This window comes from Diceros bicornis, chromosome 28 (genome assembly GCF_020826845.1).
Source record: "Diceros bicornis minor isolate mBicDic1 chromosome 28, mDicBic1.mat.cur, whole genome shotgun sequence".
Classification (NCBI taxonomy): Eukaryota; Metazoa; Chordata; class Mammalia; order Perissodactyla; family Rhinocerotidae; genus Diceros; species Diceros bicornis.
In genome coordinates this window covers 29547766-29619854 of record NC_080767.1, presented here as the reverse complement: position 1 = coordinate 29619854, position 72089 = coordinate 29547766, and the positions used below count along the sequence as shown (strand labels likewise).

Genomic DNA, 72089 nt, shown 5'->3' with positions numbered 1-72089 from the left:
ATACACTCACAATTTTGATAGATATTGTCAAATTACAAGAGTCTAAGGTAGTGAGGAAGACTTTTCTTACGAGTTCTTTACAATGAGTCGTGTATAATAAGAGCCAGTTGTGTGAGGTTTATAAAAATGGGCATTCTACTTGTTTGCAGAGGACAGAGCTATGGTATTTGAGGAACAGAGAAAATTCAGGAGCATAGTCAGCATGGGAACGTTAATTAATAAGCCAGATTATGTAAGTTGTTTTCTGCTATAAAGGAAAGTTTTGATTCTATTCTCAGAGCAATAGAACACCCATGAAAAGTTGTAAGTGAAGAAGTGAATGAAAAATTTTAAACAGTATGCTGGCTACAGGGTAGAGAACAGATTACAGGCAAGACTGTCAGCAGGAATCTTAACTGGAGGCTATTGCAGTAGTTCAGGTACAAAACAATACCTGCTTACACCCAGATCATAGCAGCAGAGATGAAGATAATTGCAATTTGGAATAAAATTTGGAAGAAAAACCAACAAGACAGTGGGGGATGAAAGATAAGCAAGAAGTGATAGGTTTTTTATTCTCTCAAAAATTAGATAAAATATCAGTTTGAGATAAATTGTTCTACATGGAGCAGTCTGTTATACCCTGGTGTGAGGAGTAGTAGAGCGGTAGACACAAACACACACACACATAAACACATGCAATGACCCTACTGAATATGAATTCTACTCCTGCTCTGACATTGCCTCTTAGGTGATGAGCACATATACCTTCAGCTACAAGGCCAGGGAAGGCTCTTCCATTTCTCCCTAGAAGACACAGGACACAATGCAGCAGGTGGAGTCTCTAAGGGTCTCAAAGATGCACTGCAACAGGGAGAAGCATTATCAGTTCAAAACCAAACAAGATAGATATATGGACACACACCTGTTTACAACTCCTGAGTGATGGGTGTAGGTTCTATCTTTACCAGTCATGGAGAGGATCATTGAGGGTGAAGAGGGGTGCTCCACCCCCAGCTACAGATTAGAGACAAGCAGGAAATAATTGCTTCCTTACCTTTGGTTTCCTCGAGGGAAGAGCTGTTTGTTGATAGCAGGCAACAGGAGAGTTCACGCCTGGAGGAATAATGATAATAAGCACAAAGCAGCTACTAGGAACTTGGTGATTCACAAAGGTTTTTGCCGTCTCTTTTGTCCTTGGAGAAAATGTGACTCGGAGTCCATAACAAACCAAACTGTAGCCTGAGTGTGTTAACCAAAATTTCTTATTTCTGAACCACTTGCTATTTCAAGAACACCAGAAACACTCTAATACTTTAATTCTCTGAATAAAAGATTGAGAGACTTTATATCCCATCACCACAGACAGACCCTGTGAAACGGACCACAGTTTCTATAAATCTTGGTCTCCTGCCCAAGGGCTATGGAGTCAGCATTCTCTTGGTGTAAGCTTCTCACAATACCATAGATTAACCATTCAAAATATGCTTTCCACTAAACCCCTTACAAAATTGATTCCAAATTTATTGCCTACATCTCCAACTCCATTTTTTCAAAGCCAGGTAGAAGATGAATATCAGGTGCTGTTATCGGAGATGAAGATGTGTGAATATTCATGTGCTATTAATTTGTTCTGTTTAATGTTAAATCAATCAATACTTAGAACTGCTGTTTGAATGACGAGTCTTGTAAGGTATTTAGATTTCAGAAATGGATTCTAGGTCCTGTGGATCATGGTTGATCATCTGTTGCCCTAATTATAATGCTACAATTGACCTACCTGTGTTCCTAAAAGTCAAGAGTCAACAAGACTTCCTTCTCAAACCAGAAGAACATCATTGGCACTTCCCTCTTTCCCTACATGCATGGAGATAAAAATAAAATCCGTGACTCTGCAGGATTTCTTATTTGATAAAACATTATGAGAAAAAGTGTCTCTTAATAACAAAAATACACTTACATATCCATACACAACAAAATTGAAATATAGGCAAAGTGAGATTAATAGGTATTTCAGAGAAAAGAAACTCAAACGAGCAAATAATCATATAAAAAGATGGTCAAACTCAATAATAATCAGGAAAAGACAGATGAAACCTCAATAAGTTTCCATTTTATACTCATCAATGGGAAAATTTAAGTAAGAGGTTGCTCTTTTTTGACATTAGCATGTATTAGTTGGAAGTCTTATTCATTTCTAATAGAGAAACAATATGACATTGTATCTTCCAGTTGAAAATATACATTGCCTTGGACTGTGAAATTCCACTCTCAGGTTTATATCCTGAAGAAATATTGCACATGTACAATAGGAGACATAAATAAGAAAGTCTATAGCAACATTGTTCATAATAGCAGAAAAAAATTTAAAAATTCCAACAACTAAATTATGGTATTTGTACATAAGGAATATTGTAGAGCAATTGTATGCCACATCAGTGGACTACAGAAATGAAATATTGAGAGAAAAAATGTGACTCCAACAATATGACAAAATGCAGAAACAAACAGAGATTTTATGTGTATATGTATTGTTGTGGACTGGTGTTTGTGTCCCTCCAGAACTCATATATTGAAACCTTAACCCCCAGGGTAGCTGTATTTGGAGATGGGGCCTCTAAGAACACAATTAAGGTTAAATGAGATCATACCAATGGGCCCTGATTCAATAGGATTAGCGTCCTTATGGGAAGAGACACCAGAGAGCTTGCTTTCTCTTTCCAAGCACACACATTGAGAATAGGCAGTGTGAGGACACAGCAAGAAGGCAACCATCTTCAAGCCAGGAAAAGAGCTCTGACCAGAACCTGAATCTAACAGAACCTTGATTTTGCACTTCTAGCCTCCAGAACGGTGAGAAATAACTTTCTGTCATCTAAGCCACCCAGTCTATGGTATTTTGTTATGGCAGCACAAGCAGACATCTGTATGTATTTGTGTGTATGTATGTATGTGTGTACATGTATATATACACATATGAACACGTACATAAATATGTATAAACACACTCATGTAGAGAAAGAGAGAGAGAGAGAGACAGAGAGACAGAAAGAGAGATACATACACATAGAAATAAAACTATAGAAATTTAATGGAATCATAAACATAAAATTCAGGCTATTCATTTCCTCTTGAGAGGAGACAGGCAGGCAGGATTCGGAGGAGCCCATGGGTAGATTCAAACGATGCTTTTTAGAAAAATAAATATTTGTTAATGGAAATAGAACATAGGGAAAAATTAGCATATGTTACGTGCACAGTTTGATGAATTATCACAAAAGAAACACACCCATGAAATTATCAGCCAGATAAAGCAATAATCCTCCATCATGGCTTTCCCAGTCATTTCCTCCAAAGGTAAATCTTATTTTCATCACCATATATTACTCTTGGCTGTTTTTTACTTCATAAAGGTGAAAGGAAACTAAACAGTCTCTATTCTTTTTATATTTTTATTATAATATATACTTTACACGCAACTGTATGCTCAGATATTGTTGAACTAGTCAATACATTTTGACAAATACCTATCAATACACAAAGCATTGACTCCAGAGAGTTCCCTTGAGCCCCCTCCCAGTTGATATCCTCCAGAAACAACAACTAATCTGTTTGCTTTAACAACAGGTTAAAACAGTTCTGGAGTTGGCTCCAGCTCTGGCACTGGGGCTGGCTCTAGCTCTAGAGATGGTTCTGGAGCTAGCTCTAGCTCTGAGGCTGGCTCTAGCTTGAAACTGGTGCTAACATCAACTTGAGCTGGCAGCGGAGCTGGCGGTACTGGATCTGACTCTAGGTCTGGAGCTGGTTCTAGCTCTGGACTAATTCTAGTTCTGGTGCTGATGCTGGTATTGACACCATAGCTGGCTCTAGCTGTGAAGCTGGTAATAGACCAAGCCCTGGAGCTGGCACTAGAAGTGGAAGAGGGAAAATATTAATCAACATGAATAGCTTTCCATTTGCCTTTCCAAATACAGAAAACATCACACTGCCTTTAAGAGAAGTCTCAGCCCAGTCCCCACCCCAGGAAGTCTTCTCAGACTGCAGTCTACCAGATGAGTGGTCTGAGGCTACTTTTTATTCCTGGCCCAACATCAGGAGGCTTCTCCTTGTGTGTCCCAACCCCATCCACCTTCTCAAATGTGCACATGTACCCCAACCCTCCTCTCCCTCAGGCTCTGCCCAAATAGGCTCTGGATGCTCCATCTGGGCCAGGAGAAGGTTGGCGTGGTGCTCCAGGTCCAATCTGGGCAGGTTGAGCTGCACATAGGCCACCAACAGCTTTAGGCTAATAAAGTGCAGAGACTGACAGAAATCCTCCTAGTACTGGTCCAGTCAGGTGCCTAGGCTGGATGAGATGGTGGTGGGGATAGGTGGATATACAGCAGAATCAAAGTCTAGGCTTTTCCTTCCACATCACTCTTCTATTGCACACCTGTGGGAGGCTGGGATCCTGTGTTGTTCCCTGCCCATCCAGAGGCCAGCCCCACACCCTCATCCCGACTCTGGCTGCCCTGGCAGTGGCAGTCCTGGTCTCTTGGCAGAGGGTGACAAAGAGCCTCCATCAGAAGGAGCCCTCAGTAAATGGTCTGATCACTCCCCCCACCTTCTTTGTTGAGGCTGACACACTTCCCTGTAGGTGTCCCATGTACAAAACCTGCCCCCGTTCACTGGAACATAAATTCCATGAGAACAGGAAGAGTGGTGTCTGCTCTGTTCACTTCACTGCACTGGCACACAGTAGGTGCTCCATGACTATCTGACAGATGAGGGAACACAGTTTATGTCCCTGCCCGGGCTTCACAAGGCCTTCTTGGCACCTCAACATGTAGCTTATGGGACTGGTGTGTTTTGGGTCAGTTGCCACTTCCAAGTCCCCCAGCGAGATGCTTCCTTGAACCACTGTGCTTCATAAGGACTTCTTTTTTCCTAGATAGCCTGGCTAGAGATTTATCAATTTTATTGATCTTGTCAAAGAACCAACTTTTGGTTTCATTGATTTTCTCTATTGATTTTCTGTTTTCAATTTCACTGATGTCTGCTCCTATTTTTATTATTTCTTTTCTTCTGTCGCTTTAAGTTTATATTGTCTTCTTTTTATAGTTGCCTAAGGTAGATGATTAGTTTTAGATCTTTCTTACTTCCTTTTTTTTTGGTGAGGAAGATTAGCTCTCAGCTAACACCCATTGCCAATCTTCCTCTTTTTGCTGAGGAAGATTGGCCCCAGGCTAACATCCGTGCTCATCTTCCTCTATTTTACATGGGACACCACCACAGCATGGCTTGACAAGCGGTGCATCAGTGCGTGCCTGGGGTTCCAAAGCTATGAACCCTGGGCTGCTGAAGCGGAGTGCGTGCACTTAACCGCTAGGCCACCTGGCCGGCCCCTTTCTTATTTTCTAATATATGCGTTCAAAGCTACAAATTTCCCTCTAAGCACTGCTTTTTCTGCATCCCACAACTTTTCATAAGTTGTGTCTTCAGTTTCATTTAGTTCAAAATATTCAAAAGTTTGCCTTGAGACTTCTTGTTTGACCCATGTGGTATTTAGATGTGTGTTGTTTAATCTCCAAATATTTTGAAGTTGTCCAGCTATGTGTCTGCTATTGATATCTACTTTAATTCCATTGTAGTCTAAGAGCATACTTTGTGTGATTTCTATTCTTTTAAATTTTTTAAGGTATGTTTTATAACCTGGAATGCAGGCTATCGGTGAATATTCCATGTGAGCTTGAGAAAAATGTGTATTCTGCTATTGTTGCATGAAGTGTTATAGAAATGTCAGTTAGATCCAGTTGATTAATGGTGCCATTCAGTTCAATTATATCCTTATTGATTTTCTGCCTGCTGGATCTGTTTCTTACTGATATAGGAGTGTTGAAATCTCCAACAACAATAGCGGATTTGTCTCTTTTTCCTTGCCGTTCTACCAGTTTTAACCACTCTGTTGTTAGGTGCCTACATATTAATGATTGTTATGTCTTCCATGTGTTACCATTTGAACCACATTTAAGCATACAGTTCAATGGTTTTAAGTACTCACATTGTTGTGTAACCATCACCACTGTATCTCCAGAACTTTTTCATGATTCCATGCTGAAACTTTGTACCCATTAAACAATAACTACCAATTCCCCACTCCCCCAGCTTCTGGTAAGCACTGTTCTACTTTCTGTCTCTATGCACTTGACTATTCTAGGTACCTCATGTAAGTGGCACCATACAATATTTCTCCTTTTGTGTCTGATTTATTTCATTTAGCATAGTATCCTCAAGGTTCACCCATGTTTTAGCATGTACCAGAATTTTGTTCTTTTTAAGGCTGAAGGATATTCCATTTTACACATATACTACATTTTGTTTACCCGATCATCTGTCATTGGATACTTGGGTTGCTTCCATCTTTTGGCTATTGTGAATAATACTGCCATAATCATGAGTGTACAAATATCTGTTTGAGCCCCTGATTCCAATTATTTTGTGTATATACCCAGAAATGGAGTTGCTGGATAATATGGTAATTCTATTTTTAATATTTTGAGGGCACTGCAATAATATTTTCATGGTGGCTGAACCATTTTACATTCCCACCAGCACCAGTACCATTGTACTAGGGTTTCAATTTCCCCACATCCTTGCCATATGTTGTTTCCTGGGGTTTTTTTTACTAATAATCATCCTAATGTATATGAAGTGGTATCTCATTGTGGTTTTGATTTGCATTTCCCTAATGATTGGTGATTTGACCATCTTCTTATGTGCCTATTGGCCATTTGTATATCTTTTTTGGAGAAATGCCGTTCAAGTCCTTTGCCCATTTTTGAATAGGGTGGTTGTTTTTTTGCTGTTGTTGTTGAGTTTTAGGAGTTGTTTTTATATTCTGGATGTTAATCCCTTGTCAGATATGTGATGTGTAAATATTTTCTCCAATTCTCTGTGTCCACTCCTATACTTTTAATCTATCAGTGTCCTTATGTTTAAAGTGGGCTTCTTAGAAGCACATATGGTTATGTCTTATCTTTTTCCCCACTCAGATGGTCTCTGTATTTTAATTGATGAATTTAGTCCATTCAAATTTAAAGTGATTATTGATATAGGTAATTACTATCTACCATATTCTATCTGTTTTCTATTTGCTCCACTTGATTTTTTTTTCTCTCTCTCCCTCTTTTTCTACCTTTTCTGGTTTTAATTGAGTGTTTTATATCATTCTAGATCCTTTCCTCTCTTAGTGTATCCATTATACTTCTTAATTTTTTTTAATTGTTACCCTAGAGTTTGCAGTATATATTTAAAATTAATGTAACTCTACTTTCAAATAACACTATACAGAGCAAAGGTACCTTATAACAGAGTATTCTCAATTCCTCCCTCCCATCACTTAGACTATTGCTGTCATTCATATCACTTATCCACAAGCTATTATCTCTCTTTACACTGTTGCTGTTATTAATTTGAACAGTTATTTATTAGAAAATTAAAAACAAATCAAATATTTTATTTTCCATCATTTTTTCCTTCTCTAAAACTCTTCCTTTATGTCAACCCAAGTTTCTGACCTGTATCATTCTCTCTGAAGAACTTTTAACATTTCTTTCAAGGTGGGTCCACTGGTGACAAACTCTCTATGTTTATTTGTTTGAGAGAGTTTTATTTCTCTTTCACTTTTGAAGGATAATTTTTCTGGATACATAATTCTAGAATTCTGACTTGTTAACTGGAGTCCAGGTAATGATATTTAAATTAACATCTTGGTTTTAGAAGGATAAATGCTTCCCTTGTTTTCAACATGCACAAAGGCAAAACAAAATGTAGGACTCTGCTGGATTTTTAATTTAAATGGAGTTTGAATATTTGCCTTATTTAAATGTAGGCATGATATCATGACCAACTGGGTAGCAGCAGAAATTTGCTGTCTCCCATGCTTGTCTCACCTATGGAAGGGAACAAGGGAATAAAAATGGGATTCCAGGAGTCACTAGGCATGATTATTCTGCTCCACATCCAGAGTTACTGAAGTCTCTGTATGAACTGCCCAGCTGGTCACACCCTCAGGAGGAAAACACTGACTTGGAGCGCCTCCTCCCTCAAGGGTTATCTGTCAATATTCAAGATGACTTTGTGAAAATGTTGATCAGAAGATTATTCAGGATGCAGTGGAGCAAGCCCATGCAACAGGATGACCCAGGGCCATGAGCCAAAGGCAGCCAAGGCAGAAGGGCCTCCCACCCCCAGCTCTTTTAACATATCTGCAGGTGCAATTTATAGGCAAATGGGAGAGGATGATTGTTTGTAAAGCCTTTGGATTCACCCTTGTCTTCATATCCCACTTCATACGAACCATTTGAAGAGCCGGCAGCCAGAATGGAATTCTTAAAAAATCAAAATCAAACAGACAACTTTTGTGCAGAAATCAGACTGAGGTGTCCACACTGCCTACAGCTAGACACTTAAAACCCACTGGAGGCCTGGGTCTTCCCAGGGAAAGCAATCCCTAGGAGACATCAGGCCACCATGCTTCTGTCTCCCTCCAGCCCAATAATCATTTTGGGACATCTACATTCTTACCGGACCTGATGTAACACCTTCCCATTGTTTTCAAAGACAGCAGGAGTCCTGCTGCCCCACAGAGCAAAGCTGAGCATGAGAAACACTCTCCCTTCAGGAGCAGGGGCCACCCTGCACTGGCCTGTGACTACCTTGGCTGCCCTGGGCCTTTGGTTTGGTAATGGGGTCTCAGATGTAAAGAGAAGATTCCCTGTCAAAGACTGAGTGAGATGCACCCTCACTGCAATGTGGGCCTATTATGTGTGACTGTCCTTGCTCTCCTGGCCAATGGAAGCCCAAAGATGCAACAATGTATGTCTTCCTCTGCCATATTGGTATGCCATGCCTGCCCGTCATTCGGGAAATCACATCCCAGGACAGCTGTGCCAAATCAGCAAGGGCCAAGGCTGTTGGGATCCAGGTGTGTGCTCAGCCTTTAGGCTGCACTGAAGAGGCTTTCTGGCAGAGGTGAGCCTGGGTATGTGTCTGAGTGACACCTGGAGCCATCAGGAAGGCAGGAGGATAACTCAAAGTCAGCAATTTATCTGGCTCTTGCCTTTATGGATTGTATCCAGCGGATGATGTTGAAATAACTTAACAAGGTGCCGGCTGGAAGCCATGCAGGGTTGTAGTGGCTCACACCTGGGCCAGGTGTTAACTCTTTAGATGTCAATCATGGGGAAGCCCAGGGAGGGCACTTGGGTGAATTCAATGCCCATTTACCACCTGGATTGGGTGTACTTCAGTATGTAATTGATAAGGCTGTGTCTGTGTATGTTCATGGATTATCAGTCTTGGTGGCATCTCTCCTACACAACATCCCTCATCCTTTAACCCTCCCCGCTGGAAAGGCTCACACACCAATGATAAAATCAACTTGCAGACTTGGACAAAGAAAATAATCCCAGGTGGCTGTAAGCTTTAAAGACTCTGACCCAGCTACCTCTTTGGGACAAGTCAGTATAAACATGACTGAGTCTCCGAACTGGTGATTGCCCAAGATGGTGGACCTCAGAACCATATGGCCATGGACTTCACCTTGGCCAGAAAAGGAGAGTGTGAGGGGTCTTTCACTGGTATGTTATAAGTGCCCTTATCTTGGCAAACCAGAGTTCACCGCGTATTCATGAGGCCCCACCCAGGGAGGAGAGGCCATGATGTGCCTAGAAGAGGGGCTGGGGCATTCTGGGGCATTTCTCGGTTAAATCAATTATACAAGGAGTTCCAGGGATGCTGGAAATCCTAGTTAATAGGTAGCAGAAATGCTTACGGAAGGAGGCCCAGCTGTAACCTTAAACTCTGCATCACAAATCTTTCCCCTGGGTATGAAACCAGAAGGAAAGGGAACCCTGAGATCAGAGGCAAGGATCCCAGGAGAATTCAAATCTTTGCTAAAGATCAACCACTGGCCTCCTAGAGAGAGATTGAGGAGACAAAGTCCTGCCTGCCCTTAGTCCACTGGCTAATAATCTTCCCCTGGCCTATTCCTTTTCATATTAAACATTTCCATGTTTTTACAATTTTTCCCCACTTAGTGCTGATGGAATTCCAGGGTTTGACCTTGAAATCCATAGGTTCCTATTTGTTGGTCAAAAGAAACCTCAGCAAGACGAATAGAAAATGTTCCTCTTCCTCCAAAACTGTAGAAAAGTAGCCACCATCCTGGGTCAGGAAATGATCCTTCCAATGTAATATTTAACGACACCCAAATTTCAGAAGGTGTTGCTATGCCCTGTGAAGGTACCTCCTACCTGTCAATCCTAGGAGTTCTGAAGGATAGTCTCAGCTCCTCACCCAGGTTAATGATACTGAAACGCTTCTATCTATTAAATAACCCGACAGCTCTGCAAGACTTCTTACTTGAATTAGGAATGAGAGCAAGTCTGCACCTTGTTTAAATTAACATAGGAAATGAAAGAACAAAACTGCAATTCCAAGTCTATCGAGAAAGAGGGTTTTAATATAATATTTAAGCGTAGGATTTGCTATTTACAACAAATACATATTGGCCTTCCCCAAATAGTAAACATTTTTTTCCCTTTGTACAAATGTTACATGATCTCCCCCAAATCCTCCCTCTTCCTAACTAACCTCTGTCTCATGTGGTCTAATACAGCCCAGGATGCATTGGCAACTGGCACTGGCAGCTGCATGAAATTTGACATTAATGTTTCTCAACTGTGCCCCTCTTCCGCATTGGAGCTGGAGGACCAGCCAAGTGCACACTGGGTGTGTTGGCAAAGTCCCCACTGCCAAGTAGGGGCCACACATGAGCCTGTTCACAGGACTCAGAATGGGAGCTGTTGCTGGTACTGGGCTCCCTGTTGGGGGCTTGGCTGCTGGATGAAAGGGCCAGCTTAACTTGGGGGGGTCTTTCCCAAGGATACTGCCTATCCCTGCCCCTTACCTTCACTGCACTCTGCTCCAGGAACTGTGCTAAGTACTTGGTCACCCGTACACCATTCACTCCAGCCTTCTAATAGATCATTTTAGCAGCACTCCATTTCATAGAGGGGGAATCTGAGGCCCAGAGAGGTGAAGTGACTCCCCCCATTACAGGGCTGGCCAGCAGTAGAGCTGAGATCCCTACTCCAGGCTGTCTGACTCCCCATACCTGCACTTAGATGAAAAGCTTCTCTGACCACCAAGGAGCCCACCCCTGCCAGCCCTGGTCTGGGAACTCACTTACTCCGATGATTCAGGATGCCTTGTTTTTCTTGGCCTTGAAAATGTTCCTGGCCGACTCAGATGGCCAACTCCAGCTCACATGACAGGTTGTAGCTACAGGAGAGTGTGTCAGCTATGAGGCTACCAGGAGCCACACTCAAGCCTCTCTCCCAGTGCCTACCCCAAAGCTGGAGTCTGGGCATCGAGCTGTCACCAGGCAACAGGATTGGACACTGACCAAGGGGTCATAGACACAGATCTCTGGAGCTGGCCCCCAGGGAAAGTCTCTACCTGCCATCGTCAATCTTGTCCTGGCTTCACTTCTTGCTGTGCAGCTCCATAGTCTGGAACCAGGCCCCAGGGGGCTCCTCTGGCATGATGCTGTAATTGTTGCAAGCTGATTGGAGGAACTTGATCTGGGCAATCACTTGGAATTCTTGGAGCCAGAAAGAAGGACAGGATGGTGACAGGGCCTGGGTTGGGGGATGCTAGGAAAGCTCTTGAATATATCTTAGGTGCACATGTTAGGCATTCTTGTTTTGTGTCTACCTAAGCGTGGTATATACAAAGTTGTATATACTGAGCATTTCATTGACTAGGATCTCCAGCACAATTTTGTTTTTTTGAAACCAATTTATTGAGGTATGGTTGACATACAAAAGGCTGTATATAGGGGCCAGCCTGGTGGCGCAGTGGTTAAGTGTGCGTGCTCTGCTTCCGTGGCCGCGGGTGCGCCAGTTCAGATCCCCGGCGCACACCAACATACCGCTTGTCAAGCCATGCTGTGGTGGCATCCCATACAAAGTAGAGGAAGATGGGCACAGGTGTTAGCCCAGGGCCAATCTTCCTCAGCAAAAAAAGAGGAGGATTGGCATCGGATGTTAGCTCAGGGCTGATCTTCCTCACAAAAAAAAAAAAGGCTGTATATAATTAACGTATACATCTTGATGAATTTGAAGATAAGTGTTCACCTGTGAAACCATCACCACAGTGAAGGCCATAAACATAGGTATCATCTCCAAAAGATTTCTCCTGCTCCTCTATCTTTTTTTTCTTTTGCAGGTAAGAGCATATCTTAGTCTGTTGAGGCTGCTATAACAGAATACCATAGACTGGGTGGCTTAAACAAGAAACATTCATTTCTCACAGTTCTGGAGGCCGGGAAGTCCAACATCAAGGCACCAGCACCTTCTGTGTCTGGTGAAGACCCATTTCCTGGTTCACAGACTGTCGTCTTCTCACTGTGTCCTCATATGGCAGAAGGGATGAGGGAGATCTCTGGGGTCTTTTTTATGAGAGTACTAATCCCATTCATGAGGGCTCTGCCTTCACGACCTAATCACATTCCAAAGACCCCACCTCCTAATGCCATCACATTGGGTGTTAGGATTTCAATATAAGAATTTTAGGGGAACACAAGCATTCAGTCTAGAGCAGAGCATTTAACATAAGATCTACCTTCTTAGCAAATTTTTAAGTATACAATATAGTATGGTTGACTATAGGTGCTATTCCAGGACAATGTTGAATTGAAGTGGTACAACTGATATCCTTAACTTGTTCCTGATCTTAGGAGGAAAACATTCAGTCTTCCACTGTTAAGTATGATGTTAGCTTCAGGATTTTCATAGATACCTCTTACCCATTTAAGGAAGTTTTCTCTATTCCTAGGTTTCTGAGATTTTTTTAAATTGAAAATGAATATTGAATTTTATTAAATACTTTTTTCCTCATATATAGAGGTGATAATTGGATTTTCTTTAGTAGTCTATTAAAACAGTGAATTATAATAATTGATTTTTGAATACTAAACCAAATGCATTGCTGCAATGAAATCTAGTCAGTTATGGTGCGTTAGCCTTTTTATATATTGTTGGATTTGATCTGATAAAATTTTGGTAATTATTTTTGCACCTATTTTTTGGGGGGATATTGATCTGTGTGGCTTTCTTTCCTTGTATTATGTTTCTATGATTTTGGTATCAGGGTAATTCTGGTCTCAGAGAATGGTTGGGAAATTCCTTCCTCTTCAATATTCTAGAAGAGCTTGTGGAGAATTGGTATTATTTCTTAAATGCTTGGTACAATTCATGCATGAGGCCATCTGTGGTTGTAGTTTTCTTTATGGGATGATTTTAAACTACAAATCCACTTTCTTTAATACATAATTTCTTATATATTTCTTCCTGCATGAGCTTTGGGATTTTTTGTTATTTAAAGAATTTGTTTCATCAAAGTTGTCAAATTTATTGACAAAGTTGTTCATAACATTCTCTTATTTTCCTTTTAACATCTGTAGAATATGTAATGATGTCATCTCTCATCTTAATATCAATAATTTATGTCTTCTGTCTTATCTTTCCCAATCAGTCTGGCTAAAGGCTAATTGCTTTTGTTGTTCTTCTAACAGAACCAATTTTTGATTTATTTAACTTTTTCTATTGTTTTTCTGTTTTCTATGTTATTAATTTTGCCATTACCTTTATTTTTTCTTCAGCTTACTTTATGTCTAATTTTATCTTCTTTTTTTAAGGTGGGTACTGAGATTATTCTTTTTCGCTAACATAAGTGTTTATTGCTATAAATTTCCCCTTTTCAACTTCTTTAGCTGCATCTCACATTTGCTATTTCTTTTTAATGCTGTTCTAAATGCTTTATAGTTTCACCTTTTATTACTTCTTCAATCCATGTGTTATTTCGAAATGTATTACTGAGTTTCCAAATATTTGGAGAATTTTCAGATATCTTTTTGTTATTGTTTTGTAATTTAATTATGTTGTGATCAGAGAACATGCTTTGTGTGAATTCAATCCTTTTAAATTCCTTGACACTTTTTAGGGTGCTCAGAATTCAACCTCAAGCCTCTAATGCTACCATGCTGACATGAGAGCTATAAATGTCTTGTCTAGATTATTCCAATAGCCTCATAATTGGTCTCCCTACTTTCACACTTGCCTTCATTCAGTCTATTCTCAACAAATGAGCCAGAAGGATATTTTGAAAACTACAGACAGCTCATATCACTCCTCTGCTCATGAATTTCCGTTGGTTTTTCAAATCACTTGTAGTTAAACCAAAGACCGTGTAACTGCCTACAAGGCCTTACACAAACAGATCCCTTGTTACCGCTGACCTTTATCTACTACCAATCCCCACAATACTCTGCTCACTCTCTGATAGTCGATCTAGCCTCCTTTCTGCTTCTTTCATGTACCAAGTACTCTCTCATCTCAGACCCTTTGCAGTTTCTACTCCCCTTGTCTGGAATGTTCTTCCTCTCATATAAAAACAATAACATATTTCCCTGTTCTCCTTTAGCTTTTTGCTTGAATCTCTCCTTCTTATGGAAGCCTACCCTGACCAGTACACTACTTAAAATTGCAGTGTTACTCTCAGCTTTCCTTTTCCCCCTTCACCCTACTTGTGTCGTTGTCAATAATATAACACTCATTATCTTATAACATACCATATGCTTTACATATTTATTTCTTTAATGATAATGTCTCCAGTCGATAACGTAAAGTCCACAAAGGGAGAAATTTTGACTCATTTGTATAGAAGAATGCCTGCATATAGTAGTTATAGAATACAAATTTATTTAATGAGTGATATCCCATGTATACATTTATCTTTACTTCAAGTAGAAATGAGCTGTCTTAGTTTGGGCGGAAAGAAACAATCCTTGTTTTTCCAAACAGAAAGAAGAATATAGAACATCTCACCAAGAAATATCCTGTAGAGGAAAAAGGATTTATAATCAGGAAAAATTTGTTAATAACAGTGATTTCCCTGTGCATCTCTGTTAGATTCTCTCCACCATGCACACAATAAAGTTAACTAGCAAGGTCAGAAGGTTTGAATTGTGTTTAGGGTTTTAGGAAGCTGTAAGAAAACACTTTATTAATCAGCTACCTTATTAGGAAGACAAGCATTTTGAACTTCCTTGTATTGAAAACTAGGAACTACATTATGTTTTTGTAGCTCTAGAAAAAAATAGAGAAACTAAACTACATATTATCACACACATTTTATAATACCTTAATTTCTAAAACAACTCAATTTTATAAACATTAAAACTAATTCATAAGAAATGATGAAATCCAGCGATTTATAACAACCTGGATGGACCTTGAGGGTATTATGCTAAGCAAAATAAGTCAGAGGGAGAAAGTCAAATACCTTATGATCTCACTGATAAGTAGAAGATAAAAACAACAACAAACAATCCCATAGAGACAGAGATTAGATTGGTGGTTACCAGAGGGGAAGTGGGGAGAGAGGAGGGCAAAAGGGATGATTAGGCATATGTGTGTGGTGATGGACTGTAATTAGTCTTTGGGTAGTGAACATGATGTAATCTAGACAGAAATCAAAATATAATGGTATACACCTGAAATTTATATAATGTTATAAGCCAATGTTACCACACACAAAAAAAAAAACTAACTCCAAGAAGAGGTCAAAATTACAATTCACTCTGTATTTGAAAAGTACCATCTCAAACACATTTGACAGTTCCAGTCCTCTTCAACTTGTGAGCCAAGAATTTAAAGAATGAGAGGGTACCTTCTGCAATTATATTTTACATTTCTATTCACAGGGACAATAGAGGACCTAAAATAGGAGACTATTGGAAGGTGAATGTGTAGGGAGCAAGGAACAAAGGTTGGTAATTTAACTACAGATTTTTCAAGGCTATCTCTCTGACAGAGTCAGTGGATAAGATAAGAAGAAGAATAGGGTACTGTCACTTGGAGAAAAAGATCTCCCTTCTGAGACTTTTCCCCAGGGCCCCCTTCATGTCTCTGTTCCTCAGACTGTAGATGAAGGGGTTCAACATGGGGGTGACCACTGTGTACATCACTGAAGCAATTATGTATTTGCCATTGGAGTTGCTTGATGATGGGAAAAAGTACAATACCACAACGGTCCCATAGACTAGAAAAAACACAGAGAGGTGAGAGCCACAAGTGGACAAGGCTTTGCAGATCCCCTTGATTGAGGGAAACCTCAGGATGGTGGCCCCAATGTGGGCATAAGAGAGCAGGACACCAAAAAATGACAGGATAATGACGAATCCCCCAACAGTGAAGATAAAAATCTCATTGAAGGAGGTGTCTGAGCAGGAGAGCTTAAGCAGGGCAGTAAGGTCACAGAAGAAGTGCTTGATGGTGTTGTCAGCACAGAAGGACAGTTGAGCCAGGAGGAGAGTGTGAAGGGCACTGGCACAAGAGAGGAGCCAGGAACCAGCCAACAGAAGCATACACAGCTCCTCCCTCATGATGGTGATGTAGTGCAGAGGATGACAAATGGCCACATACCTGTCATATGCCATCACTCCAAGAAGAAAGTTATCAATACAGCCAAAAAATAAGAAAAAATACATTTGTGTTACACATCCTGCATAAAGGATGGATTGATCCTGAGTATGCATGTTTATCAACATCTTAGGGACTGTGACAGATGAAAAAGAGACATCAATGAGGGCCAAGTGACTGAGGAAGAAGTACATGGGGGTGTGGAGGCGAGAGTCCAGCCAGATGAGCAGAATGATGAGCAGGTTCCCCAGCACCGTGGTCAGGTACATGCCCAGGAACAGGGCAAAGAACATGCCCTGTTGCTCTGGCTGGATGGGGAGCCCCAGGAGGAGGAACTTGGTCACGCTGCTCTGGTTCTCCCTCCTCATTCTTCTCTTCTCTCTGCTTAGGTTGAAGGAATATTGGGAATGTCCCAGATGATGAATAGTTATGACAGCAATCACATAAGAGTATCTACTTTCTACTGAGGAATTTCTCAGGGTATTTCCCACATGCTGTTTCCTGAATCCCCACCCTCCCCTAGTGGAGCAGAAGGGAGCCATCAGATCTCCAATAGCTAACAAAATTCATTCAAGGTAAACCAGGGGAAATTTATTTATTAATTGAACAATATGTTAGACACCATACTCTTTCCTGGAGAAAATAAGACAAAGAAAGTTCTTTCCTTCAAGGAGCTCACATTCTAAGGAGTAACCTCTTCCAGAACTGGTTCAGATCAGTGTATCTGGGACTAGATTTCTAGTGGGTTCTGACTTCAATACTTCTTAGCTAGTTACTCTCTTCTAGCCTCATTTTAAACCTCTACAAAATAAACACAATAATACCTCCTCATAGGGTCTTTAGAATAATTAAATGATTTAATGTGAGTTATGATATCAGAACAGAGTTCTTCATACAGTAAGCACACAGATATGTCATCTAATATCGTCATGCCAGGGTGAGTGTCAAGATAAATCCTGGGTTGATCTTCAGGAACCCAATACACCAGAAATGTGAGGTGGGCATTAGAAAGAAGCAGGTAGTTTATCTAAAAGTTGTGTTAACGTATATGAGCTCTCAATGTCTTAAGGAAGGTATAGAGACACACACCCTAGATCCTGTGGATAATTGCTTGATGGGAATTAGCTTGATGCATTTTATTTAATTTGGAAAAAAATCAATTATGCTTCACCCATCTCCATTGTTGTCCCTTTCTCTACATCTATCTTCAGTGAATCAAATTGGCTCAGATCTAAGTAGTCATGTGCTGTAAGACACCTGAACATTTTCCCTAGAACCTGACAACTGGTAGAAGCTGTGAGATTGGCAATGCCTATTAAAATTTATCTGATTATCGTGACAATTTCCCAATATTAATTTTAATATAATTAACATTTATTAACTATGGTACCATACTATGCACCAGGTAAAATGAAGGGATTTTTGTATACATAAAGAGAGTGTGTATGTGTGTGCAAGCATGTGTGCTGAAGCTAAGAGACTTTAAGAAACCAGCCCATGGTCACACAGCCAGTAACTGCTAGAGTCATCATTCTTTACTCATGTCTTTACTAAGTCTCCTCTCCTATTAAATATATTCTTCCTCCCCTTATTTACTCAAGCAGAAAAGCCAAGCCTTTGAGACATGTTTCAGTGTTTGAAAGAGGATTTCTGTGCCTAATACTACCTCAACCACCAGCTCAGATGTCTGCCATCACTCATTCCTACAGCCATTTATGTTCCTACAGCCTACAGTTTGCAAATGGCTTCCATACACTTTCGTTTATATGCATCAGTACATATTTTTGCCTGAGAAGGAGGGAAATAATGACTTTTTTCTTTCATTCTACTAATGTGAGAAGTGCAGTCACTTACACAGTGTTTTTGGTGGTGGAAATTGATCTCAAAGGCAAGTCTTCTGATGCTCTTTTCACTAGAGACACTTCCAATTTCTTTGGGGGAGAGTGGCTAATAGACTTAAAATACCCATATGCCTGGAAGAGGAAACTGACATTAGCTCACAGGATCCACATCTGATAGTAGACTCTTGTTCCAGACCAGGGTGATTCTCAGGGACACTAGGAGAAAAGAGGTGACCTCACTCCCCTGCTGAGGCTTGGCTGCTTATTGACAATTTCTGAGGGATACTTAAGCCAAGAGCGTCTCTGGGAGTCAAATGCAGGGGAAAGCAGAAAACCTGGTACAGGCACTGGTGCTGTGGTGTCAAGGGGTGAACCAGCAGGAAGGGAACCTTCATCTTGTGTATAAATGGCCGTGTGACCTATACTTAGTAATGAAGCAGTAGCCTAAGATTTGAGAGAGAATCTTTGCATGGGCTTGCTGTTCTATGAGACACAACATATTCTCCCCTGTTAGAGGTACCTGAATGGAGAGTTCAGTAAGTCAGCCTCCGTTTGGGGAACAATTACACAGCTGGCTACCGTGAACTTGGTGCTTACTATCTGCCTGAAAGGGATTAACTATTGCAGACAATATCCTACAGCAGCTATTATTATCTTCTTTTACATTGAAGGCTGCTGACCTCAGAGAGATCAAATGTAAGGCCACAAAACTATTGCACGGCAACACCAGATTCTGAGGACACCAGAACCTGGATGCTGAACCAGGCTACTATTCTCCCAAAGTGTAAATATGGACAATGCTAAAGGCCAGAGTGAGAAACATTTAGAGCTCTGGGTGCATTATTGGAACACTCAATTCACATAGTCCAATGGCCCCAATAGGGCTTAAGGATGATCCTTAAGTGCCTCATTGGTCTGAGTCAAGAGGAACATCGGAAAGTGAGACTATTTCATACACAGGTACATGCACACACACACACACACACACACACACACACTGCTTTATTAGAGTTTTAAGCTCTCACTTTTTCCCTATCCCTTCTAGTGAATTTAGTAAAGGCATGAGTTTGTTTAACACAATGCAGGTACCTCTACACTTGTAGTCAATCTCTCTCTCTCTGTCTCTCTGTCTCTCTCTCCTCCTTCTCTCTCTCTCTTTCTTTCACACACATACACAACCGAACACAAATATTGTTGAAGGGTGATTTCTGATTCTGTGACATATGCATGCCCTAGATGAAGATGGTCAGGATACAAATCTGTTTCACACGAAGTTCGTAAATAAACATACTGTCTTGTATGAAAAACACTCACAATGCATGGAGTCATACAAAGAACTGACAAACAACACATAATAGAAACATGTATATAGAGGCGCTCCCAGACAGTCACAGATTTTCAAGTCACAACAACACACAGAATCACACAAACAACACACAGACAATATAGACATAGCCACTAAAGTACAGGCATTGCTCAAAGGAGATTTCTAGCCTTGCCTGATCAATGCACATTCCAGATGGAGATTTTCCATGTCTGAGTCAGCAACACACATGTAGAAATACACAGAACACACACTTGTCTCATATTCACACACACACATGTTTACAGGAACAGAATTTGGGCCCATTCTGACCATTAAGGACCATTCTGGTCCTTAATGAGCTCAAATACTTTCTGCTCTGGGCTGTTACCTTAGTCCTCACTTTCTGTCCAAGAAACCCAGGAGCCAAAGGACAAGATACAACCTCTGTGGCCTGACGACCTTCACAGACTTGCATGTCTGTTTACCAGCAACAGAACAATGGGCAGGAGGGATTTATTTTACAGCAGAAAGAAGACATGAGGGAAAGACACCTAGGATTCTCAATAAAGACATAGTCAACATGCACTAATTGAACAAATTCCTGCTAGCCTCTTGGGGAGGAGCCTGTGCAGGGGCCAGAGGGGCTGAGCCATTGAAGTCTTTAGGGACAATGTATCTGATGCTGTTGACACTCTAGACTCCTTTCTGTCTGTTCTGGTGGTTCCAGGTAGGTGGCATGAGAGGACAAAGTCAGTCTGGGCCTCTTAAGTGTCAACAGTGATAGAGTAAGCCTGTACCTATATCACAGAGCGAGGCTCTTGTACAACCTACATGAGCCTCCTCTAAAGCTCACAGGTGACCCCACTACCTGGAGAGGCTCCTGTAGGGCAGGGGCTGTGCTTTGCACAGAAGGTAGAAGAACAAAGGATAGATCCCGTGAGGTCTGGACAAAGACACTCCTGGAGTTGAGTTTGGACTCTGCCACTTACTGTGTGCTCCTGAACAGTTTAATTGAGTAATATAGCATTCAGAGTCTTTAAATGTAAAGTGAGGATAAGAACAGTACCTTCCTCATGAGGTTTTTGTGAGGATTAAATGAGACAATGCATATTAGAATTCTTATCACAGTGCCTGTACATGAAAACATTCAATAAATGTTAAGATATATCACCAATAATTTTTTAATCTCGGGACACAATGAGCATTGGGAAATTATTAAATGATTTCATTCATTCATTCATTTGTTCTTTGTGATAATATTTATTAAAGACTTCATAAAGATGACAATCTAGGCAATGGAGCACAGCAGTGAATTAAATAGAAATACATCATCTGGTAGAGCTTACATTTTAAGGGAAGGAAGCAAACAAAAACCAAAACAAACAAATCAATACACAACAAAACAAAAAATTAAAAAAGTAAAATCCATGGCAATTGATGAAACGTGTTGTGGAGTAAAACAGAGCAGGGAAGGGGCATGAAGAGTGACAAGAAGCAGTTCAGATTTAACTAGGGTGGTCAAAGTGGGAGTCCTGAGGAGGTGAGACATGAATAAAGAAATGGGTGATCAGAATGGGAATGTTCTCATTAACCTTTCATTATCTGAGGAGGAAACCTCACATTCCAACAAAGAATTTATTGAATCCACAGAAAATTGACTAATATATGAAATCCACGTTTTGCCATATCATTCTCAATGTCAACCCACAGTCACAGCTGCCACCACTGTAATTGCTGGGATGGCTGCCTCCGATTCTCTCCATCTCTTGGAAATGCATGTTTTTCTAGGTCCTGCTCAAGGCTCTCTCTCTATCTAAGAAGCTTCTTAAATCATCAATCCTGAAACATATACATCTGCCCCAAATTATGACGAGGCTCATTTACTCTTCTCCAAAAAGTTGTAGGCATGCCAATGAGAGAGACCTTTAGTTAACATTTCTCTTTGCCCAAATGCCTAGCACAGGTCTGCACACATAGAAGGCGCTCAATAATCATTGAAGTCAGTAGATCAGCTCCCTTCCTACAGACGAAGGGGGGAAAAAAACAAAGTGAAAATCCAAAACACTGACAACACCAAATGCTGGCGACCAAGTGAAGCAACAGGAATTCTCATTCATTGCTGGTGAAAATGTCAAATGGTAAAGCCACTTTGGAAGACAGTTTGGCTGTTTCTTACAAAACTTAAACACACTCTGACCATATGGTCCAGCAATTGCACTCTTGCTATTTACTTGAATGTGTTGAAAACTTATGTCCACACAAACACCTGCATAGATGTTTATAGCAGCTTAATTCATAATTTCCAAACTTAGAAGTTACCAAGATGTCCTTCAGTAGGTGAATGGGTACTTGTGGGTCAACTGGACAGAGATTCACAGGGTGCCTGTCTTAGTCCATTCAGCTTGCTATAACAAAATATAGAGTGGACAGCTTATAAACAACAGAAATTTAATTGCCACAGTTCTAGAGGCTGGGAAGTCCGAGATCAAGGCACCAGCAGATTTGGTGTCTGGTGAACTTCCTAATTCATAGACAGCCGTCTTCTCATTGTGTCCTCATATGGCAGAAGGGGTGAGGGAGCTCTCTGAGATCTCTTTTATAAGGGCACTGATCCCTTAATGAGAGGTCTACCTTTTGACCTAATCACCTGCCAAAGGCACCACAAGCAAATACCATCACATTGGGGAATAGGTTTCAACATATGGATTTTGGGGACACACATTCAGTCTGCAGCAGATACTAATTACACAGTAGATTGTAACGATTCCTTTTGAACATTTCACTTTATTTCAGTTGATTGGATGGTTTTCCACTTCGTGTTAAACTATTTAACACTGCTACCAAGGTGACTTACCCTTTTCTTTTCTCTGAATTTTTTGTTATATTTTTGAAGGTCATTTTCTATATTTTTCAAAACATAATAACTTGTTTCTTATGTTTCTTATTTCTAACACTTCTGGACCTCTGGGATCTTGTGAAGTTAAGTCAAGGGAGGAGACTGGAGGTCAACATTCCCTCCTCCCTCTCGGTTTGGTTTACCTACATTCCTCTACCTATAGCTGTAGCTCATCTCAAGTGACCTCTGCTTACAGGTAGAACACTCATGGCATACGCTAACAATGCTTTCACTCTTCTGTGTTCAGAACTAGGATGGTAACTGCTTGTCACCAAACTAGTGTATAATTGTTTCTCATCGGAGACCTACATAATATAGTAATTGACACCAGACATCGCCCTTGATACAGACTCTCAAAATAGGATTCTGGGATTAGGTTCCTCATATATTTAAAGAGCACCTGAATCACCTTCATGACAATGAGAGGGGCAATAAAAGACTGCTAATCTTTGGGATATAGTAACACCTTGATTGCTCAAATTACTATTGGTGGTGGCTGGATATGGAATAGAGCTGAAGGGGAAAGATCAAGTAACTATGACATAGAGCCACGAAGATAACAATAACCACAAGGTTTATGGGGTGGGATAGCTGATCGTGACTGCCCATAGAATATGAACAAACAAAGAAAAACCCAAAGCCTTAAATAAGGACAAGCATCAGAGTGCCTCTAGCGCACCATAAATAGAAACATTTCTCTTTATCTCCTGTGTCCATAGGGTAGCCATGGCTGAGAATCAGGCCAAAACCATGTTGTAAGGATTGTCATGTTAGAACATGAATTAAATGCTCAACACTGCCAGTTTTCTTACAATAATATAAAGACGTTTGTTGGGAAGAAGTAGAGTGAATAACATTAATCCTTGTCTCAATAAAAACCTTGGAGGAAAGCTTAAAAATGTTACCATGAAATATGATGTTTTCTTTAGGTTTTTTAGATATATGTTCTTTATCAGATTTGGTCTTTCTTTTAAGAGGTTTTTCTTTTATTGAGGTATAATTGACATATAACATTACAGGCATACTTCAGAGATATTGTGGATTCCGTTCCAGACCACTGGAATACAGTAACTATCACAATGAAGTGAGTCACACAAATGTTTTGGTTCCCCAACACATATGAAAGTTGTGTTTACACTATACTGTAGTCTATTAAGTGTGCAATAGCATTATGTCTAAAAAAATGTACATACCTTAATGAAAAAATATTTGATTGCTAAAAAATGTTAACCATCATCTGAGCCTTTAGCAAGTCATAATCCTTTTGCTGGTGGAGGGTCTTGTAAAATATGCAATATCTTCAAAGCACAGTACAGTAGGGCACAATAAAATGAGGTATGCCCGCAGATTGGTTTCAGGTGTACAACATAATTTTTTGATATTTGTATATATTATGAAATGATCACCAGAGTAAATCTAGCTAACATCCATCACTATACATAGTTACAAATTTTTTTTTCTTCTGAAGTGGACTTTTAAGATCTACTCTCTTAGCAACTTTCAAATATACAATACAGTACTATTAACTGTAGTCGCCATGCCATACACTACATCCCCATGATTTATTTATTTTATAACTGGAAGATTGTGCCTTTTGACTGCCTTCACCCGTTTCACCCACCCCTTTCTTCCCACCTCTGGCAACCACCAATCTGTTTTCTGTATCTATGAGCTTGTTTTATTTTTTTAATTCCACATATAAGTGAGATCATAGAGAATTTTTCTTTCTCAGTCTGACTTATTTCACTTAGCATAATACCCTCGAGGTCCATCCATGTTTTTGCAAATGGCAAAACTTCATTCTTTTATATGGCCATATAGTATTCCATTTTATATATACACCATATCTTCTTTATCCATTCATCCATTGACAGACGTTCCAGTTGTTTCCATATCTTGGCTATTGTAAATAATGCTGCAATGAACATGGGGGGTGCCTATATCTTTCAGAATTAGTGTTCTCTCTTTTTTTGGATAAATACTCAGAAGTGGAATTGCTGGATCATATGGAAGTTCTATTTTTAATTTTTTGAGTAACCTTCATACTATATTCCATAGTGGCTGCACCAATTTACATCTCCACCAACAATGCCTAAGGGTTTCCTTTTCTCCACATCCTCTCCAACACTTGTTATTTCTTGTCTTTTTGATAATAGCCATTCTAATACAAGTGAGGTGATATCTAATTGTGGTTTTGATTTGCATTTCCCTAATGATTAGTTATGCTGAGCACCTTTGCATTTACCTGTTGGCCATCTGTGAGTCTTCTTTGGAAAAATGTCTTTTTGGTTCCTCTGCCGATTTTTTAATTGGATTGTTTGGTTTTTTGCTATTGAGTTGTATGAGTTTCTTACATATTTTGGATATTAACCCCTTATCAGATATATGATTTCCAAATATATTCTCCCATTTGGTAGGTTGCCTTCTCATTTTGTTAATGGTTTCCTTTGCTGTTCAGAATCTTTTTAGTCTGATGTAGTCCCACTTGTTAATTTTTGTTTCAGTTGCCTTTGATTTTGGTGTCAAATTCAAAAAAATAATTCATCATCAAGACCAAAGTCAAGGAGCTTACTCACGATGTTTTCTTCTAGGAGTTTTATGGTTTCAGGTCTTTCGTTCAAGTCTTTAATCTATTTTGAGTGAATTTTTGTGATTAGTATAAGATAGTGGTCCAGTTTCACTCTTTCGCATGTGACTGTTTAGTTTTCCCAACACCATCTATTGAAGAGAGTGTCCTTTCCCCATTGTATATTCTTGGCTTCTTGTCACAAATTAATTAACCATATATGTGTGGGTTTGTTTCTGGGCTCTCTAGTCTGTTCCACTGAACTATGTGTCTGCTTTTATGCCAATACCATACTGTTTTGATTACTATAGCTTTGTAATAGTTTTAAATCAAGGAGCATAATTTCTTCAGCTTTGTTCTTCTTTCTTAAGATTTGTGGGAGATCAAGATTTGGCCGTCCTAAAATATATCTCTTTACCTTGATTGTTTTCTCTGAGGGACATTTGACCTCCCCCACTAACTGCCTAAAGAATTTGACATGGGGCTCATTCCTGGAACAGATCTTCTATCACGATGGCTGTAATGATAATGTAAAATAGATGTTACAATGGGAGGGGCATCAAGCCCCTTTTTATCAAAAAACTCTATCTCTCCCTGACCACATTATCTATAGATGACCCCGAAAAGAATTGTCCTCTTGCCCTCTGAAGTCCCAGGCCACTACCCACCCCCAACACGCTCCTCGCCTTTAGCTGCAATACTTAAGCAAGCAGCTTAGACAGAGGGACGAGTTGCTCATTTCTGAGTTTCTCCCATGTATACAGGTTATTAAACTTGGTATTATTTTCTCCTGCTAACTTGTCTTGTTAATTATTTGGCCAGCCATAAGAACCTTAAGGGAAAGGGCAGAGGGAGATTCTCCCTCTTCCCCCGACAGATTGCTTTCGCTATTTGGAGTCTTTTGTGGTTTCATATAAACTTTAGGATGGTTTCTTCTATTTCTGAGAAAAATGCCATTGGAATTTTGATAGGGATTACTTTGAGTCTGCATATTGCATTGGGTATTACAGAAATTTTAACAATATTAATTTTTCCAATCCATGAGCTTGGAATATCTTTCCATTTACTTGGGTCTCCTTCAGTTTCTTTCATGAAAATCTTATACTTTTCAGTGTACAGGACTTTCACCTCCTTGGTTAAATTTATTCCTAGGTATTTCATTCTTTTTGATGTAATTATAAATGATATTGTTTTCTTTATTCCTTTTTCAGATAGTATATTATTAGTGTATAGAAATTCAACAGATTTTTGTATATTGATTTTGTTTCTAGCAACTTTACTGAATTTGTTTATTAGTTCTAACAGCTTTTTGGTGGAGTCCTTGGGTTTCTATATATAATATCATGCCATCTGCAAACAGTGACAATTTCTTTCTGATTTTGATGCCTTGTATTTCTTTTTCTTTCCTAATTGCTCTGGCTAAGACTTCCAATACTATGTTGAATAAAAGTGGTGAGAGTGTCTATCCTTGTCTTGTTCCTAATCTTAGACGAAAAGCTTTCAGCTTTTTATGATAGAGTATGACATTAGCAGTGAGCTTGTCTTATATGGCCTTTTTTATTGAGGTATGTTCCTTCTATACCCACATTGTTGAGAGTTTGTCTCATAAATAGATGTGCAATTTTGTCAAACACTTTTCTTTATCCTATTGAGACGATCATATGATTTTTATCCTTCATTTTGTTAATGTAGAGTATCAAACTGATTTGCAGATGTTGAACCATCCTTGCAACCCTAAATAAATTCCACTTGATTATGGTGTATGATCATTTTAATGTACTGTTTTATTTGATCTGCTAATATTTTGTTGAGGATGGATATGTTTATAGTGTAGAGTGTGGTGATGATTTCATGGGTGTATACTTAACACTAAACTCGTGAAGTCGTATACATTAAATATTTACAGCTTTTTGTAAGTTGATCATACCTCAATAAATTATTATCTTAAAAAATATAAAAAATTACAATGAAACACATCATAATCAAATTCCTTGAAACCAGTGATAAAGCGAAAATCTTGAGAGCAGACTGAGAAAAAAAAAACACACATTTTGACGAAAGATAAGAATAAGAGCAAATTTCTCATTGGAAATAATTCAAACCAGAAGTCAACTAAGCAAAATCCTTAAAGTCTAAGAGAGAAAAAACTGTTAAGCTGGAAGTTTTTACCAGTGAAAATAACTTTCAAAAAACGAATGAAAGAAAGAATTACAGATGTAAAAGACCTAAAAATACTAATTACCAGAAAACACCTAAAGTAATAGGTAAAGAAAGGTCCTCAGGCAGAAGAAAGTGATATGAAATTGAAATCTTGTTGAAGAAGATCAGAAATCTTAAACATGTAGATAAATTAAAACAAATGCTCTTCATTTCAGTCATGTTAAAATATAATTAATTGTTTAAATCCAAAAAATTAAATTAATAGTGAGGTTTATAACAAATGTAGAAGTAAAATGTATGATGACAATAGCACAAAATCTAGGAAAGTAGAAATGGAAGTGTGTATTGTAAGTCGCTTGTGCTAAACATGAACTGGTATAATATTACTTGAAGTTAGTCTGTGATAGGTTAAAAATGTTTGCTATAAGCCCCAAAACAACCACAAAAAATAGACACAGCTTATAAGCCATTAAAGGAGATAACACAGAATACAAAATCTGCCTCAGTTAATCCAAAAAAGACAGAGAAAAAGAGAAAAGTGTACAAAAGACAGATGAAACAAAGAGAAAACAAACACCAACATGGTAGATTCAAACCAAAGCATATCAATAATCACGTTAAATGTCAGCTATTTAAAACCCCAAATTAAAAGGCAGAGATGCTTTGATTGGATCAGAAAGCAAGATGCAAATATATACCATGCATAATAAGCCCCCCTTTAAACATAAAGACATAAATAAGTTAAAAGTTAAATGACACAAAAATATTTCTCATTCAAACACTAATCAAAAGAAATCTGGAGCGGCTACATTCATATGAAACAAAGTAGATTTAAGAGCAAAGAATATTGCCAGGGAAAACACTGTCATTTCATGGTGATAAAGGGGTAAATTCATCAAAAGAACATAAAAATTCTAAATGTATATATACCTAATAACAGGTTAAAAAAAAACAGAAGCACAATCTGATAGAACTGTAAGGAGAAATAGACAAATCCACAGTTATAATTGGAGATTTCAACACTCCTCTCTCAATCATCAATAGACAAGCAGAGAGGAATGACCAATCATATGAAAGACGTGAACAACACTATCAGCCAACTTGTCCTAATTGACCTTTATAGAACATTCTACCCCAGAACAGCAGGATATACAGTCTTTTCAAATGCATCTTGGTCCATTTACCAAGATGGACCATATGGTGGGCCACTCAACCAGTTTCACTAAGTTTAAAAGGATTCAAATCATACTAAGTATGCTTTCTGACCAAAATTAAATTAATTTAGGAATCAATAAAAGACATCAGGGAAAAAATTCCCAAATATTTAGAAATTAAACTACACACTTCTAAATAAACCACAGGTCAAGGGGAAAAAAATCAAAGGAAATTTAGAAAACACTTTCAACGGATTGAAAATGAGCACAGAATATATCAAAATTTGTGACATAAACCAATAGGAGTGCTTAGAGGAAAATTCGTAGCACTAAATGCCTGTATTAGATAAGAATAAAGGTCTAATATTACTTACTTAAGATCTCTGCTTAAGAAACTAGAAAGAGGAGAGCAAATTAAATCCAAAGCAGGCAAAACAAAGGAAATAATAAAGAGAAAAGCAGAAATTAGTGAAATAGGAAACATAAAACAATATGTGATAGCAATAAAACCAAAAGTTGTTTCTTTGAGAAAAATGATAAAATTGATAAACCAGACTGATCAAGAAAAAAAAGAAAAGTCACAAATTACTAATATCAGGAATAAGGGGAAGAGGGCAGGCTTACAAAGGCATCTGAGGAAACTTTTCAGGGTGAGTTTTGAGTGTGAAGGATATGTTCATTATCTTGATTGTGGTGATGGTTTCACACGTATATGTCAAAATACATTAAGTTGAATGTTTTATAACCGTATGTCATTTACACCCCAATAAAACTGTAAGTGAAAATGAAGAAATAAGAAATAATCAGTACTCTCCTTGGACAACAGAGACATTTCCATTCAGACCTCTCTCCCATTATCTTAATTAACACAATTTTCACACTTGGGAAGAATTTCCACACAAATGTCTTTCACAGAAAAATTTACTATGGACAGATTTTTTTTCCGTCTTCATATTTCCAAGCAGATTCCTTTGGAAGAATACGCTTTTTCCATCCAGTCACTATCTGGAGGATGGGAGATCAACATACACTTGCCCTGTTCCAAAGCCTCTTCAAGGGTTGATTCTTGATGTTTGGTCCACATTGCATTATCTACAAGGCTCCCAAGGATAACAGGTTCTTTCCGCTGTGTTGCAAAATTGTAGCAGAATTTTCATCCTGGGTTATACCATATCAATTATCTACAGCAATTCCTGGTGTGGGTGCGGATATTTATTTTCAGGACGTGCATCTTGATTCAGTTACATATCTTGCTCTTAATCACTTAGTCCAGGTATTCTCAACCTTGGCTGTACATTAGAATCACCTGCCAGAAGTTTTATATTGTGTTTACATTTTAGGAAACCATAAGAAGCATTTAATTAGTCAGCTACTCCATTAATAAGCCAGCATTCCAAATTTCCTTACCTTAAACTTTGGAGTTAAGTTGAGATTTACAACTTGAGAAAAAAAAATATTTTAAAAAATTGAGAGTGAAACTAAGGAGCTGATTGCTAAAATGCAGATTATCATTTATTTTTATACAGACATTTTAAAGGTGTTCTGATTATCTACACCACTAAGTTTCATAAACGCTGATACAAACTCATGTAAGTGGGCCACATAAACACTGCAAAAGATTGTCATTTTGAAACCACACTACATATGACACTTCTAATGTTCTTCAACATGGGCATCTTGTCATTCTCATTGAAGAATGAGAAGATACAGCTTATAAATATGTCTAACAAATCCAAATAGCAAACAAATTTACAGTCAAAATTTCTTTTTCTTTAAAGACGAACATATGCATCAAAGCAAGGGTTTTTTTTGGTCTGTTTGTGAATATAAGGCAATACTCTAATTGTTAAGGATGATAATTGCCACCCATGACTTAAAAGAAGTTTGGTGCTTTGAAGACAACTGAGATAATGGTGCTACTGTATGTGCCAGATCCCACGGTTATAAAAACACAGAGAGACATAAAACAAAGACAAAACAAAAAGAAGTTGGTTCAAAGATCATAGATGGCTACTGCAAATATCACTTAGTGTGTCTGTGCCTGGAGGTATGAATGAACTCACTGAGTTCAGGTGGAGCAAACAGGAAGAACAGCCAAATCAAGCGACTGAAAACAGGGAGGAGGGGTGGGTGCTAGAAATAAGGATGGTCCTCTGCATAGTTTTCCAAGGCAGGATCTTTCACAGTGCCGTTTGGTGATTAAGAACTGAGAAGGTGAGGTGATTATCACTTAGAGAAAAATATCTCCCTTCTGCAAAGCTTCCCCAGAGCCCCCTTCATGTCTCTGTTCCTCAGACTGTAGATGAAGGGGTTCAGCATGGGGGTGACCACTGTGTACATCACTGAAGCAATTATGTCTTTCTCATTGGAGTTGTTTGATGATGGGAAAATGTACAGAACCATAATTGTCCCATAGAATAGAAATACCACACAGAGGTGGGAGCCACAGGTGGACAAGGCTCTGCAGATCCCTTTGGTAGAGGGAATCCTCAAGATGGAGACCCCAATGCGGACATAAGAGACCAGGATGCCAGTCAGTGGTATGATGATTCCCAGTGCCCCCACAGTGAAGACGACCATCTCATTGATGGAAGTGTCAGAGCAGGACAATTTGAGCAGAGCTGCAAGATCACAAAAGGAATGAGGGATAGTGTTCTCAGCACAGAAGGACAGCCGGGGCAGGCTGAGAGTGTGAGACATTGCACTGCTACAGGAGAATAACCAGGACACAGCCACTAGCAAGACACACAGGTTTTCTCGCATGATGGTGGTGTAGTGGAGAGGATGACAGATGGCCACGTACCTGTCATAGGCCATCACTGCTAGGAGGAGATTATCAATACAACCAAAAAATATGAAAAAATACATCTGTGTTACACACCCTGCATAGGGGATGGATTGATCCTGAGTATGCAGGTTTATCAGCATCTTTGGGACAGTGACAGATGAAAAGGAGACGTCAGTGAGAGCCAAGTGGCTGAGGAAGAAGTCTATGGGGGTGTGGAGGTGCGAGTCCAGCCTGATGAGCAGAATGATGAGCAGGTTCCCCAGCACCGTGGTCAGGTACATGCCCAGGAACAGGGTGAGGAACACACCCTGCTGCTCTGGCTGCATGGGGAGCCCCAAGAGGAGGAACTCAGACACGCTGCTCTGGTTCTCCGTCCTCATGCTCCTATTCTTTCTGTTGGGGATGATGGGGAGTGGGAAACGTCAAAGACTTTGAAAGTGTGATTATGGCCACCACAGTAGTGTCTCTTACTTTCTCCTCGAGAGAAGGAAAAACTGCCTGAATTTCTATCATCACCTACTGTTACCAAAGCAAGCGACACACCCTCAGCACAAAGGACCAAGTAGCTGACCTAAAATTTGTGTTAACCTGTCTGAGCTCTCATGCTTTCAAGGGGAGTTTCTGAGTTTACGTCCTATCATTGGGGTGAATTGCCTGGTGGAACTTGCTTTAGTGCAAGTTTACCTTTTTGCCAAGAAATTACCTTACTTCAGTTCGTATATCTCCATCTATATCCATCTATATTTGGTGCTCCAAGTTGGCTCATATCTGGGTATTCACAGGGTGGAAGACTCCTGAAATCTGAGATCTGTGAGGTGAGAACTGGGAGAGACTGAAAGATTGGATTGTTTATTAGAATTCACAATCACTTGATTGACCATCACTATTTCCCAATGCTGATTCACACTGATAATAATTGATATTTAATGACCACTATGTCAGACAAATACATTTTTGCATTATTGCCTCATTAAATATTTTCAACAGTCCTAGGAGGTAGGTGTTATTGAAACTTCATTATATACGTAGTCAAAAGGAGTAAGAAACTAGTATGATCACACAGTTAGTAACTGATGTACTCATAATTCTTGTGGCTTTTTTTACATTTGTTGGAGTCTCTGATCCTATGACCTTACTGATTCTCTCTCTCTTTAATTGGACAAAAGACCCAGGACCTTAAGAAATATTATGTCAGCATTTGAAGGCGTTCTCCTGCTCAGATAACTGTTGTCACTCATATTCCTATAGTCCTTTAGTTTGCAAATGGGTTTTATACGCCTTCAATTTCATTCAGTCCAGCAATGTTTATGTTGCATCTGGGAAGTCGAGAAGACAGCGATTTTTTTTCTTCCACTTTACTAACAGGAGTAGCGAAATCACTTACAAAATGTCACATAGACATTGTATTGTACTGTATAGATTTGAGACCAGTGGAGTCTGGTCTTAAAAGTAGATTTTCTGATAATCTTTTCACTGGAAGGAGAATCCACCAATTTCTTTCCATGGGAGGTAGGAGAGGCTAAACTAAGTTTAAATGTTAAAATACCCATACGCTTGGGAGAGGAACTTGACACAAACATTGTTGTGTAATAATCTGGCAGTAGATGCTTGTTCCAGACCAGGGAGTTGCTTGGTGTCAGTGGTTGGCTCAGTTCATGGGGCATGAGGAGGGGGCACGTCCTTCACCCTCTGCCAAGGACTGGCTTCTTGCTGAAGGTTGCTAGATCAGACTTAACACAGGATCTCAAATATTTCCTGGAGGAGAACAAGAGCACCTAATAAAACTATAGAGCTGTAATTTGAAGGGAAGGGTACAGTACAGATATGGCACTTTGATTTCATCAGCAACAAGTGGCTGGGAAAATGCTTAGTAATGAAGAGGAAAAACTGAGACCTGGAGTGTTGGGAGAGAGCCTTCAGATGGGGCTAGTATTCCTGTCTTTGTACCAAATATTGTCTCCTGAGCAGTAGGAAATGGAGAGTCAGGTGTCCCAACCTCCACAAGGCTACAACTTACTGAGTGCTTACTATGTGCCCCGTACTTGTTAAGCACCTTACAGATGAGATCTTACAGCAATTATTATTATTCCCACTTGACAGTGGAGGATGCAGAGAATCAGAGAAGTCAAGCCCAAGGACACAAAGCTATCAAGTGGAAAAGTGGTCACACACACACACACAGTCACACACACACCACAGACCCCACACACACTCAACTGTGGAGACTTATGTCGGTGCTATGAGTTCAGATACCTTATGCTTTGTGCTGTTCCCTGAATCCTCACTTTCTGTCCAGAAGACTCAGGATCCAAAGAAAAAGAGCAAATCTTGATGGCCCAAGGACCTTTACAGACTTTCATGTCTGTTCACCACCTTCAAAACAATGGGCAAGAAGATTTCCTTTTAGCCATCAGAAAGAGAACTGGAGGGAAAAAGCCCCAAGTTCCTGACTAGAGTGGCAGTCAACTAACTGCTAATTGCCCAATTTCCTCCTGGCCCCTTGAGAAGAAACATGTTTAGGGTCCAGAGGGACTGAGATGCAACTGGAGTCACAGGAGAAAGTGTCCCTGGTGTCAGTGATCCCTTGGGCTTCTGCTCAAGTCTCCAGATGAGAAGCAGGATGTTCCCTAGTCACCTGTGGCCTCTGCAACATGAGTTCAGCTTCTCTGTACAGGAGTGTATGGCCCCGGCTGTGTAAGGGCTTCAGCAGGCTTCTGCAGGCCCCCACAACACCTACACAGGCCTCCATTAGAACACAGAACTCCTCAAACATTTACAGGTCTCCCCAATCACCTGTGAGGTGCTGTAGGCTAAGATCTGTGCCTTGCTCAGGAGTAGGGAGATTGAGTCTATAAGCTCTGGAAAAAAAGACTCTTTGCTCTCCCTCTTACTAACAGAGCATACCTGAGGAATTTATCAAAGATCTCTGAGACTCAGGTTTTCAAAGTGGAAATAATAATAATACTCTTAGTGTGAATTTGGAGGATGGTTAAATGAGCACATAATAAAGGCTTAATAAATGTTAAGGTTTATTGTCAATGTCTTTGTATCACTAGGGATCAGCTATGGCTCACAATAGGCACTTGGTAATTCTTGAATGAATTTATTTGTTCACACATGCACTTGTTCACTTAGCAAATAATGATTAAGGCGCTCACACAAGTAAGGCACTGATATATGCCCTGGTGATGTAGGAGTGAATCATATGAACATAATCCCTCTCATGGAACACACACGCAGGTGGGGGGTGCAGAAAAAAAATTTAATGCAAAATAAATGGTAGGTCAATGGTGAAAAGTGCTGAGATACAATAAAAGTCAGGCACAGAACTAGGGAGAAGCTCAAAAAAAATACCCAGTGTTACAGGGTTCTTTCTCCAGTCAAGTGGTTCCAGGTCTGTAAACTGGTTTACACCACTACACACCTCTTAGAATGGCTAAAACTAAAAGGAGTACTGCTCTCAAATGTTGTTTAAGCAATGAAGAAACCGGAAATCTCATACACTGCTTGTGGGGATGTAAAATGGTACTACCACTTTGAAAAACAGTTTGACCTTTTTTTTTTTAAACTTAAACATACACCTAGAATGTGACTAGGTGTTTGCCCAACAAAAAAGAATGTATATGTCTATACATTGACTTACACAAGAATGTTTATAACAGCTTTATTTAATGATCAAAAACTGGAAACAGCCCAAATGTCCATCAACAGGTGAATGGCCAAAAATCTGTGGTATATCCATACAATGAAACACTACTCGCTAATAAAAAGAATGAACTGTTGATACATATTACAACATGAGTGAATCTCAAAATGCTCGTGCTGAGCGAAAAAAGGCGACAATAAACAAATACATACTGTATTATTCCATTTAGATAAACTTCTAGAAGATGCAAACTAAGCTGTGTGACAGAAAACAGATCAGTGATTCCCCTGGGGACAGATGGGAGGGGCAAAAGGGAGCTGGAGGATAAGCATGGAGAAACTTCACGATGTTGATGTCTTGTGGTTATATTTCATACATATGTCAAAACTATTCAAATTGTATACTGTAAATATATGAACTTTATTGTGTGTCACTTATACCTCAAAAAATCTGTTTTTTAGAGAAACAATAACAAAATTATGTATGTTCATGTTATTCTTCTATTGAATACCCTCCAATGGGTTCCCAAATCACTCAGACTGAAAACCAAAAACTCCACCATGACGGCTAATTTTATGTGTCAGTTTGGCTAGACTATGGTACCCAGATATTTGATCAAACAGTATTCTAGATGTTTCTACGAAGGTCTTTTTTGGATAGGATTAACATCGCAACCAGCAGACTCTGAGTAAATCACATTGCCCTCCGTAATGTAGGCGGGCCTCATCCAATCAGCGGAAGACCTTAAGAAAAAGACTGCACTCCTCCTAAAAAGAGACAATTGTGTCAGTAGACTGCTTTTGGACTCAAATTGCAACTTTTCCCTGCGTTTTCAGCATGGCAGCCTGCCCTGCAGATTTTGGACTTGGCAGCCTCCACAATTGCATGAGCCCATGCCTTAAAATAAATCTCTCTCTTTCTTTCTACACACACACACACACACACACACACACACACACACACACACTATTTGTTCTATTTCTCTGGAGAACCTTGAATAATACCCCTACTATGACCTTAAGTGCCCTGCAAATCTGGTCCCCTGATGCCTTATCACCTACCTCCCCTCCCCCACTCAGCCCTGGTCAGCTACAGAGGCCCCCTTAATGTTCCAGGATAAGCCAGGTACCCTCTTACCTCAGAGTATTTCTAGTTGCTAATCTTCATGCTTGGAATGCTTTTCCCCCGTATAGCCCCATGGCTTGCTTCCTCTCCTCACAAACGTCTACAAATGTGACCTTTCCAATGAGCTCTACCTGGACCACACAATGTTAAATTAACCCCCCAGCACTCTTGCTCCCCCTTTTTATGCTTCCTTTACTCACAGAGATTTTACCTACAAACAGAACTTAGAATTTATTTCCTTATTTCTGACACAAAAACCCATATCTGTAGAGCTTACACTCCAGGAGGGAAACAAAGACAATAAACGAAATAAGTTAAGCTTATGATGTGTTAGAAGGTTAAAAACTGCTGCGGAAAGAAAGGAGCATGATGAGTGGGGTCAGGAGTGCTGGGATGTAAACTCTGCAGGGGTATCGATTTGTGGGTCTTTTTTTTTTTTTAACTTGTATTCCCAGGACTTAGAAAATCACCTGGCATATAGTAGTCATGCAGTAAATATTTTTGCATGCATGAATTATGAATTCATGCATTTAGCTTTTCCCTGTTAGAAGTGAGATCTCTCAGTTTGGGAACAAGGCAATATTCATGCTCCCAGACTAAAATTAATCAGACAGAAGTAGGCTGTTATCACTACAAAAAAATCCAACTTTGAGGGAAAAATTAGTCTTCCTACAATGGGGAAATTTGGTAATTGAATTGACTCCTTTGCATTCCCTTAAGTTCTTGTCACAGGGACAATCAAGCTAAAGTTTATTTAGGTTTTAGCAAACCATCCAGACCACTTTATTAATGAGCTACTGCATGAAGACAAGAGACATTCTGGACTTTACTAAAACTAAGCATTAGGAACTATAGCACATTTGTACCTTTGGGAAATGAAAGGCAAGAAAAAGGAAATGAGGAACTGATTTATGTCTCATTTACTTCAGTAGACAGAAACTGTGATTTATAATTAAAAGCTATATTACCTATTGCTGAGGAGGGTTTTTTTTTTCTTTTTTACCTATGAAAACAATGTTCCACAAAATTTAAACTGGGTGTGCTTGAGGGTCAAAATGTTCTTTTCATTATAGATAAAGGTACCATAACACATTTGAGGATTCTGACCATCTACCACCTGGGAGTCAGAAACTCAGGGTGTGAGAAGGTACAGCTTAGTCCAAAATACAATCACATTTCTTACCTGTGATCTTAGCCTAAAGCAAAACTGATTTTATCTTTAAAAAGGAAGCATAAAATTCTGCTGTCATGTTTTCCTTTTGACAGAGGAGGTTGGTGTGATTTGTTATCTTAGCAAATCTCTCATCTCTCTTCAGAAAGACAAAACAGTAGGCAACCTATTCAGAATGATCAATCATACACCTGCTAATAAGGATTTTGGTGCTTTGAAGACTACAAAGATGAACGTGTGTTGCAGGAAATGCTGTATTTAGGGTTTTGGAAGAATAAATGGACCACAGATGTAACTAAAGCAAAAGGGCTTGTGTCCAGTAACATAACTGCCCATTTGACTGACATTTGGGAGGGTGTAGGAAACGTGGGTGGTCAACACACAATTTTTCAAGAAGGCATCTCTGACAAGGTCAGTAGGTGAAATAAGAACATGATTAGGTGATTCTCACTTGGAGAAAAGGATATAGTTTCTGAAGAGAATCCCCAGAGCCAATTTCATGTCTCTGTTTCTTAGGCTATAGATGAAGGGGTTCAACATGGGAGTCACCACTGTATACATCAGTGAGGCAATCATGTATCTGTCATTGGAATTGCTCAATGAGGAGGAAAACTACAGTGCCACCACTGTCCCATAAAGAGGTGGGAGCCACAGGTGGACAAGGCTCTGCAGATCACTTTAGTAGAGGAGACCCTCAGGATAGAGGTCCCAGTGCAGCAATAAGAGACTAAGATGCCACTCAATGGAAAAATGACAGTCACATCCCTTGCATGGAATATGACCAGCTCATTGAGAGAGATATTGGAGCAGGACACTCTGAGTAGAATGGAGAGGCTACAGAAAAAGTGGGGAATGGTGTTGTCAGCACAGAAGGACTCCTGGACTAGGAGGAAGGCACTGCCACAGGACAGAATCCAGGAGCCAGTCACCAGCAGCACACAGAGCCCCTCCCTCATGATGGTGGTGTAGTGTAGAGGGTGACAGATGGCCACGTACCTGTCATAGGCCATCACTGAAAGAAGGAGATTATTCATACCACCAAAAAATATGTAAAAATACATCTATGAAATACAACTTGAATAGGAGATGGATAGGTGTTGAGTCTGCATGTTTAACTGCATCTTTGGGACAGCGACAGAGGAGAAGGAAACAGAGGGAGCCAGGTAGCTGAAGAAGACGTACACGGAGGTGTAGAGGCAAGAGTCCAGCTTGATGAGCAGGATGATGAGCAGGTTCCCCAGCACTGTGGTCACGGACATGCCCAGGAACAGGGCAAAGATCATGCCCTGTTTTTTCGGCCAGATGGGGAGCCCGAGGAGAAGGAATTCGGACACGCTGTTCTGGTTCTCCCTCCTCATGCTGTTTTTCTCTCTTCTGGGAATGAAGAGGAATGGGATATGTCAGGAACTTGGAAATACTGAGCTTAGCAATTACTGTAATGCATACTGCAATGAGATCTGTCTTTACACTGACATAGTGACTTGGAGAAAGTATGTTACATCAAACTTTTCAATGGAAATCAGAAATTTTTCATTCTTTTTTTTTTTTTTGTAACACATGTGGAAACACTATGATAGGCACTAGAGATAAAGTAGCAAATAAGAAACCATCCCTTCCTTTGGGGAGCCCACATTCTGGTGAGCAACCTCACAGAGTACTGATCAAGAGCATGGCTCTGTAGCTAGACTGCTTATGTGCTTGTGTCTGATTCTTGCCAATTGTTGTGTGCTCTCTCTCTCGCTCGCTCGCTCTCACACACACACACACACACGCACACACACACAGCACTTACAGCATTTTTGGAAGGATTAAAAAAGCATACCACGTACAAAATAAGTGCTCAATACATAAACTCACTTCGCACCATTAGAATGATTATTATCAAAAAAAAAAGAAAGAAGATAACATGTGTTGGTAAGGATGTGGAGAAATTGGAGCCCTTGTGCATTGCTGGTAGGAATGAAAAATAGTGCAGCTGCTTTGGAAAACATTATGGCAGTTCTTAGAATTCTCATATGATCCAGCAATTCCACTTCCGGGTATATATTCAAAACAATTGAAAGCAGGGTCTCAAACAGATATCTGTACAACCATGTTCAAAGCAGCATTACTCACAATAGCCAAAAGATGGAAACAACCCGTGTCCATTGCCCAATGAATGAATAAACAAAGTATGGTATATATATACAGTGGACTATTATTCAGTCTTAAAAAGGAAGGAAAGCCTGACACATGCTACAACACAGATGAAACTTGAAGACATTATGATGAGTAAAATAAGCCAATCACAAAAGTATAAATGCTGTATGATTCTACTTATATGAGATTCCTAGCATAGTCAAATGCGTAGAGACAAAAAGTAGAATGGTGGTTGCCAGGGGCTGGGGGAAACGAAATGAGGAGTTATTGTTTAACGGATACAGCTTCAGTTTGGGAAGATAAAAAGTTCTGGAGGCAGTTGGTGGTGATGGTTGTACAACAATGTGAATGTACTTAATGCCATGGAACTGTACACTTAAAAATCACTGAAATGAAATCCAGCCATTTGTGACAACATGGATGGACATTGAGGGCATTATGCAAAGTGAAATAAGTCAGAGGGAGAAGGTCAAATACCGTATGGTTTCCTTCGTTAAGTAGTAGATAATAACAACAATAAACAAACACTAAGAGACAGAGACTGGATTGGTGGTTACCAGAGGGGAAGGGGGGAGGGAGGAGGGTGAAAGGGATAATTCGGCACATGTGTGTGGTGATGGGTTGTAATTAGTATTTGGGTGGTGAACATGATGTAATCTATGCAGAAATAGAAGTATAATGATGTACACCTGAAATTTATACAATGTTATAAACCAATGTTACTGCAATAAACAAAAAATTAAAAAATAAATAAATAAATAAAAATAAATAAAAATAAAAACCTTAAAAAATCACTGAAATGGTAAATTTTTTGTTATGGATACTTTATCACAATAAATTTTTTTAATTTATAAAATATATTAATTAGTTAATAAATTGTTGACTAAAACTAGCAGTTAAAAGGGAAGTGACACATCCTTCTGGTTGCTGTGTGTGGGACGCGGCCTCAGCATGGCCGGACAGGCGGTGCGTCAGTGCGCGCCTGGATCCGAGCCTGGGCCGCCAGTGGTGGAGCGCGTGCACTTAGCCACTGGGCCACAGGGCCGGCCCCACTACTAGTATCTTAAATGAGTAGTTTAACATGAGTGTGGGTGCAACTTAGTTGACAAAGCTGAGAAATTAATGATTCTGAACTAAATTTTAAAAATACAACTGATGTAATAATAATTCTTAAATAAAATATCATGTTTGTTTATGTCTTCTAAAAAAAAAAAAAAAGGGAAGTGACAAAAATAAAAAACTATTATTTTGGCAGGATGAGTGACCAAGATCACACATCAGGAATTAAGGATAACAAAGGTATGAAGAGGCCATGAAGCAAGATCAAGTAGCTTCCTGAAAATGTGTGTTTACTTCTATGGTCTCTCTCCCACATCCAGGGAAACAGTTAGGGCCCAGACCATGGCCCCTGAAGATTAGTACATCCATAGCACTTGACTCATAGCATTTTTAATAAATTTGCCAATAAATAACTTACTTCATACCTGTCATTGTCTCTCTCTCTCCATTTCCATACTCAATGCTTCGAATCGCTGAGTTCTGAGCATACATGCAAAGTGAGTGTGAGTGTCATGAGAATCTGCGCAATGATGTGGCCAGAGAACCAAGATTTTACAGATGCTGTAGGACCATAGAGATATATCAGAATTCACAGTCATCTAACTAACTAGATAAGGTTCCAAAATTGACTACGCCGTGTTTCCCAAAGTGGAAATGTAGAAATCATTGAAAGTCACTGGAGAAAATTCAGGTCCCCAGAGAAGTTCAGTAGCCTCCAAACCACAAGGCAAATTGCCACCAACTCAGCATAAAGAGGACTTTGCTTAGAGCTGCCTGTTTATCTCTAGAGCTGAGACAAGAGAAGAGTCAGGCTGTGACGCTTTTTCACCAGGTCAAATGCATACATGTATTGCTATGTCACTCACTTGGCCCTCTGCTCTACACCCATCCAAGGTGAAGAGAATTATAATGTGAGTGTGTTGTACACAAAAACTGACACACAGAGTGACATACTGTGACACAGAATCAAACAAACCCAAGGTGCCATTTTTTGGCCCTCTCAGACCTATACTCATCCTGATTGAAAGTGTAGAGGTTTGCATGGATTCATATCAACTTACATACAACTTCAAAATGAAACACTTTGTCACACACAACAGAAAAAGCACATAAACAGGAATCCTTCTACGTTGTTTGTGGGGATGTAAAATGGTGCAGCTGTGATGGAAAACAGTGTGGATGTGCTCCCAAACATTAAAAATAGAACTACCATATGATCCAGCAATCCCACTTCTGGGGATACATGAGAAAGAATTGAAGTCAGGATCTTGAATAGCCATCTGCACCCCCATGTTCATTGGAGCACAAGTCACAATACTTAAGTTATGGAATCATCCCAAATGTCCATTGACAGCTGAATGGATACATACAATGGAATATCATTCTACCTTTAAAAAGAGGGAAATCCTTCCATTTGTGACAACATGGGTAAACTTGGAGGACATATGCTAAGTGAAATATGCCAGTCACAGTAAGACAAATTTTTTTTTTTGTTTTCACTTTTATGAGGTGTCTAAAATAGTCAAACTCATAGAAGCAGAGAATCAGTGGCGGTTACTAAGAGCTAGGTGGTGGAGAAAATGTAGAGTTGTTATTCAATTGATGTAAAGTTTCAGTTATGCAAGATGAATTAGTTCTAGATACCTACCATACAACACAGTGCCTATAGTCAACAATATTGTACTATGCACTTACAAATTCATTAAAAGAGTAAAACTCATGTTAGGTTTCCTTACCACACACACAAAAAAAGAGACATAAGAAATTTTTGGAGATGATGGATATGTCTATTACATTGATCGTGGTGATAGTTTCACAAGTATACGCACATGTCCAAACTCGTCAAATCATATATGTTAAATATGTACAGGGTTTTTTTGTATGTCAATTACACCATAATAAAGCTATTTAAAAAAACATGCAAACACCACATCCAGTCACCCAGACAACTCACAAACCACATACATGCAGAAACTGCACTACACACACTAAGAATCACATGTAGTCAAACACAACACACAACATAACAAGAAGCAACATGAACACGCCAACACAAGTACACACACATGCGCTGGCAGGAGATTTTCAGCTCTCTCTAATCTGTTATCAGTATTATACAATAGGACTTTCTATAATGATGGAAATGTTCTATACCTGCATTGTCCAATAGAGTAGCACTAGCCTCATGTGACTACTGAGGAATTGAAATTCAGTTAGTGCAACCAAGAACCAAAATTTTAATTTTAATTTCATGGCCACATGTGGCTAGTAGCATCATACAGGTCAGTTTGTGTGTCAGTTACCTAATAAAATCACATGGTTATACAAGCAAAGTAAACCCGCCTTTGTTCTCTCTCTCCTAGTCTTCACAAAAATACACATATGAAGGCCAAGTGATGGTTCCCTACCTTGCTCTGATCAATGCCAATTGTTGCTGGTCCAGGCTGCTACCTGAATACTCATCTCTTATGCCTCCATGGCCTAAGGATCTTTAGCACCTTCCATGCCTATTTACAAGCCCTAGAACAATGAGCAGGAAGATCCATATTTATCAACAGGACTGAGACTCAGAGGAACACAACCCCAAACTTCTGGTTAGAGAATAAGCCAATAGAACTAATTACTCAATTTCTTGCCTTCCTCTGGGGATGGATCCTCTGCAGGAGTCAAAGGGGCTGAACCACAGGAGTCTCAGGAGAAGGTGTCCCTAACGTCAATGACATGTTGGCCTCCCCTCTTCCTAGTCATGAGGAGGAGGAGAGGCCATGAACACCCTTGACCTATGAAGAACACAGCAATGGAATCTGCCTCTCCATACATCACAGAAAGGCCCAGACAGAGTAGTACCAGCCTTTGCAGATTCCCACACTACTCACCCTGAACTGCATTAGAGCACACATTCCACTGCCACCATTCATTTCATTCATATAGAACCATAAAAGACCCACAAAAGCCAAAGCAATCTTGAGAAAAATTGACAAAACTGGAGGCATCAAATGAACAAAGCCAGACGTATACTACAAACCTATAGTAATCCACACAGTATGTTACTGGCATGAAAATAGACATATAGACAATAGAACAGAATACAGAGCCCAGAAATAAACCCATACATACACCATCAACTAATCTTTGGTTTCCAAGAATACACAATGGGGAAAGTATAGCCTGTTCAATAATTGGTGCTGGGAAACTGGATATCCAGGTTGAATCTAGAATGAAAGTGGATCCCCAACAATGTGAAAACAGCTGTCTGTCATATCCTGCCCTGGGAACAAAAAATGTCGGCCATCCAGAGGAAATGAAGAGACAATTCTCCAAGGAAGATATACAGATGGCCAATAGGCACATGAAAAGATGCTCAACATCACTAATCATCAGGGAAATGCAAATCAAAACAACACTAAGATACCACCTCACGCCCATTAGAATGGCTATAATCACCAAGACAAAAAACAACAAATGTTGGAGAGGATGTGGAGAAACAGGAACCCTCATACACAGCTGGTGGGAATGCAAATTGGTGCAGCCTCTATGGAAAACGGTATGGAGATTCCTCAAAGAATTAAAAATAGAGATGCCCTATGATCCAGCTATCCCACTACTGGGAATCTATCCAACGAACCTGAAATCAACAATCCAAAGAGGCTTATGCACCCCTATGTTCATTGCAGTATTATTCACCATAGCCAAGAAGTGGAAGCAACCCAAGTGTCCCTCGACTGACGATTGGATTAGGAAAATGTGGTATATATACACAATGGAATACTACTCAGCCGTAAAAAAAGACAAAATCGTCCCATTTGCAACAACATGGATGGGCCTGGAGCGTATTATGTTAAGTGAAATAAGCCAGAAAGAGAAAGACAAACACTGTATGATCTCATTCATATGTGGAATATAAACCAACACGTGGACAGAGAAAACTGGACTGTGGTTACCAGGGGCAATGGGGGTGGGGGGTGGGCACAAGGGGTGAAGGGAGTCATATATATGGGGATGGACAAACAAAAATGTACAACCCAAAATTTCACAATGTTAGAAACCATTAAAACATCAATAAAAAAAAATCATTCCAGAATAACAGCTTCTCAATGTGGAGAAATAATTAGACAGTTGTGCTACACCATACCAAAAAAGGAAAAAGAATCTACAAGACTGAACATTAGAATGAAAAAGCAAAACTCTAAAATGCTTAGAAGAAAATATGGGAGATGGGTTTAGAAAAACATTTTTTAAAAACAGATTCTGAAAGACTCAGCAATTTGAAGTACTGAACCTAGAGACATTACAAACTTGTAGGGGTTGGGGCCAAGGGTGGGAGGGAGGTTGGTACTAGCATGCTCCCTACAGAAGGATTTGTCATTGCCTGAAAATAGAAACAGCTTCCTGTGTCTGCCAATCAGAAGTGGATGTCTAGAATGTGATATATATTCATTGACAAAAACCATCTCAAAGTAAGGGAAACAAACTAAATTTAAATATATGAACAGAAAATGATTTTTAAGCATCAGGTAAAGTGAAAAAAAGAATGATGCATGTAGTACAACACATTTGTATAAATTTAAATAAAAACACCAACAAAAAAAAAAAATGTCGGTCATCTTCATCGGTAACAGCACAGCCATTCAGGCATTGTTCAACCACATCTCAGATCAGTTCATGGCCGTGATCCCATGCAGACCTTCCTGCACTGGTACACATGTGAGGGCACGGATGAGATGGAATTCACTGAGGCCAAGGGCAACATACATGACCTGTTGTCAGAGTACCAGCAGTACCAGGACACCACCGCCAAGGATGAGGGCAAGTTTGAGGAGGAGGCAGAAGAGGAGGTGGCTTAAGATGTCTGGTACCCAGAAGAGTGTGGAAACCATGTGAACTCTATTCACGCACAACCTGTTCTCTGACAGCCATGTCTTACTGTGTGCACTTGCTCTTCCTCCTGTTTCAACAGCACATGCTGCATGGCATGTGATTTTTGTGTTTGATGTTCTCTGTCTATTCTGGATATTAGAACCTTATCATATATATAATTTTCAAATATTTTCTCTTGATCTTTGGTTTTCTTTTCATTTTCTTAGTGTGTCTTTCTCAGAGCAAAAGTTTGAACTCTGATGCAGTCCAGTTTATCATTATTTATTTTATGGATCATCTGACAATCTTTGCCTAACCCAAGGAAGCAAAGATTTTCTTCTATTTTTTTCATAAATGTTTTATAGTTTTAGCACTTATATTTAGGTCTATGTTCCATTTTGAGTTAACTTTTATGTATGGGATGAAGTAAGGGTCTGAGTTTAAGGCTTTGCAGGAGGTTATTCAATTTATCAGCACCATTTGTTGCAAAGACTATCTCTTCTCCATTGAATCGCCTTCATGCCTGTGTCAAAAACCAGTTGACCACAAATACAAGGTTTATTCCTTCCGTGGTTTATTTCAGGATCCTCGATTCTGTTTCATTTTTCTCTATCATTACGCCAATGATACACTTCCTTTATTATTGTAGCTTTTCAGTAAATTTTTAAACCGAGAAGTGAAACTTCTCTCACTTTGCTCTTCTTTAAGTTGATTAACACGTCCATCACCTCCATAGTTGTGTGTGTGTGTGTGTGTGTGTGTGTGTGTGTGTGTGGTGAGAACACTTAAGATCTACTGTCTTAGAAAATTTCAAGTACATAATTCGGTATTATTAACTATACTTAACATGTTGTTTATTAGATCCCCAGAATATATTCAAGTTATAACTGGATAACTTTTTGACCAAAACCTCTCCATTTTCTCCACCTCCAGCTCCTGACAACCACCATTATACTCTGTTTCTATGAATTTCACTTTTTTCTAGATTCCAGTTATAAGTGATACCATACGGTATTTATCTTTCCTTCTTTGGCTTATTTCACTTACCATACTGTCTTCCAGACTAATTCATGTTGTTACAAATGGAAGGATTTCCTTCTTTTTATGGCTGAATAATACTCCCTTGTATATATATATACCACATCTTCTTTATCCATTCATTCATTGATGGATGCGTAGGTTGTTTCCATGTCTTTGCTATTGTGAGATTTTTGCGTATGAATATCCAGTTTTCCCAGCACCGTTTGTTGAAGAGACTATCATTTCCCCATTGTCTATTCTTGGCATCCTTGTCAAATATTAGTCCACCATATATGTGAGGGTTTAATGCTGGGCTCTGTATTCTGCTCCATTGCTCTATATGTCTGTCTTTATGCTAGTACCATACTCTTTTGATTAGTGTAGCTTTGTAATATATTTTGAAATCAAAAATCCTGATGCCTCCAACTTTGTTCTTTTTTCTTGAGATTTCTTTGGCAAATCTAGATCTTTCGTGTTTCCACAGGAATTTTAGGATTTTTTTTTTTTAATTTTTGTGAACAAAGCCACTGAGATTTTGAAGGGGATTGCATTGATTCTATAGATCACTTTGAGAAGTATGGACATTTTAACAATATTACGTCTTCCAATCCATGAGCATGTGATGTCTTGCCTTATATTCATGTCTTTTATTTCTTTCATCAATGTTTCATAGTTTTCAGTGTAGAAGTCTTTCACCTCATTGGTCAAGTTTATTCCTAAGTATTTTATTGTTTTTGATGCTATTATAAATGACATTGTTTTCTTAATTTCTCTTTCAGATACTTTGTTGTTTGTGTACAGAAATGCAACTGATTTTTCTACGTCGATTTAGTATCCTTCACCTTACTGAATTTTGTATTAGTTCTAACAGTTTTTTGATGGAGTCTTTAGGGTTTTCTATAGATAAGATCATAGCATCTGAAAACACAGATAATTTTACATCTTCCTTTCCAATTTGGTTGCCTCTTATTTCTTTTTCTTGCCTAAAAGCCGTAACTAGGAATTCCAGTATTATGCTGAATAGAAGTGGCAAGAGTGGTCATCCTTGTCTTGTTATTGATCCTAAAGGAAAAACTTTCAGATTTATCCTGTTGAGTATGATATTAGTCGTGGGCCTTTCACACACAACCTTTATTATGTTGAAGTAAATTCCTTCTATACTTTGTTTTTTGAGAGTTTTTATCATGAAAGGAAGTTGAATTTTGTCAAATGCTTTTTTTGCAACTGTTGAGAAGATCATCTGATTTTTATTCTTCATTCTGTTAATGTGGTGTATCACATTAATTGATTTGCATATGTTGAACCAAGTCTGCATCTCAGGGACAAATCTCACTTGGTCATGGTGTATGGTCTTTTTAATGTGCTGTTGAATTTGGTTTGCTAGTATTTTGTTGAGGATTTTTTCATCTATGTTTATCAGAATATTGGCCTTTAGTTTTCTTTTCATGTAGTGTCTTTGACTGTCTTTGGTATCAGGGTAATGCCGGCCTCATGAAACAAGTTTGGAAGTGTTCTCTCATTCAGCTTTTTGGAAGAATTTAAGAAGGATTTATGTTAATTCTTATTTAAATTCTTGATAGAATTCACCAGCAAAACCATCGGTCCTGGAATTTTCTTTATTGGCAATTTTATGATCACTGATTCAATCTCCTTATTTGTTATTGGTCTCTTCAAGGTTTCTATTTCTTTGTGATTCAATCTTAGTACGTTGTATGTTTCTGGGAAGTTATCAATTTCTTCTAGATTAAAAATCTGTAAATTTACTAAAAATAATTGAAATAAATTTTATTATATAAACTTGAAAAGATAAAAGATTATGCCAGAAATCTTAATCAGTACATTAAGTGAATAAAAAGAAATAAAAAATCCAAGCATTGAGAGGATAGAACTCAATTTTTATTATTTACTGATAATATTATGATTTACCTAAAATATCCAAGATAATATACAGACAAATTATAAAATAAAGAAGTGAATTAAGCAAAGCTATATATTGACTTTGACATAGAAAAGTCAACTGTATTTCTATATGGTAGAAAAAAGTGAATATGAGATTTAAATGATTATGACATTTTAAATTGCATAAAATATGAAATACCTAGGGAAAAGTTGAACAAAAGATGTGTAAGTACTCATAAGACTACAAAATGTTTTGAAAGAAAATAAGAATATGTAAATAACTGAAGATATATAGCACGTTCCCAGGCTAGAGATTAAATATTTTTAAAATGTCAGTTCTTTCTAAGCTGTTTTATATTTTGAATACCATCTCAAATAAAACATCAATAGTTTTGTTTTTTTTTTAATTGTTAAGCAGAATCTAAAAGTCAAATGGAAATGCAAGCCAAAAAAATAGCCAAGAGGTGCTGGCCCCATGGCATAGTGGTTAAGTTCCACATGCTCTGCTTTGGCAGCCCAGGTTCGTGGTTCAGATCCCAGGCATGGACGTTTACCACTCGTCAAGCCATGCTGTGGCAGTGACCCACGTACCAAATGGAGGAAGATTGGCACATATGTTAGCTCAGGGGTAATCTTCCTCAAGTGAAAAAAAGAGGAAGATTGTCAATAGGTGTTACCTCAGAGCGAATCTTCCTCACCAAAAAATAAATAAATAACCAAGATAACTTATATTCAGTGATTTGATTTATGACAAAGAAAATACTGCAGTGGAATGGAGAAACAACGGATTTTTTTAACCTTTTTTTAAATAATTCCATGCTTTCTAATTTCTTTTTGTTTGTTTGTTTTTGCTTGGAAAGATTCTCCCTGAGCTATCATTTCTTGCCAATCTTCCTCTTTTTAGTCCCCTCTCCAAAGCCCCAATACATAGTTGTATATTCTAGTTGTAAGTCCTTCTAGTTCTTCTGTGTGAGCCACTGCCAGAGCATGGCTACTGACAGACAAGTGGTGTGGTTCCACACCTGGGCCACCGAAGCAGAGTGCACGAAACTTTAACCACTACGCCATCAGGGCTAGCTCAAGGATGAAATTATTAATGAAGTGTTGTATATCTACTGACTATCCATATGGAATAAAATTAATTTGTGTCCATATCTTAAAGCATACACCAAAGTGAACCCATATGGACTTGATATACACATATTAAAGACAAAATAAGAATTTTTTTAAGATAAAAAGGGGACTATCTTCAAGATCTTTTGGTAGACAAAAATTTCTTAAATAGGACACAGAGTTAGTCACATATAAAAAAATTATACATATGACTATGTTAAGATATATAAACACTGTTCATGAAAAGAGCAATTAAAATCATGAAAAAGCAAGACACACAATGAAAGAATAAATTCTCAATACCTATATCCAGCAAACGGCTTATATCCTAGACACATCAAGAACTCCTAGAAACCAATAATAAAAAGCAGACCACCCAATAAAACAACAGTAAGTGACTAGGAAGAGACCATTTTCAAGAGAGGATACCCAAATGATCAATAAGCATAGGCAAAGGGATAAACTACAGGAGATATCAGACGAATGCAAGTTAAATCACCAACATCGTACTTCTACAAACCCATAAGAGTGTGTACACTGGGAAAAATGGACAGTTTAAGTGTTAACAAATAAGTGGGCCACACCTTTTTATATATTACAGGGAGGATTGTAAACTCATACAAGCACTTTGTCTAAATTTTTAAAAGTTATCTATTAATTGAAATAAACATAAATTTTCATCTAAAAATTCCATTACTAGGTATATACACAAGTCCCAAACTGGGAACTACCAAATGTCAATCAAAACTAGAATATAGGCACAATTGAAAACTGTAAAGCCATGACAATGAGTTAACCATAACTACACAGAACAAAACAAAATAGAAACACAAAAGAGGACATACTCTGTTTTATATATAAAATAGCCAAACTGGCCAATTGTATTTGAAATCAGGATGATGGAAATAAAGTAATATGGTTAAACACATGGTTTTTTGAAGTCACACATGTCAAGTTAAGTCTTGTGGCAGCTACTTAACAGATCTCCTGGGGCTTTAGTTTGATTCTCTATAAATATGGAAAATATTAACACCCTTATAAGAGGATTGTGCTGAGGAGTAATAAATATATATTTAAATGCTTAATGAATGCCAGCTGTGATAGCTACCCAATTCTTTCGTGGGTATAGCAGTTCGGTAACTTCTCAATTTCTCAAACATGAAGTAAATGAAGTTGAGTGGTGATATGAAAACTAATATTAATATGTGTTGGCATAAGTAGCAGATAAGGAGGGTTATAAAGAAAAAATGAAGATTAAAAATACTTCTTATAGCCCAAGGAAGCAGGATCCAAAGAATCACAAGCTTGCAGTGAACATCATCAGGGTATAGGAGGGCTTGCAGTTTCACAGCAGAGCATTAATACATGGAATTCAGAGTGCAGGTAGGGAAAATAGAACAATCAGGTGAACATAAAGATGAGAGGAAACATAAAATGAGACCAAGAGAGGAATGGCTAAGGTTAAGTGTTGTCAATAAGAGCTGGCCAAGTTACAACTGTTGAAGGAGACACATTTTACAGCCCCAATAAATGCCCATGACAGTGAGATTGAATTAATGACACCAAGGAGTGTCCTTGGTCCTGAACATTTTCTGAAGAGCAGGTTTCATATCCTTATCTCTGATGGTGTTATGAAAGGGTTCAACATGGGGGTGACAACAATGTATATCACAGAAGCAATTGTGTCCTTGTCTTTGGATTTGAATGAAGAGAAAAGTAAATGCCTGCAATTGTCCCATAGTATAAAAACACTACAAAGAGGTGGGAGCCACATGTAGATAAGGCTTTGCAGATTCTATTGACAGAGGGGACCTTCAGGATCATGACTGTCATGTGGATATATGAGCCCAAGATAGCACACAGTGGCAGAATGAAGATCAGTGCTCCTTCGATGAGGATAAGCCTTTAATTGGGGGAAGTGTCCAGGCAGGATGACTTGAGCACAACAGCAAGATCACAAACAAACTTGGGCGTGATAGTGCCTGCACAGGACAACTGGTCCACAAAACAGGTGTGCAACTGAGCATTGACACAAGAGGAGAAGCAGGACCCAGCCACTAGGATGGTACAAAGCTCACCCCTCATTATGATGGTGTACTGGAGAGGGTGACAAATGGCCACATACCTCATATTCCATCACAGCAAGAAGAAAGCTGTCAGTACAACTAAAATTAACGAAGAAATACATTTGTGAAATGCACCCAGCGTGGGAGATGGATTGATCCTGACTACACATTTTTCACCATCTTAGGGACAGTGACAAATGAAAGGGAGACATCATTGAGGGACAAGTGGCTGAGGAAGAAGTACATGGGGGTGTGGAGGCGAGAGTCCAGCCTGATGAGCAGGATGATGAGCAGGTTCCCCAGCACTGTGGTCAGGTACATGCCCAGGAACAGGGCAAAGACCAGCCCTGCTGCTCCGGCAGGATGGGGATCCCCAGGAGGAGGAACTGGGACAAGCTACTCTGATTCTCAGGCCTCATACTGTTCCTCTATATGCTGGGGATGAGGAAGGTTTGGGAATCTCAGGAACCTAGAAAAGTAATCAGAACCATCACATTTCATACTGTAATTCTCTGGGATAACAATGAATTTTTAACTACACTCTTTGTTAATTTCTCAAACCTGTGAATGAGTGTATGTTCCCTCTCTCACAATCTGACTCCAGGAAATCATCACACCAAAAAGCAGCCAACAAGATCTTTGCACAGAAGCAATAATGTGTTTACTGTTTTATTCAAACATTATTTATTGAACATTGAGTCTGAACATGGACTTCTGCTAAAGACTGAGATTACAGCAGGGAACAGAAAAGCAAGGTTGCCACTCTCCGTGAGTGCAGATCTTGATGAGCATAGAGGGATGAATCGTTACGCCAAGACAGAGCCAAATTGTAATAGTTCACTGTAGCAGAAATCGCAGATGAGCCTCCACAAACTGGTATCAGTTGTTTCTGCCTTAAAGCAACATGCGTACCCAGTGCTGAGATGGCATTTTAGGAGCGTTGTCACACTCCTGTGAACACTGCTGGATCCTGTTGACCTACAGATGTGAACTCATGGTCACTCTAGAAGTGGGATGTCATTTAAAGCTGCTTGATTCCAGAATAGCTCCCAAACCAGAACAGTCCCCAAACTATCTTTTGTAAGAATGGTGAACATTTTGGTGAACACTTGGGTACTAGGCTAAGGACTTCACCTACACTACCTAATTAAATACACACATCCGCCTTACATTCCCAGATTTTAAAAAAATCTTCTGGCTGCACTAAGAATTTGTGTTTTTTCACCCATTCTAAAGCTGAAATCTTTGAAGAAATAGAAGCATATATGACATCAGTTCCATAGGCCCACCACAGTACAGTAGGGGACAGAGATGGCACGCAAGTGTGTGTGTATATGTATATCTAAAATAAGCAAGATATGTAATGTACATAATATGTAATGTATATAACTTGATATATATGTATTCCTATTTTCTGTAAATTAAAAATTATCAAGTATTAGCTCCTTCATGTGGTTCAACCTAATATGACTGTGTGATCAGAGCATATGCTCTTAACCACTACACATGGAAATTTCCCCTTTCATTGGTTAGGGGACCCAGCACCCTATATTATTTTTGAGCTGCAAGGAAGCCAGAGTTGTTCAAAATTTTCTGTCTTCTGCCTAGATAATTTCATTCATTCATGTTTATATACTTCTCAACTGATCAAAAATTCTAACGTACACTACCTTCTATTTAAGTGATAAATATTGACTGAAAGTCTATGAGGTTCACAAGGCAAGTGTAATTCTTTCCATTTTATAGATATGGAAACTGAGACCAGGGAGTTAAATCACTTTCCCAAGGTCTCTCCACTTTTTGAAGGTGATTCTGTACTCTAACTTCACACAGCATGATGCCTGGAGTTTTTTTGCCTCGGACATTTAGTGAAAGTATAGAGTGATAGAACTCTGAGTGATTCGGTCATACTCAGTTATATGAAAATGATAGCAGATCCTTTTCAGGAAACTGGGAGTCACTTGGACTTTGATTATCTCAATCAATGGTGCCCCAGAGGGAGGGAACTTAATGAAATATTTGAGGTCATGGGGGAAATCACATACCCACAAAGATACATGCACACCCAGCCACACACTCAACACAACAAGCAGCACACACTCTCATTACTCTCGGTAATGAGGTAAAGAAGGGTGTGCTTCAACCCCTTCTGACCCACACACTTCCCAGGCGAAGGCAGTCAGCATGGGGCAGTTAGGCCCATTCACATAGGCACAGTCATTAAACCACCAACAACCCATCCACTCGGTAACATAGGCATGGTAACATACAGACAGACAAATGCCAGGAATACACATTCTTGTTCTCACATATGAGTGCGTCACCCACGTGGTTTGCACATACCCTAGCACACACTGAGCCCTCGCTGACCTGGGTTCCTTGGTCAAGTCGGGCATCTTCTCCAGCAGTGGAGGAAACAATCTCACTCCCATTGCTGAGCTCTCATCTGCTCAGCTGTGAATAGAGTATTTAAGATCCCAGGCATGAATCAGGGGTCCCTAATAATATGTTACGAGGCTGATAACTTGGTCTACATGCTCTAAAACAGAGCACAGATCTGGGCTAATTCAGGTAAAGAGTCTGAGCAAGATACATAGTAGACACACATGAACGCAACTACCAAACAACACAGACACAAGCATACACACACACTACACCTATAAACACAAAGACACACAAACCCACAAGCACACAGGAAGAGCCATTGCAATGCAAATTTCCAGCTTCCTTCGACCTGTGCTTGTCATAAGTGAGTTCAGACACCTTCTGCTCCAGACTGTTGCTCAAATCCTCAGATTCTGTCCAGGAGACTCAGCATCCAGATAGAAAGAAGAAATATCTGTGGCCTCAGCACTTCTACAAACTTTCATGTTCCTTAGCCAGCGCCAGAGAAATGATCCAAAAGGTAACATTTTAATTATCAGTGAGAGGACTGAAACAAAGTCTTCAAGCTTCTGGATAATTTCTTAGTGCCCTTTGGGGAGCTGCTTCTCCAGGAGCCAGAGGACTGGAATCCCAGGGGACCATATCCCGATGATAGTGATGCGATTGACTCCTCTCTTTCTGGGCCTGGTTCCAGCTGGGACAATGGATTTTTTAACTTTATTTTGAAATGAATCCAGACTTATAGAAAAGTTGTAAAAATGATACAAAGAATTCTTGCACACACTCCACCCAGATTTCCCCGATAGTTATCATCTAGGAGAAACTAGAAACTAATCTAGTAGAAACTAGAAACTAATAAACTAAAGAAATGCCTACCCATAGGAGGTGGGTCAGAGAGGGACAGAAAGAATGGGAGATGGGAACACTATAGAGATTGACACATACAAATTTCAATTTATTTGTACATTTTAAAAAACATGGTTCAAGTTGATATCTCCAATTTTCGTTCGACAACATAGAGGTTTTTCATTCTCTCATTTTCCACGTACGTGCACCTTCCCATGATAAAACAATTTTTATATATTAAAGTATATGGGGAATATCTACACACCAATGTAGGTGCACCCAAATATATAAAGCAATTATTAACAGACATAAAAACAGAAGTAGACAGTAACACAATAATAGTAGGGGACTTTAACACTCCACTTACACCAACGGATAGATCATCCAAACAGAAGATCAATAAGGAAACATTGGCCTTAAACGACACACTAGAACAGATGGACCTAGTAGATATATACAGAGCATTCCATCCAAAAACCGAAGAATACACGTTCTTTTCAAATGCACATGGAACATTCTCCAGGATTGATCACATATTAGGCCACAAAACAAGTCTCCATAAATTTAAGAAGATTGAAATAATACCAAGCATCTTTTCTGACCACAACGGTATGAAACTAGAAATCAACTATGGGAAGAAAATCAGAAAAGCCACAAATACATGGAGATTAAACAAAATGCTACTGAACAACGACTGGGTTAATGAAGAAATCAAAGAAGAAATCAAAAAATACCTGGAGACAAATGAAAGGAAAATACGACATGCCAGAATTTATGGGATACAGCAAAAGCGGTTCTAAGAGGGAAGTTTATAGCGATACAGGCCTATCTCAACAAACAAGAAAAATCTCAAATAAACAATCTAACAATGCACCTAAAGGAACTGGAAAAAGAAGAACAAACAAAGCCCAAAATCAGTAGAAGAAGGGAAATAATAAAAATCAGAGCAGAAATAAATGAAATAGAGACCAAAAGAACAATAGAAAAAATTAATAAAACCAAGAGCTGGTTCTTTGAAAAGATCAACAAAATTGACAAACCTTTAGCTAGACTCACCAAGAAAAAAAGAGAGAAGGCACAAATAAGTAAAATCAGAAATGAAAGAGGAGAGGTTACAACAGACACCTCAGAAATACAAAAGATTATAAGAGAATACTATGAAAAGCTATATGCCAACCAATTCGACAATCTGGAAGAAATGGATAAATTCTTAGAATCATACAACCTTCCAAAACTGGATCAAGAAGAAGTAGAGAATTTGAATAGACCAATCACCAGTAAGGAGATCGAAACAGTAATCAAAAACCTCCCCAAAAATAAAAGTCCAGGACCAGACGGCTTCCCTGGTGAATTCTACCAAACATTCAAAGAAGACTTAATACCTATCCTTCTCAAACTCTTTCAAAAAATTGAGGAGGGGGGGAAGCTCCCTAACTCATTCTACGAAGCTGACGTTACCCTGATACAAAAACGAGACAAGGACAACACAAAAAAAGAAAATTACAGGCCAATATCACTGATGAACATCGATGCAAAAATCCTCAACAAAATACTAGCAAATCGCATACAACAATACGTTAAATAGATTATACACCATGATCAAGTGGGATTTATTCCAGGTATGCAGGGATGGTTTAACATTCGCAAATCAATCAACGTAATACACCACATTAATAAAATGAAGAACAAAAATCACATGATCATCTCAATAGATGTAGAGAAAGCATTTGACAAGATACAGCATCCATTTATGATAAAAACTCTGAATAAAATGGGTATGGAAGGAAAGTACCTCAACGTAATAAAGACCATATATGAGAAACCCACAGCTAATATCATCCTCAATGGTGAAAAACTGAACAGTAGCCCTCTAAGAACAGGAACCAGACAAGGATGCCCACTGTCACCACTCCTATTTAACATAGTATTGGAAGTCCTAGTCAGAGCAATCAGGCAAGAGAAAGAAATAAAAGGGATCCAAATTGGAAAGGAAGAAGTGAAACTGTCACTATTTGCAGATGACATGATTTTATATATAGAAAACCCTAAAGAATCCACCAGAAAACTTTTAGAAGTAATAAACGAATATGGTAAAGTTGCAGGATACAAAATCAACATACAAAAATCAGTTGCATTTCTGTACACTAACAACGAAGTAGCAGAAAGAGAAATTAAGAATACCATCCCATTTACAATTGCAACAAAAAGAATAAAATACCTAGGAATAAACTTAACCAAAGAGGTGAAAGATCTGTACACCGAAAACTATAAAACATTTCTGAAAGAAATTGAAGAAGACACAAAGAAATGGAAAGATATTCCGTGCTCTTGGATTGGAAGAATTAACATAGTTAAGATGTCCATACTTCCTAAAGCCATCTATAGATTCAATGCAATCTCTATCAAAGTTCCAACAACATTTTTCACAGAAATAGAACAAAGAATCCTAAAATTTATATGGAACAACAAAAGACCCCGAATAGCTAAAGGAATCCTGAGAAAAAAGAACAAAGCTGGAGGTATCACACTCCCTGATTTCAAAATATACTACAAAGCTATAGTCACCAAAACAGCATGGTACTGGCACAAAAACAGACACACAGATCAATGGAATAGAATCGAAAGCCCAGAAATAAACCCACACGTCTATGGACAGCTAATCTTTGACAAAAAAGCCAAGAACATACAATGGGGAAAAGAAAGTCTCTTCAACAAATGGTGTTGGGAAAACTGGATAGCCACATGCAAAAAAATGAAAGTAGACCCTTACCTTACACCATGCACAAAAATTAACTCCAAATGGATTAAAGACTTGAATGTAAGACCTGAAACTATGAAACTTCTAGAAGAAAACATAGGCAGTGCGCTCTTCGACATCGGTCTTAGCAACATCTTTTCAAACACCACATCTGACCGGGCAAGAGAAACAATAGAAAAAATAAACAAATGGGACTACATCAAACTAAAAAGCTTCTGCACAGCAAAGGAAACCATCAACAAAACAAAAAGACAACCTAACAATTGGGAGAAGATATTTGCAAACCATACTTCTGATAAGGGCTTAATCTCCAAAATATATAAAGAACTCATGCATCTCAACAACAAAACAACTAACAACCCAATTAAAAAATGGGCAAAAGACCTGAACAGACATTTCTCCAAAGAAGATATACAGATCGCCAACAGACACATGAAAAGATGTTCAAAATCACTATCAGGGAAATGCAAATCAAAACTACAATGAGATATCACCTCACGCCCCTCAGAATGGCTATAATTAACAAGACAGGAAACAACATGTGTTGGAGAGGATGTGGAGAGAAGGGAACTCTCATACACTGCTGGTGGGAGTGCAAACTGGTGCAGCCACTATGGAAAACAGTATGGAGATTCCTCAAAAAATCAAGGATAGAACTACCATATGATACAGCTATTCCACTGTTGGGTATTTATCCAAAGAACTTGAAAACACCAATTTGCAAAGGTACATGCACCCCTGTGTTCATTGCAGCGTTATTCACAATAGCCAAGACTTGGAAGCAACCTAAGTGCCCATCAAGGGACGAATGGATAAAGAAGCTGTGGTATATATACACAATGGAATACTACTCAGCCATAAGAAACGATGAAATCCAGCCATTTGTGACAACATGGATGGACATTGACGGTATAATGCAAAGTGAAATAAGTCAGAGGGAGAAGGTCAAATACCGTATGATTTCCTTCATTAAGTAGTAGATAATAACAACAATAAACAAACACATAGGGACAGAGATTGGATTGGTGGTTACCAGAGGGGAAAGGGGGAGGGAGGAGGGCGAAAGGGATAATTCGGTACGTGTGTGTGGTGATGGGTTGTAATTAGTATTTTGGTGGTGAACATGATGTAATCTATGCAGAAATAGAAGTACAATGATGTACACCTGAAACTTTTACAATGTTATAAACCAATGTTACTGCAATAAACAAAAAATTAAAAAATAAAATAAAGTATATGGGGAATCCATTCTAGTTTGAACTTTATTTCACCTGAATTTTATATCAACCAAAGGAGCCTGACTAATGCCCTGTCCAATATACATTGTACAACTTCTTTAATCTCACCCTAAAGTAAAGAATATACTCTGAAGATAAGAATTAATGCCTCCCTTCTTATGATTCCAGTCCTCTCTCAAGATAAGAATGAATGCCTCACTACCTATGACGCCAGGGTCATGTTGACCCACAGGGCATGTGGTAATCTGTAACGAACATCTTCTTGAAGCTTTCAAGGAATATGCCCCTGTCATGCTTGGTGTATGTATCTTTGTTTTGAAATAGTATATAACTGTGCTGAAACTCGCTCTTCTCCAGAGTAACTTCTCTCACGAAGACTGTGATTCCTGAGTTATAGTCCTTAGTTTGGCTCAAATAAATCTCTCTTCTTTTCTTTACTATAGAATGGTTATTGATTATTTGCATCAACACCCTGATAGTGAACAGTCATTCCCTTTTCCACAGTACATTTACTTGTCTGCTGAATCACCTGTTAAGTAATTTCACAATCTTCAACTCATACCACTGTCCGAGACAAACTAATTGCAGTTCACTAACTTTGTTTACACTGTTTCTTTATTGTGAGAGTATACAGAAAAATTTCTGTGTTCAAGAGTCACTTGGGCTAGTTAGTTTATTTTCTGTTTTAGTGCAATTATGGTAGTAATTTGAAATATAGTTATATTCATTGTTTTCTTTTATTCTATTTTGCTTTATTCCCCACCCTCTTCTATTTACTTTTGAATAGGTAAAAGATAACAAAGTCAAAACTATGCAAATGAATATACTCATCTTCTCATCTTTTCTACTCCATTCCCACCCACCTCCTGTAGGTAAGAGATCTTATTAGTTTCCAATTTATTCTTCTCATGTTTCTTTTTGCTCAAATGGGAAGATACATGTATATGTTATTTCCCCTTCATTTTTACACAAAAAGCAGCATGCCATAGATGTTTTTTTACACATTGTTTTTCTTCCATTTAACAATATATCCATGAAATCACTCCATATTGATTCAGACATATCTCTGTCATTATTTTTCCATGGCCGCAAAGTACTCAATTGAACTGATGATCTATAGAGTTTCCTTTTGGAGTCCTTGAAGGAGATAGTGGTGACGAATGTACTAAATGCCACTGAATTACGTACCTCAAATGGTTAAAATGGTAAATTTCATGTTATGTATATTGTACCACAACAAAAAAATTTTAAACAGAAAACAATAAGTAGGGGCTGGCCCGGTGGCACAAGTGGTTAAGTGCTCATGCACCGCTGCGGCACCCCGGGGTTCACCGGTTCGGATCCTGGGTGTGTACTGACGCACCGCTTGGCAAGTCATGCTGTGGCTACATCCCATATAAAGTGGAGGAAGATGGGCATGGATGTTAGCCCAGGGCCAGTCTTCCTCAGCGGAAAAAAAAAAAAAAGAGGAGGATTGGCAGATGTTAGCTCAGGGCCGATCTTCCTCACAAAAAAAAAAAGAAGAAAGAAAGCAATAAGTAATCTCAACATAAAGCACAGAAAAAAATTAAAAAATAATAATAAGGTACAGCTCATAAGTTAATACAGAGGAAATGGAATAACAAAACATATATTTAATTAACCAAAAAGGAGAAAGAAGAGAGAATAAACGTAAAATAGATGTCTCAAACAGGAAACATATAGTAATATGCAAAATATAATTTCAAATATATCATGATGGCATTAGATGTTAATAGATCAAATTCTCCAGAAATATAACGATTGTCTGCCTTCAAAAAAGAGCAAAACCCCTATTTTCACGGTTAACAATACAGACCTCAAAGATACAAGGACATAGGAAAGTTTAAAGTAAAGCAATGGAAAAGAAATACCATGTAAACACTAACCAAAAGAAAGCTGGTACGTCTACACTAATATCAGAAGTAGATGAAATGTTAAGGTACAAGCTATTACCAGAGATAAAGAGTAATATCTTCTAATTATAAATTCAGTGGTATGCTGTTAAATGTATGAAAAATGACGCAATCTGTTTTCTTTTTTTACAAAGCCTTGCTTTGTAACGTTTTTCCAATTTACATAGTGTAGTTATTCACGTTACGGCAGATTCCAATCTGCCAACATGAGGTAATTGAATGTGGAGTTGGAAGAGATGTGCACAATCAGCTTGAAGCCAATGCAAGTTAGCTTCATCACACCACTACATAAAAGAATCAGGGCCAGCCCTGTGGCTTAGCGATTAAGTGCACGCGCAGCTACTGGTGGCCCGGGTTCAGATCCCAGGCGCACACCGACACACCGCTTCTCTGGTCATGCTGAGGCCACGTCCCACATACAGCAACTAGAAGGATGTGCAACTATGACATACAACTATCTACTGGGGCTTTGGGGGAAAAAAAAGGAGGAGGATTGGCAATAGATGTTAGCTCAGAGCCGGTCTTCCTCAGCAAAAAGAGGAGGATTAGCATGGATGTTAGCTCAGGGCTGATCTTCCTCACAAAAAAAAAAAAAAAGAATCAGTGCACCAGGAGCAGATCATGATGCTAAATCTGTGGTCCTCAATAACGTAGCATAAAAAATACATAGACAAAAATTGATATATCCAAAAGGAGGAAAAGGCAAATCCACAATTATAATTTTGCAACATGTTTTCTGTAAGATTTTACACATATCTTTCAGGGGATGATGAACACGCAGAAAAAATTAATTAGGGATAAATAATATTTAACAATCCAAGTAGTGAATTTGACCTAGTTAACATATTAAGAACACTATACATGAAAGCAGAATGCATACTCTTTTAAGTTATACAGAAACGTCAACCACACAATAATTTTAGGAGATACATCTCCCTGTGCTCATGACTGCAATAAGATGATTTAGTGATTGTCACTTAAAGAAGTTGGCTCTATTGACAAATATTTCTAGGGCCTGTTTTATATCTTTGTTCCTCAGGCTATAAATGAAGGGGTTCAGCACAGGGGTAACTACCGCATACATGAATGAAGCAATTATATCCTTGTCATTGGAGCCCCATGATAAAGAGAAAAAGTAAACACCTGCAAGTGTCCCATAGTATGAAGACACCACAGAGAGATGGGAGCCACAGGTAGAAAAGACTTTAAAGAGCCTCTTGGTGGAGGGGACCCTCAGGACGGTGGTCCCTATATGGATATATGAACCCAAGATACTAACCAAAGGCATCATGAGGAGCATTCCTCCCTCGGTGAAGATGACCAGCTCATTGACGGAGATATCTGAGCAGCTCATCTTCAGGAGGGCAGGGAGATCACAGAAGAAGTGGGGGATGGTTTTGTCATCACAGAAGGACAGGTGGACCGAGAGGAAGGTGTGCAACAGGGCATGTGCACAACTGAGGAACCAGGACTCAACTACCAATGAGACACACAGCTCCTGCCTCATGATGGTAGTGTAGTGCAATGGGTGACAGATGGCCACATACCTGTCATATGCCATCACTCCAAGAAGGAAATTGTCAAGACAAGCAAAAATGATGAAAAAACACATCTGAGAAATGCACTCGACATAGGAGATGGATTGTTGCTGAGTATGCATGTTCATGAGCATCTTTGGAACTGTGACAGATGAAAGGCAAATGTCAGAGAAGGCCAAGTGGCTGAGGAAGAAGTACATGGGGGTGTGGAGGCGAGAGTCCAGCCTGATGAGCAGGATGATGAGCAGGTTCCCCAGCACTGTGGTCAGGTACACGTCCAGGAATAGGGCGAAGAACATGCCCTGCTGCTCTATTGGGATGGGGAGCCCCAGGAGGAGGAACTCTGACATGCTGCTCTGGTTCTCAGTCCTCATAGTGCACCTCTATATGCTGCGGATGAAGAAGGTTTGGAAACCTCAGGAACCTAGAAAGATGGTCAGGACCATCATATCTCAGACTGTAATTCTCTGGGAAAACAATCAATTTATAACTACAGTCTTATTAATTTCTCACACCTGTGGATGAGTGTATCTTTGCTCTACCTAGTCTGGCTCCAGGAAACCATCACACCCAAAAGGAGCCAACAAGACCTCATTGCACACAAGCAAGAGAGTGTTCACTGTTACATTCAACCACTATTTATTGAACATTAAGTCTGAACACAGACCTCTACTAAAGACTGAGATTGCAGCAGTGAACAGAAAGAAAAGGTCCCTGCCCTCTGTGAGTGTGGATCTTGATGAGCATAGAGGGATAATTCACTACACTAAGACAGAGCCAAAGTGTGATGATCCACTGTGGTAGAAATAGTAGATGAGCCTCAGCAAACTGGTATCCGTTGTTTCTGCCTTAATGTAACGTGAGACTCCAGTGCTGAGGCAGTGTTGTTGGAGCATTGTCACACTCCTCCTGTGAACCTGGCCAGGTCCCATTGACCTACAGCTGTAAATTCATGGTCATTCTATAAGTGGGTGGTCATTTAAAGCTGCTTGATGCCAGAATAATGCCAAAATTAAAAGAAAAATCCACAAACTATCTTTCATAAGAATGGTGAACATTTGGGCAGTAGGCTAAGGACTTTACCTACATTTCCTAACTAAATCTACACAACAGAATTACAATCTCAGATTTTAAAAAATCTTCACAGCTCCACTAAAAATTTGTGTTCTTTCACCCGTTTTGCTTTTAAGAAGTGGAAACCTAAAGAATATCAATTCAATAGGCCCCCGAAAGTACACTAGGGGACAGAGATTGCACACACGTACACACACGTGTGTGTATATATGTACCTATAATATACATGATATATGATTATATATATCATATAACATGTATATTACTTGATATATATGTATTACCGTTTTCTGTAAATTAAAAATTATCAAGTACTAGCTACTTCATGTGGTTCAATCTAAGATGACTGTGTGATCGGATCACATGCTCTTAACCACTACATATGGAAACTTCCCCTTTCATTGGTTGCAGGAGCCAAGCACCCTATATATTTTAGAGCTTCAAGAAAGCCAAAGATGTTCAAAATTTTCTTAGTCCCCTGTTTATATAACTTCATTCATTCATTTTTATATACTTTTCAACTGATTTAAAAAATTATTGCATACAATTAACATCTATTTAAACAATAAATATTTACTGAAGGACAGTAAGTTTCATGAGGCAAATGTAATTCTTGCTATTTTATGGATGTAGAAACTGAGGTCAAATAGTTAAGTAACTTTCCCAAGATCTCTCTGCTATTTGATGGTGATCAAGACTCTAATGTCACACAGCATGATGACTTCAGTGTTTTTGCCTGGAAAGTTTAGTGAAAGTAAAGGGTGGCAAAATTCTGAGTGACTCAGTCACACTCAGATATACGGAAATGATAGTAGATCCTTTTCAGGAAACACAGAGTCACTTGGAATGTGGTTATCTCAGCCAATGGTACCCCAGAAGAAGGGCACTTAAGGAAATATTTGAGGTTATGGATGCAAATCAGATGCCAACAAACACACATGCATCCCCAGCCACAAATTCAATGCAACAAGCAGCACACACAGTCTCATTACTGAGAGGCATGCTTTAACCCCTTCTGACCCACACCCTTCTGGGAGAAGGCAGTAAGTGAGGGTCAGATAAGCCTATTCAATCACAGGCACAGTTGTTAAGCCACCACCAACCTATGCACGTGGTAACATACACATGGTAACATACACACAGACAAAAGCAAACAATACACATTCCTGCTCTCACACACTAGTGTCGCCCATAAACACAGCTCAAACATACACTAGCACACTGTTGTGCAGAAGTTTGAGCCCTGTCTGACCTGGCTTCCTTGGTGAGGTCATGTGTCGTCTTCTTCAGCAGCAGAGACAAAAATCTCACTCCTAATGCTGTGATGCAAGTACTTAAGATTGCAGGCATGAATCAGGGGTCCTTAATCACACACTAGGAGGCTTATAACTTGGACTACATGCACTAAAAGAGAGCCCAGATTGAGTCCGTCAGGTAAAGAATTAGGCTGTGAATCAGATACATAGTAGACACACACGTATGCAACTATCAAACAACATGAACACAAGCATACACACACATGTGCACACAGACACACACACCCATCAATACAAAGACACAGGAACCCACAAGCACACAGGCAGATCCATCGCCAATGCAGATTTCCAGCTCCCTCTGACCTGCGCTCCTCAGTGGTGACCTCAGACACCTTCTGCTCCAGACTGTCGCCCAAATCTCAGCTTCTCTTCAGGAGACTCCGTATCCAGAAAAACAGAATAAATACCTGTGGCCTCAGAAATTTCATATTCTTTAACCAGCTCCAGAGAAATGAGTCAAAAGATAATATTTTAATTACCAATGAGAGCACTGAAATGACGTCCCCAATCTTCTGGCTAATTTCTCACTGCCTTTGGGGAGCTGTGTGTCCAGGAGCCAGAGGGACTGGAGTCCCAGTGGACAGTATACCTGATGCCTGTGATGCCCTGGACTCCTTTCTTCTTGAGCCTGGTTACAACTGGGAAAAAGGATTTTTTAAATTTCTATTTTGAAATTATTTCAGACTTATAGAAAAGTTGTAAAAATGATACAAAGAATTCTTGCACACACATCACCCAGATTTCCCCAATGGTTAACACTTTACTATGTTTACTTATGTATGTATGTATATTTCAGGCTTAGATTTTAGGCATGTGTACTACAGTGCATATTATCATAAGGCATATAATACTGGCTTTTCCAATTACTAGTGATTTTATCCTTGATCATTTGGTTAAGGTGGCATCTTCCGGGTTCTCTACTGTAAAGTTACTATTTGAAACTTTGTAATTAATAAGTATCATTTCAGTACATATTTTGAGACTATATAACCATAACTTGCTCCTTTTAAACTTTCATCCACTATATTTAACATCCATGGGTGATTTTTTTTTCTTTTGATTTTTTGTTTATTGCAGTCACATTGGTTTATAACATTGTATAAATTTCAGGTGTACATCATTATACTTCTATTTCTGCATAGATTACATCATGTTCACCACCCAAATACTAATTACAACCCGTCACCACACACATGTGCCGAATTATCCCTTTCACCCTCCTCCCTCCCCCCTTCCCCTCTGGTAACCACCAATCTAATCTCTGTCTCTATGTGTTTGTTTATTGTTGTTATTATATACTACTTAATGAAAGGAATGGATAAAGAAGATGTGGTATATATACACAATGGAATACTACTCAACCATAAGAAACGATGAAATCCAGGCATTTGTGACAACATGGATGGACATTGAGGGTATTATGCAAAGTGAAATAAGTCAGAGGGAGAAGGTCAAATACCGCATGGGTGATTCTTTATGAAAAAGTTATTGCAAATGTCTTGGCCAAATGGTGACTTTCTAATTCTATCATTTCTTTTATGTTTATCAGTTGTATTGTCCTATAAAAGGAACTTTCCATCAACCCCACTCGTTTGTTTTTTCATCAATTTATTTGTATCATTATGGACTCATGGATTCTTATCTCTTGGATTCATAATCCATTCCTGGTGTTATTCACTTTCAAGATCAAATTATTCCAGATTTGGCCAGTGGGAGCCCCTTCGAGCTGGCTCTATGTCTTCACAATTCGTTGAGCACTTGTTAATTTCAGGCTCAGCAAAATTCTCTTGGATATTATTGTCATGTTTTGGCCCCAGCCTGGAACCAGCCATTTTTCTAAGTAACATTGGTCTTTTATACAAAAGAATGGTAAAGAGCAACTTTGGCATTAGGTGTGTTCATCGCTTTCAAGGCTTCTAAACGATCTCAGAGGATGCAGCTAGGAAATATAGATAAAAAAAAACATAGGAAGTAGAAACTAGAAACTAGTAAACTAAAGGAATGGTTATACATAGGAGGTGAGTCAGAGTGGGAAAGAAAGAATGGGGGATGGGAACAATACAGATGTTTATATATAATCTATAAATTTCACTGTACTTATAAATTTTAAAAAACATGAGCTCAACTTGATATCTCCAATTCTAGTTTGACACCGTAGAGTTTTTTTCAGTATTTCCTTTTCCAGGTACTGGGCATGTTTCCCCAGATAAGAAAATTTTTATATATTAAAGTATATGGGGAAGCCATTCTGGTTTGAAGTTGATTTGGCCTCAATTTTATTTGAACCAAAGAAGCCTGACTTACAGCCTGTCAAACAGACACTGTACACCTGCTTTAATCATTACCCTAAAGTAAAGAATGTACTCTGAAGATAAGAATAATGCCCCCTTCTTATGACACCAGTACTCTTTAAAGATAAGAATTAATGCCTCTCTTCCTATGATGCTAAGGTCAAATTGACCCACATCTGTAATGAACATCTCCTTGAACCCTTGAAGGAATATACTTCTGTCATGCTTGATGTACATATCTTTGTTTTGAAATGTTATATAACTGTGCTGAAAATTGTTCTTCTCCAGAGTGATTTCTTCCCCTGGGAAAGCTGCAACTCCCAGGCTATGGTCCTCAGCTTAGCTCAAATAAAACTCCTCTTTTCTTTAGTATCAAATGATTATTGACTATTTTCGTTGACCTTTCTTGGCCACCCACCCAGGAGTTCAGAGAAACCCACCTGAGGCAACCTGGAGCCTACTTTGAACCTGTGCTTAGTACCAGCATGGGCCCATTGTGATCCTCCAGATTCACTGCACTCTTCAGGGGATTCAGTGAGTTCTCCTGAAATTCAGACCTCTTTTTTGAAGTTGGCGGTCCTGACTTTTATTCAAAGTGATTTTGGTCTGAAGACTTACCATCTTAAGGTGTGTGTACTGGTACTTTTCCTAGGTAAGGTAAAACTAGGGGGAAATTTGGAGTGAATTGGGCTGCTTGATCTTTTAATTTAGCTTTAAGAATTAAAAAAGATATATGCTTACAAATTCTGAACAAATTGTTTGACAGCAAGATGAGAGGCTGAACTTGTTCAGCTCCAAAGAAAAAGAACACTTGCTCCTTCCAGCCACAAGGGGTTCTCAGGCCACTGAGAACCTAGTGGAAGCATCTGAGGTCAATCCTGATGATGTGCAGTGGTCCCAGAGGGAACTCCATCGTGATCGTTCACATTAAATAATTGACGGCTTTTCCGGAAACATGCACATAAGAATCAGTCATCCAATGTCTGAGTTCCCATGGTAGTTTTAGACTGCTGGTGGGAGAAACTGAGACATGTAAGACAGTGTTCATAGTCTTTTAGAAAGTGACAGTTACAAGCAGCACACTTTTGACCAACCAGATTTTATATTAAACTGAGACTAAAAGAAACAGAAAATCAAGTGTCTAAAGCTGACAAGCAACTAAACTGGCAGCCGCTGACGGAAACTCAGGCTGGCTTATTCACAATATGTACAGACACTTTTCTTGAAAGTACTTAACAAAATGGGAAAATTTAACAAAAGGTAATTTAAGTAGTAGGTGGCCAAAATTGGGAACCCCTACTCTAAGTGCTCTTTGGCAGAAATGCCTCCTTCGAGTACTCCAGCTTGATAGATGTATGAGAAATAGGGAGAGGATAGGTATAAATGGCTGGATCTTTGGTCAAGATAACCTGGGATAAATTAAAATTGCAGTCGCCACTTTGGGGCTTCTTTCAACTTCCAAAAACCTATCTTTTTGTGCACTAGATTTGAGAACCATGGAAAAGACAGATTAAATGCAATCTTTAAACAGTTAAGTGCCACACCTTCCAGCACACCTACTCAAAAACTAATAGTTCTGGAAGTTGTAAATATTTGCAAAGAACAGCAAAACCTTACTAAGGTTGTTTCTTGTCCTGAGACCTTGGCTTGGTAACCGTCAGGTTGGGGACCCCAAAATATGGTTGGACAGAAATGTGGGTTGAACTCCATTTACAACTAGGGTCCTACCAAACTTCCACCAGCCTCAGGGGAATTACATTGGCCATTAGAAGGAAAATTTCAATTATATAAGATCACTTAAGAAGGGAAAATGCTTCAAAATTCCAAAATAGCCTTATTGAAAATTTTATAGCAAAAGCTAATAAAAACTTAAGATACAAGAGGTACCTAAAAGAAAAGACTATACAAAAGTCTGTTAAGTCTCTTGCTTTACAGACCAATCTGTTCTCCTTATCTATGTGTTTGCTTGTTTGCTGTTATTCTTTTTGAAGCTCGAATTATTCCAGATCCATGGGGATCCCCTTTGAGCTGGCTCCTGTGTTCCCGTGATTCATTGAGCACTTCCTTTCTTTCAGGCTCAGCAAAATTTTCCCAGATCGTCTTCGCATTCCCTGGCCCCAGCCCTGGAATCAGCCATCTTTCTAAGTAACTTGGGTTCCTTTTAGGGAAGAATTGTATTCAGAGAGAAAATTGGTTAGGTATGTTCACTGCTTCATATAGATATAGATGTAGATATAGATATAGATATAGATAGATATCAAAACAGGAAGTATAAACAGGAAACAAACTAGTAGAAATGATTACTCATAGGAGGTGGGGTGGGAATTGGGTGAAAAGAATGGGGGATGAGAATAGTATAAATATTGATATTTAATTCATAAATTTCAACTTATTTATATACAAATTAAAAACCATGAGATCAAACTGACACCTCCAATTCCAGTTTGACACCATAGAGTTCTTTCCAGCCTCTCCTTTTCCATGTATGTGACACCTTTCCCTGATAGTGAGGAGTCATTCCCCTTCCTCAACAATATTTTTACTTATTCAATGAATCCTGGAATACCTGTTAAGTAACTTCAGAATTCTGAACCCATATCATTGTGGATAACAAAACTACTAACTGCAGCCCAAATTTTTTATATTTTTTTCTTTATTGTGAGGATATATAGAAAAAATATTGAGTTCCAAGTTTACTAGGATTAGTTATTTTAATTTCTTTTTCAGTCTAATCATGTTATTCATTTGAAATACAGTTGTTAATTTATTTTGTTTTTATTCTATTTTTTTTGTTTCCCATTCTTTTTGTTTATTTATTTTTGAGCAGGTAAAAGATAACCTGGTCAAAACCTATAAACAGGCACACTCATCTTCCCATCCCTCCTACACACTCCCGCCCAGCCCTTGCAGGAAACCAAATTCATTAGTCTCTGACTTCTTCCTGTGCTCCTTCTTGCTCAAATGAGCAGATACACGTATGTTTTCTTATTTCTCTTTCATTTTTACACAAAGGATAGCATGCAACAGAGACTCTCAGACACAAAGCTTTTATACATTAACAATATATCCTGGAGATCATTAGACATCAATTCAGAGATATCTTTGTCACCTGGAGAATAATGATATAAAAGCTAAAATTTTAATTATAAAAATTGAACCTATTAATTGCTTTAGATGATCGACTGGTGTGAAATAACTGACTTTCGTTATTAACACCTTAAGAAAGAACATTCTTTAAAATTTTATATGCCTTTTCTGGAGATTTGGAGGAAATTTATTCAAATAAGACAAGAAGGGAGAGAAAGGAAGGCCCAGGGACCTAGGAGTAGTCATTGACAGGTTGGAGAGGCAGCCTCGTTGTGGCAGAGACTCCTCTGCAAGAGGAATGACCTACAAAGATGTTGCAATCTCTCATGTGAATTCAGAAAAACAGGTGTCATCCTGGTCCAAATACCATGCCCAGTGTGGCATAATGACTGGGGTTATAGAGTTAAAAAAAAAAAAGACTCTTTCAAACATTTCACACCTGGATACTTATCCCAATGGAGCAGGGCATGAGCTTGAATTCAAAGGCAGAACGCCAATATTTTTGCAGGGAAAATTGAATAATAATGTTGGGCTGAGTCTAGGTGAGAGGTTTACTCAATAAAGTAGTACAAACAGAAACTCAAAATGAGGGCCTAAACAAAGAAATGAAGTAAAACTTCATTTTAAAACAGTAATTGCACAATGGGAATGTGGTAGATTACGGGAGAGATGCTGTAAATCAGATTACATCACAGAAACACAACACCAGGGTATTGAACCCAAATCAATTCAACTGTGACGATGACACACAACTGTCAATTTTTGGAAGGCGATTGGACATGGCGGGGTCTGTTTAGGTATGACCCATTTCATATTCAGATTGAATTCTAAAAATGGAGGAACTGGCAAACAGGGAGTTTAGTCTGCCAAGATGTGACTTTGCTGGTGAAGAAAGATCCAGGAGAAATGAGGCAGGATTGACAAATGTCTAACTCCTGACAACTACTTGCATTCTCTTGAACTGATTATGCAGTTACAGTACTCCATACAATTTCTGCTTTCAGAATGTCTTTTTCTGTCTTTAAAGTACGTATAACAAAGTCATCGGAAGGTTTTACTTCTTCTTTTCCAATTATTATGACTTTGATTGACGTCATTAATCTAGTTGCATTGGCTAATCTTTTCACCACAATGTTGATTAGTGAGCATTACGGTTTTGATCCTGATCTTAAAGGAAATGCCACTAATGGTTCCCTGTTAAGTCAGATGTTGGCCATATAACCAAAGAACACATATTTTTATTATATATCGAAATATACATAATAAAATATATAATATATTTTATGAAATATACATGATATCTAAACATATATTTATTATGCATAATAATATACATAATTTAACATAATAAAAAGATATTTGTGTATCATATATAGTTCATGCAAAAAATATATTTTAGTAAGAGGGAATCAATCAATTCTTTCTTTCTTGAGTGTTATCAAATTCTATTGAGGTCTTTTTCAGCATCGATGGAGAGAGTTATATGGCTTTTAACCTAAGATATATTAATATGTTGTATTACATTAAAGATTTGATAATATTGAACCAACTTCAAATTCCTGGAAAAATCCCACTTGGTGATGTGTATTATTTTATTAATGTGGTGTTGGATTTTACTTGCTGATATTTTATTGCATTTGCATGAATTTTCATAAGTACTGTCAACTTGAAATTTTATTTTTCTACTTCTTTATCATGCTTACACATCAATGTTGTGTTTGTTTCATCCATAAAATAAGATGTTTTCCTTTATTTTCAATGCTGTGGAACAATTCATGCTGCATTCAGATTATCAGGTATTTGACAGTTAATAGAATTCCCTATGAAACTGTATGGACTTGTATCTGTTTTATGGAGTAGTTGCTTAATAGCTTTCTCCATTTATTCTACATAAATTGATGTGTTTAGACTTTCCATATTATAAGGAGTCAAATTTGGTAATATGTATTTCCCTGTGAAGTTATCTAATTCTACTGAGTTTCCTAATTTATTTTCAAAGAAGTGTGGCCACAGGATTACTCAGATAATCCCCATAGGATGTTGTTGTTATTGGTGTTTTTTAGTTCATTCAGTATTTGTTTTTGTATTTACCAATCTTACAAATATCTCTGAATTTTTAAATTTATCCTATAATTACTTTCCCTCTGCCTAAAGAATTCCCCTTAGTGTTTCTATTGGTAAAGGTCTGCTTTACTAAGTTTTATTTAAGTGAATTATGATGTAAAAAAAGACAGAAAATATTAGAGAGGAAACAAAAAACAAGTAGGAAAATGGGAGCATCTCCTCACCAGGACAATGACATTCATTT

General features: G+C 38.7%; 2 protein-coding genes and 1 pseudogene across 2 annotated transcripts; all 3 read right to left on the bottom strand.

Moving 5' to 3' along the window:
* Positions 1 to 15937: 15937 nt before the first annotated feature.
* On the bottom strand, positions 15938 to 16882 carry LOC131393700 (olfactory receptor 1J4-like). The gene has a single exon (XM_058524749.1). The coding sequence runs from the start codon at positions 16874 to 16876 to the stop codon at positions 15938 to 15940; it is 939 nt and encodes a 312-aa protein (XP_058380732.1). The 5' UTR covers positions 16877 to 16882.
* A 13775-nt stretch (positions 16883 to 30657) lies between these two features.
* On the bottom strand, positions 30658 to 38519 carry LOC131393698 (olfactory receptor 1J4-like; annotated as a pseudogene).
* A 22929-nt stretch (positions 38520 to 61448) lies between these two features.
* Positions 61449 to 62402, bottom strand: LOC131393697 (olfactory receptor 1J4-like). The gene has a single exon (XM_058524748.1). It carries the CDS (start codon positions 62385 to 62387, stop codon positions 61449 to 61451), a length of 939 nt encoding a protein of 312 aa, XP_058380731.1. The 5' UTR covers positions 62388 to 62402.
* Between the last annotated feature and the right edge of the window lie 9687 nt (positions 62403 to 72089).

Bases quoted from the DNA above. Each gene is read 5' to 3' on its own strand.
- LOC131393700 (XM_058524749.1), bottom strand. From the start codon at position 16,876: ATGAGGAGGGAGAACCAGAGCAGCGTGACCAAGTTCCTCCTCCTGGGG.
- LOC131393697 (XM_058524748.1), bottom strand. From the start codon at position 62,387: ATGAGGACTGAGAACCAGAGCAGCATGTCAGAGTTCCTCCTCCTGGGG.